This window comes from Lactuca serriola, chromosome 2 (genome assembly GCF_051521515.1).
Source record: "Lactuca serriola cultivar US96UC23 chromosome 2, Lser_US96UC23_V15, whole genome shotgun sequence".
Lineage (NCBI taxonomy): Eukaryota > Viridiplantae > Streptophyta > Magnoliopsida > Asterales > Asteraceae > Lactuca > Lactuca serriola.
The window spans coordinates 230,623,105-230,694,682 of record NC_136409.1 but is presented as its reverse complement, the minus strand read 5'-3'; the positions used below and the strand labels follow the sequence as shown (position 1 = coordinate 230,694,682).

Genomic DNA, 71,578 nt, shown 5'->3' with positions numbered 1-71,578 from the left:
CTACCATAAACAAGTTTATCAAAAAACCTATCTCAAATGGGTTTACTAAAAACCTAACTTAGAAGCTATTTTATTAGCTGCTTTAGAAGTCAACCAAACACTAATGTGCAACAAACACATAACATGACGATGAGCTGCACAAGAATAATGTTGGGCGTCAAAGTGATCCTTTATTGAAATGCTCACTAACGAAAATCATCGTTAAACTATTAATGAACATGTGTAAATGTTTTAGAATAATAATCTACTCAAAATAAAACTTAAGTAATAAATGACTAATGGTCATCAGCATAGAGGCTTTTAAAGATTGTTGATCATTTCGAAGACATGATATGGGAGTACTAAAAACATGAAAGCAGCATCCGAATCCAAATGTATCATGAAAGCAAAATGGCATTCATATCTAGACAAAAAGGTAGTAACAATATTCCAATAATATCACAAAGAAAAAACCATAAAACAGAAAACCTCAAATTTAAATAAGAGTCTGGAACTAATAAAAGGTTTAGGAGAAACTTGAGCTTGGTGGTGCACCAGCACCACCACCATAACCACCACCTCCACGACCAAAGCTGGGTCTCCCACCATCACCCTGCAAATTCAGTTCATAACAAATCAATCACAGCCTTCCAATATAAATGACTGTTTACTTTTTTGTTACGAATGTAGATCCACAATCCAAACTTTCCATGGCTCAAACAATCAATGAATACTTAAAGAATGTTTGAAACAAACAACATTAAATATGAACTTAGATCATGTACTTCTTATACGAAACACCATAGACCATGGCAAAAAGAACAACTTGAAAGGGTTAATCTAAATTCAATTTCAGCTTTAAAACTAAATGCATTTCTGTTTTCAATCATAACACACCCGTCGTCAAGAAATGCAAGCATAAAAGCAGTGAAAACATTACCCTGTTAAAAGCAGGCTGGTAATCCGCCGGAGCTCCACCCTTCTCGCCGCCAAATTCCCCAGGAGGTCCTCTAGGACCACCACGGTATCCATCCCTATCACCGAATCTCGGTCTGTCCCCTTCAAATCTCGGTGGCCCACTACAAAATTACAACACAAAAATCAAAAATCCATCGAAACAAAACCCCAAATGAAGATGTAAATGTTAATTTACCGTGGGCGATCGCCGGGAGGTCCGCCCATGGGACGGCCGAGGGGCTTGGCTGACTTCTTGAGAGTAGCAGGTACAATATCAGATGGAAGGTTCAGGTAAGTCCTCAAGAACTCGATCCCGTCATTAGTGAGATACCAATAGTAATGCATCCAGGCAAATGTCTCACGCACGTATTCCTTCGATTTGAAGCTTTGCATTAGCTTAATCACCTGCAAATTTGGCACATCGATATCTGGATGCTTAGCCAAATTGTAATCCTTCTTTGCATAGCATACTCCCTCTGCATAGACAATAAATCCCCATAACAATTAGTATCATCAATGCCGTTAGACATATACGAAGCTTTATTATGCATACAAACGGAGTAAGTGAGACCTTGGAAGAGGTATTTGGATATCGCTCTACGATTCTTCTCAGGGATAATCTGAAAAAGTCAAAACCCAACGGATATCAGAATCTCTGAATCCACATAATATTTTTGAGAACATTACAGCTTTACAAGATTAAAAACACAGTGCGGAGATTTACCATGGCTGCTGCTTCACTTCGAGATTGGTAGACGGGAGGGAGGGTTCTTGTGTTTGTCGATAAAACCCTAGAATAGATAGTAAGCGTTTTTGTGGATAGACTTGTTGCCAAGTTTAAAGCCCGTTTGCATGGCCCGTAGAGTATGCGGGCCGGACTTTAATGGAATCCGATTTTTTTTTTTTTTTTTTTTTTTTTTTTTTTTTTGCATATTTTAAAGTATCATCTTATCTTATATTAAATAAATCTTAGAACAAATTATGTAAACAAATTACATAATTGAATTTTATGATGACAATTATCATCATCGTTATAATTTTGGTTGTTATGATTTCGATAGTTTATATAACTGTTGTTTTATTTTGTTTCGTGATTTATCTAAATTTGTTGGATTTTTTTTTCTTATTGTAACTAGTTTATAACCTTTAGAAACCACAGTTACAAAATTAATTAAACATTCATAATAAAAACTCAAAATTATTAATCGATTATTTTAAATAAATTATTAATTAATATATATTTTTTAGTTATAAAATATAATAGTTTATTCAAATAAATACGTGAAATTATATCACTTTATAATCTACATTAATTTTATTTTATTTTTTATTCTAATGTTATTAATTTAATGAAATTAGAATATTTAAAATTTGAAAATGATAATCATTAGGTTGACAAGTGGCATGACATTAATTATGATGCCTAATATGGTAACAGATGACAAAACAATTACTTTGTTATTAGTATATAAAGAATTAAATTAACATTTTAAATATTACAAAATAACTCATCCACCTTTTTATTATCCTTTCTTCCTCCCACCACCACTCTCCTCCCACAAATCCTATTCATTTCCCAGCTCACTCTTTCGTTACCGGTTAAGAATTACCACCACCCATCGTTGCTAGTCATGGTCCATGGCCACAACTATAATATAAGGCAAGATACTCATCAAAGCAGGGAGTGACTACTATATAGACAATTAACTTCGAGACTGAGAGATTGAGCTAACCATAATCATATTCCTTTTCTGTGCAAATGTAGCTAATTGTCTTACTCTATTGGTCATAGTTTCTTACTGTTGCAGCCGATGCTTGTTTGCATGCGATTGAACCAACCCAACAAATAAGGAAATGATGTCTCACATGGATTTTGAGAATGGTTCTATATGCATTAATGGAAACGTTCTTACTCCCCCAGAAGGAATTGTTTGAAGGATAACTAATGTAAGCTGCTCGGGAGAAAAGGTACATCTGGTTAGAATGTTAGATCCAATCTATTCTTGAAATAAATAATTCACACATACTCCTTTTTCAAATAAGATCAAGACCCCTGGCACTAAACTTAGATTTATTATATTTGTTTCTTCGATTTGTATGAAGGGAAGATGTAGCATTAAATGTAAGAAAAAACCTAACTGGAAAAGCAACACTTAGTAGTCCAGTTGTAATGTCCCAAAAATTATAATGTAACATCCCAAAATTCAAGACCAAAAATTTATTTTTAATAAAACATTACTTTAACCAAAGACAACATTCCAAAACATAATATGAGTATAAGTTTTCAAACACATGTTTATTATCAGAGTAAACATTCCCAGGCTGACTAATCTATGGTGTGTGCCATGCGATCACCCCGAGCTCCTCCCTCCGCTACCGGAAGTACTTGAAAACAAAACTGAAAACCGTAAGCACAAAGCTTAGTGAGTTCCCCACCCAACCACATACCATGCGCATAACTGCGCACTGCACATACCGGGCCACGCCCTCTAACTAGCTGCAGCTAACACACACTGAAAATACTGGGGCACGCCCGCTATCTTGGGCCCCGCCCTCTACCTCGGGCCTCGCCCACTACAACGGCCTCGCCTGGCTTCAAGCCCCGCTCGGATACAGATCTGTTTCACTTAGGCCTCGCTTGTCACAGGGCCCCGCCCACTAACATATAATAGCACATAAACATATCACATACCATCACATTAGCTAACATATACTAACATCTCTTGCTTTAAGGCCTCGCCTATCTCTGGGCCCCGCCCGTGTCCTGCTACTGATGAGTCATGGAACCTCGTCCATACTCCTGCTGATAGTGAGATACGGGCCCAACCCACCCTCACTCCTTTTCTAACTTGGGCCTCGCCCCTGCTCTGCTGCTACTGAGATGTGGAACACCATCCACACTCTGCTATTGGTGAGATACGGGACCTCGCCCACACTCACCTCCCTACCAGGCACATACAAGTATCACACAGGCAACAAGTATAAACTATCACATAAACCTCACCTTGGGCACCCGCCCTCTATCATTGGACCTCGTCCGAATATCATACTAGCATACTGTGCCTAGGGCTAACCCCCGGGTCTTCTACTCATAACTACATGGGCCGGTATTGTGGCCGTAGACCCATTCATACAAAGGGAAACTCACCTGATACTGCTGAACTGCTGCTGCTAACCCCTTTGACCGCTACCTGACCACTGACTCCGAACTGCTGCTCCGCTAGCTCCCCGAGCTACCAATGTCAACATAACACTTAGTCTAACTGACCTTCAAAGGTCAACCAAGTCAACTCTGGTCAAATTCAACGTCCTGGTCAAAGTCAACCTTCCAGGTCAACCCTACTCGTCGAGTCAGCCCCTGACTCACGACTCTACTCGCCGAGTCTACTGATTCCCGATTCCTGTCCTGACCAACTCACTGAGTCCTGGCTCGACTCGCTGACTCGAGACTTAACTCGAAGGGTTTGGGACCACGCGACCTGACTCGCCGAGCACACGACAATCTTCATCCAACTCGCCGAGTTGTTCATCCAACTCGCCGAGTTCATGCTCATCTTCATCCGACTCGACGAGTTGTTCATCCCACTCGTCGAGTTCCTCCTCATCTTCAAGCTACTCGTCGAGTCCACTCAAAGGACTCGCCGAGTCCAATAAGATCCACTTACATGCAGAGGACTTCCGAGTCATGCATGAACTCCAAACTGTAGATCTACCCTTCCCAAGCCTATTCCCCACGTAAAGTTTGCACTTTACGTGTAGAGAGGGAGGTCTAGGCAAAATGCACCAATAACTAGGGTTTAAGACCAAGAGGCTCCAAAATCCACCCAATGGCTGATACTTAGGGATTCTAAACCAACACAAGCATGGATCTGAGGTAGCAACCTCAGATCTGGACCTCAAGCTTGAAATTGATCTTAGGCATGCCTTAAAAGCCCCAAAACTCATAACCAAAGAAGATCTAAAGGAGGGAAACGAATTGATACCTTCAAATGCTCTGAAATGTTCCCCAAACTTCAGATCCAAAGCCACTCCTTGATGCTTCAAAGATTCCCACTTCTTCTTCTTCTAAATCACTCAAAAATGGCCAAAAGAATAAATCATCACAATGGAGGCTTATGGTGCGGCATTCTGGGTGTGAGAGGCAGTAAAGGAGCCCTAGGAAGAAGATTGAGACGTTTAAATAGGCTCCAAGCCCCGAATTTAGGGTTTTCCTCGCACAGACCAGACTCGCCGAGTTAGTCACTTACTCCTCGACCCAGATCCCGCTCCGACTCGCCGAGTCCCTCCTAAATTTAGGGTTTCCTTTACTTTCTTGGCTTTCAAAATCTTGGGTGTTACATATAAGATAAAATTTTAATTTTTAATTCAGCTAGAAACACCAATTATCCTTTTTCCAGTTATTCAAAAGTATATAGTAACAAAACAGTTAGTAGAATCCTAAAATCATAAAGTTGCAGAAACATGGGTGGATGCGCTGCGATTCCCTTTTGAACCGGACGTACCTGAAACCAAAACCATAAAACCATAAGCACAAAGCTTAGTGAGTTCCCCAAAATATCACAAACCATACATATCTTGGGCCTAGCCCACCATAATAGGTCTAACCCTGCCAAACCAATAGGCCCAACCCGACATACAAATGCAAGAGTCACATAGATAGATAGCATCCTACATAACATACAATGAGCCTAACATACAAATGGGCCTAGCCCGTTATACAGTGTGCCTAGCCCAACATGTCATGCAAGAGTCACAAAGACAACTAGTGTGACATCCCCAAAATCACGGCCAGAAAAGACCGGTTTGTTTATGCTTTGTTTAAAAATTAGAGTAACATTTTAAATGAAAGTGTTGCGGAATTTGTCCCAAAACAAAATATGATAAAGATTTATCAAAAGCATTTCCGTAGAAATGTATTTCATTAAAAGACTTGGGATGTCATGTTCGTACAGATCAAAAGCATAAACAGTACAATATAAGCCTTACTACATTATTTCGTATCTACAGGCCTATATCCGTAATCCCCCGTCCAACATCATATCTATGCTCAAGCGCCACTACCTGTAATACATAAAACTGAGTGGGTCAGGCTTGGGAGCCTGGTGAGCACATAGGGTTTTCAACCCACAATAAATAAGTTTATTAACTTCATTAAATTAAACAAACCCGATTACCCGTTCCCGTTATCCTTACATTACATCCCTAAGCATCTATCATAAGGGACCTATCCTAAGGATTATCATCGAGACGGACACTACTGCTAAGGGGATTCCTCAACAATAAATGTCCTTAAGGCAACCATGTGGGGGATGGAGTACATCTGGTGAGCACACAGTCCAAATAAACACACAGTTCGAATAAACACCTACAGGCTGCGAGTCTGCTAGTGTTCCACTGGACTGTCTAGAATAGTCCGTGGTCGTCATCTATACTCCGCTAGATGACTAGATCATCAATAACATCTATAACGAGGCCTCTCATTATTTCATTTTATCACACAGCAACTAATACATCTACCCATGTTTTACCCCAACATTTTCGTAGATATAAAATAAATATACAATTTAAATCTTTGAAAACATGTATAAAAATGTTCATCTAGCATAGATAGCAAGTATTCAGGTAATATGCACACATAGCATGTAATTTATATAAAATACTTCATATCTATGTGTAAGTTGAAAGTAACTATGCACTCACAACACGTAATATATATAAATACTTCATATCTATGTGTAAGCTGAAAGTAACTATGCACTCACCTGGTAAGGTGGTGACTCGGCACTCGGACAGCTCTTCATTACTTCTTAAAACAATTTTTCCTTGACCAAAACCTTGTATTAATACCACTAGAGTTTAGTTTTAACGTTAATCGCGACTAATTAATAGTCTAGTTGTTATTACTATTATATAAGCGTTAAATAACACTCAATATAACTCATAATAATAGCCCAAATAATTATTTTAAGGTCCTAATAATGTTACTATAATTAAATAAAAGCTATATTAAATATAGTATAGGCGTAACTCACTTACAATGAGTTTTTATTAAAAACCGGGCTTCGCTGGAGCAGCGTTCCCGAGCCGAAAGCTTTTCTTCTCGGAGCCGTCGGGCGCTCCGGGGCTTTCTTCTCGTGATAGGGAGGTTCCCTAGACTTGGGAGGGGTTTAGGGAGGCTAGAGAGAAGTTAGAGAGAGAAAGAGAGGCTTATGGTGTGAAGAAAATATGAGGAGTTCACCCTTGTATTTATAGGAGTTTTATAGTAAAGTAGTCGCTAAGCTTCGTCCGTAACTTCTGCATACGAGCTCCATTTTTGTCTGTCTTTTTACCGTTGAGTTCCTATTAATGAGATCTTCAACTTTCATTTAGACCTCGTTAGCTAATTCTCATTCTATCTCGGGTTTACAAAACTGTATCGAATTCGCCGCGCTCGAAAAGTAGAGACTAAGCTTCGTCCATAACTTTCGCATACGAGTTCCGTTTTTGTCTGTCTTTTTACCGTTGAGTTCCTATTAATGAGATCTTCAACTCTCATTTAGACCTCGTTGGCTAATTCTCATTCTATCTCGGATTTACAAAACTGTATCGAATTCGTCGCGCTCGAAAAGTAGGGACTAAGCTTCGTCCATATCTTTCGCATACGAGCTCTATTATCGACGTTCTTTATATCCACGCGTTGGTATTTACGAGTACTACAACTTTCATTTAGATCCCGTCGGCTAAAAATCGACCGATCTAAAATTCAGATTTCGGGCTGTGCACTGCTATGCTAAATCTTAGAAAAATCATAACTTCCTCATACGAAGTCAGATTTGGGCGTTCTTTTTATTGGTGTTCTTAGTTTAACATATTCTACGACTTTCGTTTAGAGCGCTAAGGCTAAATCTCGCTCTATCGTAAATTCACTATTTACGCTTCCCGGTATCGTGCCGGTTCTGTCGCGAAACTTCGACGGGTCATAACTTCTTCGTTATAACTCGGATTTCGGCGTTCCTTATATGCACGGAAACCTTGAGACATATTCTACAACTTTATGTAGAGATATCGGGATTATCTCACACTTTAATTTTGACGTTCATTTTTATTTTTTTATTAATTTATACATTTATAATTAAATAATAAACACATAAACACACATAATTCACATAATACTCAAATATTTCATCTTTATTACTTCAAAAAGAGTTACAAGAGTTGACCTAGACTATTACATTAACAAAAATGCTTAGCCCTGAAACCCGGGCGTTACAACTAGCATAACAGATCTTATTGGGCCGACATTGGTTCCTTCGACCCACTGGTACAGTCAGGAGACTCACCTCAGTCCAAAATAACTGAAACACGCACGTTGTTGCACCTGATATCCTCACACTAAACATAATCAAATCACCCCTAGTCAATAATTAAGACAATTTCCTAAAATCCGATGCCCAAAACATATCATATCCTTCTAATGGGTAAAATACTATTTTACCCTTCCCATATCTGACCCAACATCTCACGACCCACCCCCCAAAATACCCAAGGCCCATAATGAGCTATCCAAGAGTACGCCTCGTGTACTAGGTTGGTACACCCTACATACTGATAAGATTCATAGTTAAATCTTATTAGTTCAACACTACTTGTGAGGTGAGTTTTCCTCACTGTACTTTCGGGTCAAAGGCACCAAGGCCTGCCCATTGGTTTGATAACCCAACATTGTTGATATACTGAGTATGATATAGATATGCATGCTAGTTTTGATATGCTAGTCTGGTATATCTGTAGGACTACCTGTGATATTGTCTGTTTATTTGTATATGATATTATATGTTATATGTCGACACATTGTATGGGTTGGGTTGAGTTTGGACCTTTATGAGTTTAGAGCACTCTAGAAATTATTAGTTGTCCTTTAATTCATTTTAGGACTTGTAGATTTATAAAAATGGTTGCTTAATCATTTCCTATAGCCCATGCATGAGTAAAGTGACTTTGAGCATGATGGAAGTTAGAGTTTGTTGCATTGGGTCCACTATAGCCATGCAAATGCTTAAAGTCGACGACTTTATGGATTAAGACATCATAGGATGGTCAGATCTGAAGTTGGGTTAGATGTCTTAATGGATCAAGACATAAAAGTTAGTGAAAACTGAATCGGTGGAGTACGTCGGGCATACTCCTGGCTACGCCCCGCATAGCCGGTTCCATCCTCGATTGGTTATTGTTCGAGTAGTATGCCCCGTGTAAGAAAGAGTACGCCCAACGTACGCGTTGGGCAATTGACTTTTGACTTTTGGTCAAGATTTAGGGTTTTGGACCATGAGAAGGGAAAAATCGTATTTTTTTCCCTTAAAGGACTTAGTTGTGGGATTTGGACTCGCGGGTTGAGTTTTAGACCTTAATTATTAATTATGGTTAATTATTTCGTTGATTAGGCGGAGTCTAGTTTGGGTGTGAGATTTACTTGTTGTTAGTATCAGGTGAGTCTCCTCACTTATTCTTACATATGTGGTAGAATAGTTGTATTTGTGAGGAACAACTGGGTCTAACTGTTACTCCCTCCGTCCCAAAATGATAGTCCATTTTTGACTTTTAAAGTCTTTTTTCTTCAACTTTAACATTAAATATTTTTATTTGTGTTATATATTACTTGATAAAACTTATAAAAATGAAAAAACATTTAAAATACAGTCCATTCATATATTTTGCATGAATTATTATCTATCAAAAACAAAAATATATAAGGTCAAAGTTGAAGAAAAAAGACCTCAAAAATCAAAAGTGGACTATCAATTTGGGACGGAGGTAGTATTTTGTATTATGTTGTCTATGTGTGACTGAGACTGTGGATAGTCTTCAGGGCTGCTGATAACCCATATGGCGTGTTATTGCCCACCGGGACTGTTGATAGTCCCCGTGGTTGCTGATAACCCATAGTTGTGTATTTATGTGTGTTGTATATGGTATCTTGGGGAAATCAGTAAGATTCGTGCTTACAGTTGTTGATTTATGTGTTTTAGGTACTTATGAGGATCATGATTCGTGGGAAGATGAAGGTTTGATTGTACACACTCGCTAAGAGATTTGTTACTGGGACAATTTGACATACTATGATATTTTGTGATGATGTTTGTCTTAGACACTTATGTTTTTGGATGAATTAGTTTGTGAAACTTTATTTTGGGAAATTAAAAATGAAAAAAATTGGTTTAAAATTTGAGGTGTTACATAGCTCCCCAAAATATCACATACAACACAGTACAAAATAAACAACTGAGTTATCAGCAACCTTGGAGACTAACCGAAGTCTCAGTGGGCAACCAGCACACCATATGGGTTATTAGCAACCCTAGAACTACCCGAAGTCTCGACAGATATAAAGCAACACAAAAACAGTAATAACACTCAAACCCAACTGATCACACACACACACACACACACACACATATATATATATATATATATATATATATATATTATACCACACATGTAAGAATAAGTGAGGATACTCATCTGGTACTAATGACTGGTATAACTTGTGACATCCTCATTTTCACGGCCAGGAAAGAACGATTTTGTTTATGCTTTGTTTAAAAATCAGAGTAATATTTTAAATAAAAGTGTTACGGAATTTGTCCCAAAACAAAATATGATAAAGATTTCTAAAAAGCATTTCCGTAGAAATGTATTTCATTAAAAAAGACTCGGGATTTCATGTTCGATACAGATCATAAGCATAAACAATACAATATAAGCCTTACTACATTATTTCATATCTACAGGCCTATATCCGTAATCCCTCATCCAAACATCACATCTATGCTCATGCGCCACTACCTGTAATACAAGAAACTGTGTGGGTCAGGCTGGGGAGCCTGGTGAGCACATAGGGTTTTCAACCCACAATAAATAAGTTTATTAATTTCATCAATCAACAATAACCCGATTACCCGTTCCCGTTATCCTCACTTTACGTCCCTAAACACCTATCATAAAGGACCTAGCCTAAGGATCATCATCGGGATGGACACTACTGCTAAGGGGATTTCTTAGCAATAAATGTCCTAAAGGCAACCATGTGGGGGATGGAGTACACCGGTGAACACATCGTTCACAAACACCTACAGGTTGCGAGCTTGCTAGTGTTCCACTGGATTGTCTAGAAGAGTTTGTGGTCGTCATCCATACTCCGCTAGATGACGGAATCAACAACATCAACATCGAGGCCTCTCATCATTTTATCACACATCACCTATTACATCTACCCATGTTTTACCCCAACATTTTTGTAGATATAAAATACATATACAATTTAAATCATTGAAAACGTTCATCCAACATAGATAGCAAGTATTCAGATAATATGCACACATAACACGTAATTTATATAAAATACTTCATATCTATGTGTAAGCTGAAAGTAACTATGCACTCACGTGAAAGGTGGTGACTTAGCACTCGGACAACGCTTCGATACTCTTAAAACAATTTTCCTTCGATAAAACCTAGTATCAATACCACTAGGGTTTAGTCTAACGTTAACCGCGACTAATTAATAGTCTAGCTATTATTATTATTATATAAGCATTAAATAACACTCAATATAACTTATAATAATAGCCCAAATAATTATTTTAAAGACCTAATAACATTACTATAATTATTTGAAAGCTATATTAAAAATTGCGTATGCGTAGCTCACTTACAACGGATTTTAAAGAAAACCATAACTTTATTTGGAGCAGTGTTTCGAAACCGAAAGACACTTTTTCTCGGGACTCCGGGAGCCTCGGGGCTTCCCTCGGGAGCTAGGGGGTTTATTTAGGGTTTAGGGGAGGTTAAGAGCCCTAGAGAGAGAAAGAAATCAGAGAGAGAGAGAATTTTGGAGTGAAAAATGAGGCTGCCCTCGGCCCCCTTTTATAGCTGCGAGGCCTCGGACATACGCTGGGCGTAGTCCTCGGCTACACGGGGCGTAGTTCGGATAAGGTTACAGGTGGATCCAGCTGGCTCGCACTCGGTCTCGAACGGATAAGGGCGAGGGTACGCGGGGCGTACTGACTTCGGACGCGGGGCGTAAGCGAGGGTGACGTGTCATCATCCAAAGCTACTCCGTGTTCAGCAAGCGACGACCCTAATTGAGCCACGTCACCATCTCGCAACAGATTTCACAAATTCATACTCCGACTTCTAAAAATCATAACATTCACATACGAGCTCCGTTTTCGACGTTCTTTATATCCACGGGAAGGTGGGAATGTACTCTACAACTTTCGTTTAGACTCCGTCGGCTAATTTTGACTCTATTTTAAAAGTTATATTATTAACAGGCCGGGACAGGATTGGTCCGTTAAATTCTCATAACTTCTTCATCCGACGTCCGTTTTCGCCCATCTTTTTCTCGTTACGCTACTCTTAACGAGATCTTCGATTCTCGTTCAGGTCGGGTTGGCTAAAAACCGCTCGATCTAATATTCGAATTTCGGGCTGTACACTGTTAATCCGAAACTTCGAAAAATCATAACTTCTTCATACGAAGTCAGATTTGGGCGTTCTTTTTATCGACGCTCTTAGTTTAACATATTCTACGACTTTCGTTTAGAGCGCTAAAGCTAAATCTCGCTCTATCGTAAATTCACTATTTGCGCTTCCCAGTATCGTGTCGATTCTGTCGCGAAACTTCGACGGGTCATAACTTCTTCGTTATAACTCGGATTTCAGCGTTCTTTATATCCCCGAAATCCTTGTTTCGACCACTGCAACTTTATATAAAGATATCGGGCTTATCTCACACTTTAATTTTGACGCTTATTTTTATTCTTTATTAATTATACATTTATAATTAAATAATAAGCACATAAATACACATAATTCACATAATACTCAAATATTTGGTCTTTATTACTTCAAAAAGAGTTACAAGAGTTGACCTAGACTATTACATTGTCAAAAATGCTTAGCCCTGAAACCCGGACGTTACATAACTCACACCCGAACTGTCAAAACTAGACTCCACCCAATTAAATACACTAGTTAACCTTAATTAATAATTAAAGTATTTCCCCCACACATTACTAAGCCTAAGACAAGTCTAGCCTATACTTAGAGTAAAAGACCATTTTGCCCCTACAAACTCCTCACAATCCATCTACGACACAAGTGGTCAAAGTCAACGGAAGTCAGCGGTCAACCCATGACAAGTACGCTTGACGTACCCACTCTACACGGGGTGTAAAACGCAAGGCAGGATGGACAAGCTCGAATCTGGTTACGCTGGGGCGTAGCCAGGTGTACGTTCAGCGGACGTAAGCAGATATCAAAATCTCCTTATACGTCTTAATCAATAATTATTAATACATTCATTCTAAACTCAGATCTGGCCCTAAAAACGTCTTAATCCATAAAGTCTCTGACTTTAAGCCTTTGAATGGCTACAAGGAGCTAAAACCTAAAATCCTAACTTTTTACTTCATTAAAGACCCATATCTCTTGCATGGAATAAAGGAAATGGCCAAGCTAACACTTTTATGACTTTAGACGTCTTAGAATGCCAAAAGAACGACTTAATAGCTCTATAGTACTCCATACTCACAAAGGTCAAAGCTTTGGGACAAAAAGAAACATAATACTATACAAAACAAGATCTAACAACATAAGTCCCAAGGTTTGAACTTTATACCTTGAAAAGGTGCACAAGAAGATGAAGTTTCCGGATCTACAAGCTAGAATGCACCACCAACTCTTGAATGATCTTCCTTCTAGCACCAAACACTCCATAATCACTTTCCAAGCCTCAAATATCTCATACACAAGCTAGGGTTTGGTTTTAGGGTTTAGTGGGAATGGAGGCTGGATGAGAGGATATCCAAGGGGGCATAAATGTGATTAAATATGGGCAACAACCCTAAAATTTAGGGTTTAGGAACTGTACGAGTACGCCTGGCGTACTCACATGTACACTCAACGTACTCCTTCCTCCTCTTTGTCTCATTCGATGACTTACGCCCGATGTACAAGGCTAGTACGCCTAAAGTGAATGGCCAAACCGCAATTAAAACAACATGAAGGGATGGAAAAAAGTATCTGGCAATGGGTGTTTCACTCCTTTTCCTCACCTTATTTTTATAGTGGGAGGTAATATGAATAAACTCTCGGGTTAGATGGGATTATTTTGAAAGCGATGGCTAAACTTTCCAAATACAAAGTTAAAACCCTTTATGTGACTGGTAGATTGACTTTGATTAAGTCAATGTTGGGTTCTCTTCCTACTTTTTCTATGTTTTTGTATAATGCTCTTATTGGTATCTTGAACACTTTTGAAGCTATGCGTAACAAATTCTTCCTTGGTGTTGAGTCGGAAGAATAAAAGATGGCTTGGACTAGTTGGAAAAAAATTGTTAGCTTAGAAAAAACATGGATGTTTGGGTGTTAGTAATATTTTTGTTTTAAATAGAGCTCTTATGTTCATGTGGGTTTGACGGTTTTTATTAATCGTTTTTCTTTTTGGGCATAAGTTGTTAAGCCTATTCATGGTGATAAGGCTTATATTGGTAGTCTTTTGCCCTCGAGGAGGAGTTCTATTTGGATTGATATTTTGAGATCTGTGTTTCAGTTGAGAGATAAAGGCTTTAATTTGTTATAGTTTTGTAATAAGAAGATTGGAAATGGCTCCTTAACTTCTTTATGGGACGACATCTTGGATAGGAGGGTCTTATTTAAAAAGTCAATTCCCAAGACTTTTTAATCTAGAGTTAGACAAGCAAGTGGCAATTCAAGCTAAAATGGAGCAAGGTTCTTTGCTTGATTCTTTTCGTGAGTCTCTTTGGGGGGGAGCGGAGAGCCTCCAATGGGAGTGTTTTTTAGAGTTTCTTGGTTCAATTTTCTTGTTGGTTGCTTGTGATAGGTGGGTCTGGTCTGGAGTGAGGGAGTTTTTTGTGGCGTCGACAAGGTATTGGATGAGAATTCTCTCCCGATTTCTACGTCCTCGACTAGTTGGTGTAACTTGGTGCCTATCAAGGTTAATGTGTTTTTGTGGTATTTTTTCTCTGGATAAGCTTCCCACTCGGTATAACCTTGATTTTAGGGGTTTGGATGTTCCTTCCCTGCAATGCGCTTTATGTGATACGTATATTGAAAACAACAACCATCTATTTTTTTCTTGTTAGTTTTCTATGGAGCTTCGGGTGCAGCTATTTAGATGGTGGAGCCTTGATGATCACATTTCTTATTATGAAGATTGGTTACTTTGGTTCTCTTCTCTATATTACTTTGGAGTGGTGAAAACTTAGTTGGAAGGTGTTTTATTTTCTCTTTGGTGGCACATTTAGAACTTTAGAATTGCTCAAAAAAAAATTTCTTCTAATGAGAGGGTTGCAAACTTATTCGATAAATTTGTTACTCAAACTATCTTTTGGTGTAATGCTAGGCCTAAAAAAATATATTAACCGGATTGGGTGACTTTAAAACCTTTTAGCTATTATTTGATGCCTATTTGTTTTGGCTAGTTTCTTGATATTCATGTTCTTTCTTTTTTAATAGGGATAATACACTCAAATGATAACATAGTTTAGATTGTGTACATATTTAGTCATTTATGTTTTTTATACACGTTTAGCCACTTGTATTTTTGTCTTTTACACATATGGTCATCAAACGTAATGTATATATACAAAATAAAAAACATAAATGCCTAAATGTATATATAATTTAAACTATGTTACCTTTGAGTGCATTATCCATTTTTAATAAAAATCTCATTCTAAAAAAAAGACAATAACTAATGATCAATAGAAATAATTCAAATACTTTGAAATCATCTATAAAATATAGACAAAATTGCAAAAATGGTCCCTGTGGTATGCAAAATTTTGGGGTTTTAGTCCAAACAGTGACTTTTTTGGTTTCGTAGTCCTTTTGGAATGGTTTGTTTGTGAAAATTGTCCCTCCGAAAATTGAAATGACTATATTACCCTTGGGGTATTTATTTTTCATTTTTCTTTTATTATTCTTAAAATTTAATATTTATTTATTTATTTTAACAATTAAAAAAATAAAAAAAAGGGCCCACCTCTCTCTCTCTCTCTCTCTCTCTCAAAACCCACCCACCCACCTTTGTCTTTCTCCCTCACCTCCAAAAACATTGAAACTCCATTACCACCGTAGAGCACGACCACCAAAGCAACTCTGACATGGAACTACACAGTTAGCTACCCCCCTGAAATAAAAACCCACCAGTGAATCTCGTCGGAACTACACACTTTAGCCATAACCTCCACTGACCACCGTCATCCACCACTGCATCACATCTACTCTGCCTCACATCCCCAAATATGTATATCGATTTATCTTTGTGTCTACAACCCTAAGCCCCAAACTTCGCCATATTAATGTAGGTTTGACTTCACTACTTCAACACGATGGACTGAAAGGAAAAAAGGAACGAATGAAGGGGAAATAAAGAAGGAGACAGTGAGGTGGGCAACAAGAACCTTAGTCGTCGATTGATGTTACAAGCATGTCAGCTTAATCTACGTTTGATAAATCTCCACCCCTGCATCGCTAAACACTTCTACACCACATCACTGTCTCCATCATCTGCAACCCAAATTGAAACAGAGAAACCATGGGTTTGTGTTGTAGAAGACGATGAATAGTACTCGATTTTGATTTATAGATTTTTGGATTTGGAGTGTAAAAAGAAGTGACAACACCACCGAAGCAAGGAAAGAATGAGTGAGACCACAAATTCACGCAAGGATTTAGATACATTGGAGCATTACCACAAAAAATTGGAAGAAATTAGACCTATTTGGGGCTGCAACCAAGGGATTTGGTTGGAGAAGATTAATTGGGGAGGGGGGTTGCTTCACCGTCTCTAGAAAGTTGCATCTAGATCTAAAGCCGCTACCAGATTTTTGCAGTCACTTCCTTTTCCTTTACCCGTGATTTCTTTCCCTCTGTATCGATCGATCAATTTATCACTCGGTCTCATTTTCTTCTGCCACCAAATCTTCAGTCAACACCGGGTGAAGATGATTTTGAATTTTACTTTCTTTGATGTGTGTATGAGAGATAAGAGAGAGAGTGTGGGAGAGTGATAGTGAGAGTGAGAGAGATAGAGATAGAATAATTGATGGTGGTGGTGGCGGATAGTGGTGGCTAACGGTGGTTGGTGGGTATGTGTTTGTGTGGTGGGTACGAGATTGTTGGCAACAAGATATCTTCAGTGGCTGAGAGAGAGAGAGAGAGAGAGAGAGAGAGAGAGAGAGAGAGAGAGAGAGAGAGAGAGAGAGAGAGAGAGAGAGAGAGAGAGAGAGGTGGGTCCTTTTTATTTTTTTAATTGCTAAAATAAATAAATAAATATTAAATTTTAAGAATAATGAAAGAAAAATGAAAAATAAATACCCCAAGGGTATTATAGTCATTTCAATTTTCGGAGGGACCATTTTCACATACAAACCACTCCAAAAGGACCACGAATAAAAAAAAGTCACTGTTTGGACTTGTTTCCTGAAAAAATGCAAACCACAGGGACTATTTTTGCAGTTTTGTCTAAAATATATATTCAATAATTCAAGTTGAATTCAAGCTCCATCAACAGAAGCATGTATAGTGTTTGAAAAAAGGAATAAGAATCGAAGGCAGCTTTTTTTTTTTTTTTTTTTTTTTTTTTTAAGTTAGAACTCGATTCGATTCGTTACAGGTTTCTCATATTTGTACACAAACTCAAACTTAATAATTAAGATAAAAAATTAATTGCTCGATTACAGTTGGGACTCCAACTAGAGCTCAAAAAGGAATTATATTATCTAAATTTAATTAAGAAATGTCGATAGGCCATTTATTTTTCAAAACCATAATATAAGTTTTTAAAGGTAGATTTGTTTTCGTTATGATAAATATTCATTTTACTTAGCCCTAAAAAGGCTAAAATTAATGTCTCTTTATCATTTATTATTTTTGTTTCTCCTATGCATGGAAATGGACGGCGACTATTGACTACAAAATAATCCACAAGTCAAGCTACGGTATGGGTACTTTCTCTACAAATACGAATGCTGTGTTAGTTAGTTGTTGGCTCTATCGTCAATGGCGACCATGATCGGCAATATCAGTCCCTCCGCCGGCAGATCGCCGATCTTCATCGACGCACCCACAATCCGGTCAGTTCTCCCCTACCGATCCCTAATTAACCACCTCCAAACATCTCTCGCTGCTGCCTCCTCCGTAATCCAATCCCCGATTCGCCATTCGCACCAAACGTCCTCGTCATCCACCCTCCTCCTCATGCCCTCATGGTCTCTCTCCTCAACGACCCTCCCCTACATCGGCGTCAAACTAGTCACAACCCATCCCAACAACTCCGCCCTAAACCTACCTGGAGTCCATGCCAGTTACGTCCTCTTCAACTCCGTCACCGGCGAAACCCTAGCATCAATGGACGGAACCGAACTCACTCTCCGCCGTACAGCATGTGTCTCCGCCGTCGCCTCACACTATCTCTCCAACAAAAACTCTCGAGTTTTGCTATCTGTCGGCGCCGGATCGTTAGCTCCGCACTTGATCAAAGCTCACCTAACAACACGCCCGGGCATCAATCATGTCATGATCTGGAACCGAACTTCACAAAAATCGAAAAAACTGGTGGAAGAAATCGGTAAGGAAAGCGGAATGGAAGGCGTACGGTTTGAAGTTTGTGAAGATATAGCTCCGGCGGCGGCAATGGCGGATATAGTGAGCTGTGCGACGAATTCCGAGACGCCGCTGGTTTTGGGGAAGTGGTTGAAGGCAGGAGCGCATTTGGATCTGGTTGGATCGTATAAGCCGTCGATGATGGAATGTGATGATGAAGCTGTGAAGAGAGGTAGGGTTTTTGTGGACAATGAAGCGGCGTTGGTGGAGGCCGGAGAGTTGGTGGGAGCGTTTGAGAGAGGCGTGATGAAGGAAGATGAAGTTGCAGGTGATCTGGTAGGGTTGATTAAAGGGGAGAAGATTGGGAGAAAAGAGGAAATCGAGAATACTGTGTTTGTATCAGTTGGGTCAGCCGTTGTAGATCTGTTGAGTGCTCAATTAGTATACGAGACCATAACAACCAAACGGAGTAATTAATGACATGATACAACAACAATACAATAAAATTAGATGATTGTTAAAGTGTTGGCTTACAATCTTTGTAGATTATAAAGAATGATGAAAACAAGCAGCAAAAAATGGCTTGCTATGTACACAATAAGCACAAAGGTTTGCCTACGATTTTTATTAGAGTTCTGTTTGATGTGCTTCTTTCTGCTTCTGTTGCTTGCCTGGGATTCTTGGAAATAGTAGATTATTCAACTGTCTCTCTGCACTGTACTCCGAAGAGGCCTGCATAACCCAAAAAGTGATGTTGTTACATGTCTTTTTTAGTATAACTTAAATTTAGGAGAAGTTGGTAATTTACCTTCTTTTTAAATGCAAAGCGCAGTGTTTGAACTTGTCTTCCAGAACAAACTCTTACATCGAATCCCAAACTGTCAACGCCAATAACAGCTACCTCCTGTCATTAGTTGCACACATTATCATCTTCCTCACACGCAACAATTATTATAAAGAATCTTCTAGAATGTTTAAAGATGAAGCAAATATGTGTTACCTCCACTTGAATACCCTTACATCGCCAACACAACGATTTAAGGGCTATTGTTGTCTTTTCTCCACCAGATTTGAGACGAGATATGATTTTTGCAGCTGAATGCGCAATAGCATCGGGTCGTGCCCTTCTAAAATCTTCCACTTCAACAAAAGTCTGTAAAACATATTTTATATTTTTGGCCCTAAGTATAGCTGTTTTTTGCAATTTTGGTCCTTATTGAGGTTCTCTTATACTATGTTTTTGGTCCCTGTTTCAAGTTATTTGGAGATTTTCGGTCCCCGAATTTTCACAAACTGTCATCTTACTTGGAATAGGGACTAAAAATGTCATAAAAACCTCAAATAAGGACCAACATTGCAAGACAACTTTAAGAGATCTATACTCAAGGACCAAATATGTAATATCAATATCCCAAAATACCTGATTCCCATGTGCTGAGATCAAATGGATTTTGACCATCTCTAGCTTATAGTATGAAGTCCCATTTCCTGAGACTTGATCTTTCTGTAGTTCCTCTTCTGCATTCAAATCATCTTGAGATGAATGCCTATGGCCATTCACAACACCTAAATCTTCTTCTTCTTCTTCTGAGATTTGATTTTCTTCTTCATTGTTAGATTGGCCATCAAAAATCTGTTTGTTGATTACAGAATTATCTTCAACAAATGCAGATCTTAGAAGCCCTTGAATCGCAAGACCAGCTGGAGGCTGGTCCATGTAATCAACCGGATCATCGGATACAAACTGAGAAAGGAATTTACCCAAAAACATCAAATTTTATTAAATATAATCGTCCAGATTAAGTGCTTAACCCATATAAAGCCTTTTAAAGTACAAACAAAACAACCCCTTCTTACCTCTGCCATCTGTTTGGCAAAATGCATTGGATGGGAAGACCGCATGGTTTCCAATTTTGCCCAGTCACCAAGGGATCCATCAGAATCCTCATCATCTTCCTCATCTTCTAGAAGCGAAACCCATTCCTATGAAATGTAGGCATGATAAATAACGATTATAGTAACCGTTTTTGATGTGAGAGAAAAACAAATAAAGAAATGAAACCATCACATTTTCATATCCACCACTGTCATCGTCTTCATCCTCATCGTTGTCATCATCATCATCATCATCAGATCCACTATCTTCATCATCAATTTCCTCCATATCGAAATCTGACTCTAATTGACCTATCAACTCCATCTCACTCACCATTTCAGTTGTATCTAAGCCTATTATGACTTGCTGCATTGAGTTTGATTCATTAATTAACTTGAAATTGGATTCAATTCAACGGTCTTAACTGAAATCTAAACCCTTAAATTCAAGTTCCTTACTACAAGGGTATCCTCGGAAGTAAGAGTTTGAAGAATGTCTTCATCGTTTTTCACTCGGAAATATATATCTGAGAGGCATTTATAACAAGTAATTTAGTACAAAGATTGGTTAACATTATCAAATATGATAGTGATATTGACAGTGTGACTTACTTCCATGTTCATCAGTTACATAAGGCAAATCTGGCCAGAAGATATTCTCATGGCCTCCATCACCTATCAGACCTGAGAACATAAGCATTGCTTTGCTGTTTACCTGACAAAATGACATGTTTGCAATCAATATCATACATTCATATGTGATGGGATATCTTCAGTGCAGGGATGATCAAAAAAATGTTCTATTTTACCAGTTACCACACATGTTTCTAGATGGAGGCGGATGGGATTTTTGATCCTAACATTTGAATTTCTCTAATAAAGATCTAACTACAATGAAATTTCCAAATTAAGCTGCTTTTCAAATTTCAACAAAATATTGGTAGAATTACCTCAATAACAGTCCTGCTAGTTTCAGCAGGTCCAAGTATAGCGTCTCCATTCTCATCCGATTCTTCAGAATCCGAAATGTCCTCAGACGGATGATACCGTTGTGGCTTCGCTTGTTTCACTGGACCTGAAAGCTCCTCCGCCGAAGCTCTAATTATGTTCTTCGTAAAATTGTTCCTTCTCGTAATCTTGTTGCTGACAAAAAAACCAATGCAAAACACACTTTTCAATACTGTTATCCCCAAAATCCTCTAGCTTTCGTTAATTTAGTAAGCTCGTTCATTTATGAGCTCAAGCTAAGCTCATGTTCAACATTTACCAGCTGATAATCAAATTCAGATAGATTTAAAAGCTTATAAGAGACAATAAAATAATTTACTTCCAGCAAAAGATAAAGCAAAAAAGCTTAATTTGTACGAAATCAATACCAAGGAATGACGAAGCTGCGGGAGTGAGAGAGGAGGCGGCAATCACGAGCAAAACGGCCGGCGGGGATACGGAAGGAGATTGCCGGTTCAATTGCCAGCATTTCCGTGTTCGATTGGAGATCGGTGAAAGAAAGATTCCGTAATCGTCGTTGTCGACCGGAGAGTTCTTTTATTGTGGTTCAGTTTTATCCGATTATATATAAAAGAGTTCTTTTTCCGTAAGGAGGATGGGTGTCTTTTGTTTACGAATATTCTATTTGGGGATGCAAAAAGACCATAAAACCTACCGCGACACAGGAAAATTGAAATTTAAAAAGGAAGCACAAAAATCAAATCATTTCTAAAAGCTAATGGTTTGAAAATTTATACAACTTAATTATACCTTTTGAATTTTGTGAGATTATATATATTTCTAACAATTATGATTATATCTACCGACTTCTCATTTGATTTTATAATGGCTATAAGACACAATCCTAATCATATTCTTAAATCTATACATTTGTCCACAATCTTTCTCATATTCTTAAATCTAAACATTTGTCCATCATAGGAATTTAACCTCCAACTTCTTGGTTTAACAACACTTTTCTAATAGATCTGATACTACTATGCCAAAAACTTCATCTCCATTGAACCCTTAATCATCACAAACAAAAGCTAAATCTCATAGATTTACGATCCATCATGTGGTTTCTTTGCTAGAACTAAATAAAAAAATTTGAGCTTCAACTTGAGGTTTTTTTGCTAGAATTAAATAAAAATTTGTGTACACTTCACCTTGTGGTTTTTTTGTCAGTACGAACTTAAAGTTTTTATTATACTAGTTTTGAGACTTATATATTACATGTGTTAATTAAAAAAAATTAAATATAAATGTCAAAATATCTGAAAACTTTGAATTTATAAAAAAATAATGATTTATTATAATGTAATTGTTTATCTTTTAAATTTAAACAAATAATTTAAATAAAGAAAAGAAACTAATTAGCTTTAATTTGGAGAATTTTGAAATTAAAAGTAAGTTTATTAGTGAAAATAATATCTATTTATTACTATATTTTTTGCAATTATTACATTAAAATACTATGTGAAATTTAATAAAATAGAAAAAAAAACTCAGAAAATGACATATGAAAAAAAAATTAAAATAACCACGAAATAAAATTTAACAAATTTAATGAGAATATGATAAGTGGCAAAAAAAACATTCATTTATTAGAAAGGATATGAAAAACTCATAATCCAAAAACTATTTTAAATGAATTTTAAAAACTTTTGGAAATTTTTATTATGTATATATTTCAAAATATACAATTACTTAATAATTTCATTACAAAAACTACAAATTCTAACTTTTACTGTCAGCTAGTTTTGATAAATATGGTTACCATTTATACATAAATAAATTTCTATCCTTGGCGATTTGCCTATAATCAAACACCCTACCCAAAAAGAAAATAACTTCCCAATTCCAAGGAACCCTATACTATACAATCTCCAGCGAAACCAGGGGAAATCTTAGCTTTCTTTCTCGCGCGCGCGTTCGCCGTTTATCCTCTAAAATATACGACTACAGAACTCATCAACCACATCGCAATAAATCTGTTCTGGTCACTACTTCAATGCTTGTCTTGTGAAACTCTGCCTCCCACCGTTCGGAGGTATATCTACGTACAATTCAAGTACTTCCAGTATTCTAGGATTTTAGGACTCAATTTGAGTCTTCGCCTGATAACAGAGTATTAGAGCGTCTGATGTGCTTTATATATGTATGCACATAAGGTGTTTGGTATTTTGCCTACGAGTTTACTCTCAATGTTTCTGTATAATTTATTTTTGAATTGAACTCGGGAATCTAAATTATGCATATCCTTGCTTTCAACTTTGCCCGGATATGGAGTTGTAATTACTTTTTCTTTCAGTTTTCTTGATAGGATGCTTATGTTGAGGTATTATTCTCCACCGGATTTCATCGGAAGATTGCCATTCCTTAAATTCCCAAAGACAGTTAGCAACTGTGTGGTAAGCCTCATTCCTATCCATTACTTTGGCATGGAATTATAGGGCTATTTGGACGTGCGTTCTAGAATTGATCATTGTAACGCTTAAAATCAAAATCAGTGATCAGATAGAACAAATATAAAGTTAGGTTGGTAATTTATATTTACCCTAAAAATTAGGTTTTTTTAGCTACAATTATTTAACTTCATCTCAAAAATATGCAGTCTTTCTTTATGAATTGCCATTAATTCCCTGTGTTTGGCCACCTAAGTAAGGTTAGGGGTTACCAATAGAAGATCGATGTTAAATCAATTTGAATTGAGTATGAATTTTTACAGTTGGTACTTTTAACTACTTCATGCTCTTGTCTTCTTTTTCACAAAATTTGTCACAAATTTCAGGTATGTGCAGCTAAAGGCCCTCGACCAAGATATCCACGAGTCTGGAAAGTCAAACCAAAAATAGGAACTGTTTCCAAATCATTGAAACTTGTTGAATGTGTAAGTTATTTTTCTCAATCTGATTGTTAGTTTTACAATAAATACTTGTATAATATCAACACCATTGTGTACCAGATAAAGGAATTATCAAATGTCAAAGAGGAAGTCTATGGGGCTCTTGATTCTTTCATTGCATGGGATTTGGAATTTCCTTTAATCACAGTGAAAAAGGCTTTAAAAACACTCGAACGCGAGAAGGAATGGAAAAGAATAATTCAGGTACAAAGTTATAACTTCAAAAAAAAAAAAAATTGTTTTTATAATGTTGTTTCCTTTTAAGTAATTTGTTAAATCCTTTCCTTGGGTTAAAGGTGACCAAGTGGATGCTGAGTAAAGGTCAAGGAAGAACAATGGGGAGCTATTATTTGTTACTATATGCTTTAGCAGAAGATGGAAGAATTGATGAAGCTGAAGAGCTATGGACACGGTTATTTTCTGATAATTTAGAAAGTATGCCTCGAATATTCTTTGATAGAATGATTTCTATTTATTTTCGGCGGGATTTGCATGACAAGATGTTTGAGGTAATTTTGTTCTCTCTCTCTCTACTACCGATCTAGTTGTAATCATTAATTTGGAACATACTAAGGTAGTGTTTAAACTATGAATAAAGCATATGACTATTTTTTTTTTCTTTTACATTAATTTGGCATTAGGTTTTTGCCGACATGGAAGAGCTTGGAATCCGACCAACTGTATCGATAGTTAATATGGTGGGAGAGGTGTTCCAAAAACTAGGGATGATGGACAAGTACCAAAAGCTGAAGAAGAAATACCCGCCACCAAAATGGGAGTACAGATATATTAAAGGAAAACGTGTTAAAATTCGGTCACAAAATCTTAGAGAACCCCCCGAGAATTATAAGAAGGAGGTGGATGAAACTACAGAGTCGAATTCAGATGAATCTCAATTGGATGCAAGTGAGGTCTCAGAAGTTGATGATGATGAACTTGATGAATCAGAAATATCTCCTTCAGAATCGTGATTAAAGATGATATTTTGGTACTCTTTAACTCTGGTGTAGTTTGTTTGGTGAGAGTAGGGGCATACAGTTGTTGTATCATGTGTTGTTTGGTAATAGAACTTCAAAATATGTTAGTAAATAGTTGCGTGGTTGTCTTCTCATGCTCATAACTGATCATATATATTACACTTGACGCTAACACGACACGAATAATAACACGTCTGTAGCTATATTATATAAAAAAACAAATTTACATGAGTTTATATTAAAGTATAGTACATGAAAAACTAACTTCTTAAAAGATATTAATTCGTGTCTTTTACCGTTTATATGGGTTGTGTGTTTGACAAATTTTATCTATGTCTTGTATGTGTTTAAAGAGACAAATTTGTGTTTGACCGTGTAAGATATGAAACATGAATTTGAAATACGTGTCGACACGAATAAACACAGAACATAAGTTTTCAAAACTCATATATGAAAAACGTGTGTTGTGTATTGAATTGTCAGTGTCTAACAAATACTCATTTCAATTTGGACATGAACTAAAGCTACAGCAAAATATTGCCAAAATGATTCTTCTGCAAAAATAAAACTAGTTGATCCAATATAGAGAAAACATTAAACAGGGACTTATAATTTGGAGTCGGGGTTTTAATGGGTTTAATGTAAGAGTATAAGTATATTTTGTTGTATGTATATATATATTAGGTTTAAACCCGTGGAAACCACCGGTTGAGAAAAAAAAACATTTTTCATAATTTTAAATTGTAATGATTAAAAAAAAATACAAAAAAAATTATTAATCATGAGAGATGAAGGGTTAGATAACTAATCTTATAAACCTAAAAATAAACATAAAAAATATATACATATACATGTAAATACAAAACTACACTAAATTTTCAAAAACCCACTAAAATTACATAACCATGAAAGGATAGAAATAAACCAACCCTTACACAAAAAATTATAGTAACATAAACAAAATGTAATGAAAAAAAACCCAAATAAAGTCATTTGGTCAATGTGTTTACGTGAATGACAAAAAATAAATATTGATATTAGGGAGTAAGTGAAAACCAGAATTGTTGAAGATACAAAAGCAAAAAGATTTTTTTTTTTTTTTTTTTTTTTTTTTTTTTTTTAAATCTTGAAGATACTGAAAGTTGCAAAGATTTAGGGGGTGTTTGGATAGAAAAAAAAAGAGTGCTTATTGCTTATTCCCACAATAAGCTAATTTTAGTGTTTGGATAAAATCCAACTTATTAGGCTAAATAAGCTAATTTTAATAAGCATCTCTCCTCATGCTTATTGCTTATTGCTTATTCCCACCACAAATAAGCTATAAGCAATAAGCTAAAAATCTAATCCAAACACCCCCTTAATTTGAAAAATAATACGTAGCAATAATTTTCTTTATTTTTACTTTTTTTACAATGGAGAGAACTTGAAAATCTTAATCGACAACTTAAAAAAAATCAAGATTTAAGTGGCATACGCCTCGATGTCTGGTTGCTATCACTTCACCACTGATAATGGGTCTCATTTTTTTGTTTCTTGTATTCAGCAGAAAGCCAAAAGTCCCAAAAAGCTCTTAATGGGTTAAGTCAAGTTGTCCAAAACATAGATTTGATCCGTAGGCAAGGTCTTAACCAATAAAGTTGCCAACTTTACTCTCTTACATGCGTTAATAGGACTCAACACTTAAAAAGAATGTTAAATAGGGTCTTAATACTTACATGAACCAAAATCTTCCATAAAGTTTGTATTTTTATGAACAGTGGACCTTATTGGAGCTTAGATCTAGCATCTATTACTTCTAGAGTAGATCAAAAGCTCATCTTTACATCAAAAGACTCAAAAATGCCCAAGAACACCATAAAATAGATCTAACATAGATAATCATCAAGGTATGAGCTTTTTACCTTAAAAAGCTTGCAAATGAGAAGATACTCCTAGATCTTCAAGCTCAAGCCCTCCTCCAAGTGTTCCTCTTCTTCTTCTTCTTTACCACAAAACACCTACAATTCACTTTTCAAGCTCAAAAATCACCACAAGCTCTTAGGGTTTTGATCACGGGTTTAAAGGGATGGAGCATGAGGATAATAGGGTTTGATGTTGAGCTAAGGAGCTTAAATAGGGTCCAAGACCCTAAATTAGGGTTTGCATGAATCTGCAGTACGCCTTATGTACTCTTAGTACGTCCAACGTACTCTCACTGATGCTTGCAATCCTTCTCCCTAGTACGCCCAGCGTACTCCATATGTATGCCCCATGTACTAGGGTTAGCCTTAAACACTACCAACTTCCGAAGGCCATAACTTATTCGTTATAAATCCGTTTCTGACGATCCTTAAAAGCACGAACTGCCACTTTACCAATGTACTCCTTGGATCCAAAACCCAAACCAAACAACCAGATCATCTAAATTACATTACCCACATCCAAATGGTTCTAAATATATCTTTCCGTAAAGGCCCTATGCCTAATGATAACCGATCTTTGAGCCACAACCCCGAATTAGGAAACGATTCAGAACAGGGTGTTACAACTCTCCCCCACTTAAATTAGATTTCGTCCTTGAAATCACTCCACACCGCCCTCCTGGAAACCAACGCTCTGAACAAAACCTTATAGTGATAAACAAATCACTGATCCCATAATTGTCGATCCAATACGTTACTTCTATAATTTCGAAGCCCCATAACTTGCCTGACCTCCACACAGGTAGAACCATTCCAAAACACAATCATAAGGGTCTCCTTTCTACCATCAGAACTGAAAACAACCTTTTAACCCTAAACCTTCCAACTGATAACCCAACATACAGATTCCTTAATCCCCAATTTGAGGATGGATCCTGTGATTTCAGTAGTACGGGCCCAATACTACCTTCCACACATATCCATACTTTCCTCAAGAATCATCACGAATCCTCTAAGTCACATTCTCAAACTGATTCTCCAAGTACTCGCTAAACAACGTAACTAAACCCACTGAAACACTTCCTAGGCTTTCCTAGGTTTCTGACCTCACCCTGTCATCAGTTGCTGAAGAACTCCCCATAATGTTAGTGTAACATCCAAAAATATGGTCCCAAAATTTTGAATTTAAATAATAGATAAAATAGTAACTTCCATATCATCCAAACATTTGAAATAAACCAGTGTATCAATTTGTCATAAATCAGAGTAAAACATCATAACAAAATCCCAATGGTGTATGCAATGAAGTCATCCAGAGCTCTTCCCCTTGGAACCAAAAGTACTTAAAACATAAACTGAAAACCGTAAGCACAAAGCTTAGTGGGTTCACCCAAAATACCACATACCAAACATACAATAAACATATAGTAGGCCCCGCCTGGTCATGGGACTCCGTCCGGTCATCGGGCCCTGCTCGGTTATCGAGCTGAGCTAGGAAAGCATATAAACACATACACATGTAATATACACATCATACAAATAGTCATCGGGCTTCCCCTGACCTCGGACCTTAGTCCAAAAGCATATAAACTCAAGTACATACAAGAGTCACAAAGATAGCTAGCATTCTATCAACATAACATAAACATGGGCTGGCATTGGTGCCTTCGACCCACTAAACCCGGTAAGAAAACTCACCTCGAATATTGAATGATAACTGGATAAGTCCCGACCCCAGAAATCAACTCTACTCAACCCCTAAACAGAAACAATCCCTTAGATATCGATCAATAATTCAAAACCCCTTAAAGGTCAAACGTGGTCAAAGTCGAAGTCAACGTTTCGAGTTGACTCAACTCGTCGAGTTTCCCCATTAATCCACAGAATCGCAAAAAGTCGATCCAACTCGTTGAGTTTACCCATGAACTCGTCGAGTTTCCCCTTTAATCAGCAGAATCGGGAAAAATCGATCCAACTTGCCAATTTCTCCCATGAACTCACCGAGTTTCTTCAGGAATCACACCTCTTAATCTATTAAGTTACCAACCTTAAAACTAAAAGGTCCACCACTCAGATCTGAACCAAAATGTCGACTAGAAGGGTAAAGTTTCCAACTTTACCTTAAGAACCATCCTAATGGGTACATAACCCAAACCCTAAGCTTAAAAGGTTAAGGCTTAAACAATAAGCACTTATTCACTAAAACAAGGCCCCAAAATACATATATGGTCCTTAAAGGCTGCAAACACACGTAAAGTTTCCAACTTTACTCTCAAGTATGCTTAGAAGGCTCAACTTTACTCTCAAGTATGTTTTGTGGGATCTTCTTTGCCCCACTACTTACTCTATTGATAATATGTAGCTTTGATCGATAATTCTAACTTGAATGCTAGGCCAAGTGCTTTAATGCGGTGATCATTATCGGTTTTTAGTTATTATGGAAGTGTCACAACAACTCTTTTCTTAGAACGCTCGATCCAAAGAAAACATATAGTTTTGACGATAATGTTTCTAGATTGTCAATATGATCAAAAAAATGTAACCGGATAGGTTGGTTGCAAAATATGTATATTTGTATTACATTTTTGTAATGTTCATATGCTAACTCATTGTTAGTTTTTTCTTACTAAAATTATGGTGATTAAAAAAAAAATCAATAAAGAGTTAATCTTAGCAACACATCCAGCACTTGATGAAGATTTAGGGTGTGTTTGGCACAAATTTTTTGGAAGCGTTTGGGAGCTTCTAGCTTTTAACTGTTGATAAAACGCTCTATTTTAAACAAAAAGCTTCGTTTGGTAGTACGAGCGTTTAGCTTTTAGTTTTAACAAAATGCTCCGATTCTAAAAGCTACTTCATATAACGTTTAACAAAACGCTCCTGAATTTTTGAAATCAATTTCCATAATTACCTTTAAAAATATATTTATATATTTATTTATTTTTAATCAATTGTCTTTTTATGTAATTTTATATATTTCAAAAGCTTCCAGCTACTTTTTCCAAACATTTATATAACAAATAAAAGTTACAGCTTTCCGCTACCAGCTATCTGCTACACGCTACCAACTACCCGCTAGCAGCTAACCGCTACCCACTTCCAGCTAACAGTTACTTTTGTCAAACACGCTCTTACTACTATGATAAAAGAAAATCTAGACATGTTTATCTTTTTTTATATAATATACATAGAATAAAATCTTATTGTACTTATGTAACTCATTAATTTAAAGGGATAAATTTGATGATATTTATTGATTTACATTCTAGTTTTGTTATAACATATTAAAAATTGTTTGATTGTACCTTTTTATAGTTGGGTAGAAGAATATGGTGTCGATGGTTATCCCAAACCTATATTTTATTTGAATGGGGAAAGATTTGGTTTTTTTTCTCTTTCTTTAAGTGGAGTATAGAATTTCAAGAAAAGGAATGTGAAGATTGCTAAGTAGTTTATGGGTTAAAAGTACATATTACTGGTAACATATTTTCGATTAATTACTATTTTTTGTAACATAATAAGATATATAGTTGTGCCAAATTATAGTAGATCCATTACAACTATTATATTTTTTGTAAAAGAATTACATGTACTTTTGGGGGTGATCCTTAGCATGCTACAACCATATTGGGCAGAATTAGAAAAAAAATCAAAATTAAAAAATTTAGTGTGCAAGTATGTTTTATATATAGAAGTTTATTTTTTATATCTTATAAAATAAATTAACTAAAATATATCTTTGTATTTTTCATTAATATTTACAACTTATTTATTTCAAGGCAAGTGCCCATGATGTGGTCTCAAACCCAACCCAACCCCATTACCACTAAACGTGGCCCAACCCAACCCCATCTTATCCCACCAATGTTTCACAACACTAACAACCTTTGAGACTAAAGAGTCAACCAAGTTGTGTAACCTCTTTTGCGACATTCATGTATTCTATTTATTATTATATTTGAAAGTTACTACACTTTTCTATTCTTATTTTAGATTTTTTCGACGTTTTTCTTTTCCTGTTACAATTTTCTATTATTATTTTGGAGGGCCATTCTATTCATTTTAATTTAGGTTGTTTCTTTTTGGTATTTTCGTGAAACGGAAAGAAAAGGTTTAAAAACATATTTAATTCATAGATTTATGCATGTGTTATTAATGAGTGAGAGAGAAAGGAAATGATTCCCGAAAATGGGGTGGGATTCACTTCCGGAAAAATCTACAAAAGTTGGGAGCACCTATAAAGTGGGACCATTACACAGAAAATCCTACTGGGCCATTCACAAAAGTAATGAAAAGCTTGTTTAATGTTTATACAAAAAGAGAGAGTTTATATATGCACAATTTTAAGATTAAACTTTGAAAATGTTTTTGTGTATCTTGTTATATTTAGTTTGAGTTTTTTTTTCAGAAAATATTAATTATTTCTTTTTGAACGGCTGAATATTATAATAGTTAGCAGAAGTCAGTAGAAAGACAATATATTACTAAGTAATAGCCAAGATAAAGCATTGCAAATGCTTAATTCATTTAACTTTAAGTATACTAAATTTTTAAACAAACCAATTTAAAGAAAAAAAAGGACACTACTATCAAATATCATGGTCGCACCTGTACCCATAACAAATCCTCCATCTCATCTTTAGTGTTGTGCCAAGCATTTGAAACTAAAATCAATCGGTTTATTCTTTTGTGAATTATCTTGTAAAATGATGTAATTTTTTTTTGTGTGAATGATGAAAAATATTAAATAAAGAAAGTTTTACATAGACTTAGCGGGTAAACGAGCAACAAACTATGCCGCAATCCCTTTTTGGATGACAAAATTAATTCTTTTAAAAATATCTATAGACCTGAGAGTCATAACATTACTATACATGATCCGTTAAACCCTATTGAGTAGCTCCACAACTTCTGGCGCAAGGAAACTAAAAGTATCAAATGCAAATGGTATAAACGTGTGTTGATTTTTCATGTATGGGTTCTCATGTTTTGCCACTTTGCTTGATGCAACTTTTAAAGCAGCTTGTCCCACAGTGAAAACCCCACTCCCCAAGCCTATAAGAGGGAAAACCCATGTTAGATCCACACATACATGTTTTCCTCCAGCCCATCCAAATATTGAAACATCAGCTGACATAAGTGTCAATATTCATTCCAACGAGTCAGTTAGAAAATTCATAGGTGTCTCTTTTTTGGCAGAAACCCCAACGCCTAAATATGTCGAAAAGAACATCCCTAACCAGATCGTGTCGGTATTTGAAACCTGGGAGCTCTTTGCAATGAACTGCATGCTCCCATAAGGAGTCCAAGCATGCCTTGCGACAAACATGGCGAGTCTCGTCAACCAGAAATAAATGGATTATAAGACGATACTTGAGGATGACACGATACTCCGCTAGCGACATATGCTGACCCAGGTCGTAAATAGGAATAATTATAAGAAAATCCAGAGCATGTGGGGCCTTTAGACACTTGCTTTCTGCCTAATCGTCATGTCGAAGTGAATTTCCATGTCTTGGACAATTTTACTAAAAAAGGCACTCGCCAATGAATGTTGGGCTTTTGGAGGGGCGGTGTCTTTATTAGTGAAACCACTGAAATCAAAGCCTGGAATCGTATCACGAAGACAAGCCAAAGCTCAAACATAATCTGAATCCATACCACATATGTCGCTATTTTGTAAGATGTGGTCTTGTAACACCCACGATTGAGCTCGTGAGGCCACAAAAGCATAGGAAGCCTCTACTGCTGAGTACAACCCCAAACCACCGAGCCTAATTGGTAACAAAGCCAGTTGCCATTGAAGGTCTCCAAACGACGAACCCCGTAAACCACAATGTCCTCAATCAACTCATGTAACCTTTATCAAAACACAAAGAAGCCTCATCCATGTGAACGAATTGACACGTTCTCAGGCCAAAGAAAATTTTGGCGATGCCCATGCAAGATCGAAGCAAAATGAGTTCACTCTGGAGGTCATGTAACTGTGGTAGAAGGTGCATCAAATCAACAACATTGACAACCCTCTTCATGACTAACTCACTAATAAAACCCGCATCTCTACTAGCAGGTCCCTCAAAAAGCTTCACCCCTACTCACGGTCGCCCAATGATGTAATTTGTTCGTACATGCTTTCCATACTTCCTTCGTAACCTTGATTAGCATTTCTGAAAACAATAAGAAAATTCATGAATTATGATTGAATTTAAATCTAGGCTCATATCATTTGAATATGGTGGTGGTGCATGGCAGTTTTAGATGGTGGTGTTGAACGAAACTTTTGGGTGGTTGTAGTGGTGGTGTGAGAAAAGATTATATAAACTATTAAATTAAATAAAAAACAAAATATAAATATATAAATAACAAAAAAGATAAAAATATCAATTTATCAATTACTTAAAGATAATCATCTAGCAAAGTTACTATTACTGTCCGAAGTGAATGGATTTTAAAATCATAGTATATATATATATATATATATATATATATATATATATATATATATATATATATATATATATATAAAAGTTAGTTTTCTTTATAAATTTTTGTGATTAGGACCATTAGGTCCATAAATAAGTTTTTAGAAAATCTCGTAATATGTTTGTTACATATTTAGGTTTGTAGATTAAGTATGAGGTGGCAACAACAAGGTTGTTGAAAAAGCTCATTTCTTATTGATGCTAATAATTAAATCACTAATAACTTTATAACATTATTATTCACATGATGACATGAATCAAATAAATACATGTAGTCACAAATCAGGCTCTCCTTATTTATTAGGTTAATGGTGTAATTGGTGGGATATGGTCCAGACCCACCAACACATACATACAAATACAATCAATTCGCATTGTTGGCTTGGTGAAAGCAAAGCAGAAAGCGGCCCCTCTTTTGACTTTTTTTTCTATTATATAAAAAAGTCAACCCTAAATCAGCATAAACTGTTTGTTACACTGTGATTCCATTAGTCCCGACACACCACCATACGTCTCTCTATATATATAACCCACATACAAATTAACTCATACACCGTCACCCACCCTTTCTCTCTCTACAACTTAAGTCAGCGCCACCATCGGCCGGTGGACTCTCTCCTCCTTTGCCGGAGAAACTGTTGTATTATATATATACGTGAGTTGAATAACTAGTTCTAGTTGTTAATTCTCATTTCTATTAATTCTTTTGTTTATATGGATGGCGAGTGGGATTTGCATGCGGTGGTGAGGAGCTGCGCCACCACAACCACGGCAGACGTGAAGAATACCACCGTCGAGGATTACGATGACGGTTCTTATAACTTGGAAAGTTTAGCTTCTGGGAACGAGGAGAGAAACACTTTTGTATATCCGAGTTTTGCTAACGTTTCCGGAGGATTGGAGGATGTTTACAAGGCAGGCTGTGGTCAGCCGGCCGGCGCAAAACCGGCGACCTCCGCAGCCATTGATCTCGATATTGTAGAAGGATTTGTTCACGAACAACTCCCGATGTTGACAGATTCTCATTCCTTTTCCATGCACACCATGAGTTCTCAGTCCACGCGCACCCGAAAAAGGTAGTTATTTACATACTGAAAATGATCACTCTAGTTATTCCATTTTTATTATATTCTACTTGTATTCCTTATTTACATCATTTTTATTTCCATTCTTATTGTAAATTAGGTTTAACTTAATTTTAACCATGATATTAGTTATTTTTAGAGGTGGTAATTATTAGTAAATCACAAAGTTTTACAACTAGCATAAGGAGAGTGATGCTCGATTTAAACATGAGATCGATGTCATATATATGAAGACAAATAGTATTAAAATCTATGGTTTATATATTATTTAGTTAAACAATGGGATATAATTTTTGTAATTAAATGTTGCAACAAAATTTACGTTTGTAGGAAGAACCAGGAGAAGAGGGTGTTTCAGTTGACGCAAGAGGAGTTGAGCAATGATGCGTGGGCATGGAGGAAATATGGTCAAAAACCCATCAAAGGCTCCCCCTTTCCCAGGTTCTCTTCATCTATTACTATTTTCGTTATCGATTTTTTAATGTTCCATTTATATGAACAAATACACAATTTCGACGGATTTTTATTAATTGTTTAATTTGTGTTTTGGAAAATAAAGAAATTATTACAGGTGTAGCACAACGAAAGCATGTGGGGCAAAGAAACAAGTGGAGCGGAGCCCTGTGGACGCAACCATCTTTATAGTTTCATACTCCGGCGAACACATTCACCCTAGACCCACTCACCGGAGTTCTCTCGCCGGCAGTACCAGGAGCAACAAATTCAATACAGACAAACCGCCTGTCTCTGGCAACACTTCCTCAGCTGTTCTTGAACACCCTCCCTGCTCTTCCTCTTCTCCGGCGTATGCTTCAAACTTTTCTCCTACAACGTCTTCTAAGGAAGACGAATGTGAAATCAACGAGGAAAACGAATACGACGAAGACATCCTCATTCCGAATACTGTTATGAATGACGAAATATTAAAAAGGTTCCGAGATCTGAGCGGCTGCGGCGGTAGCAGTGGAGGCGGTGGTAACTTTTAATCTAATCCTCTACCACCAGGTTCGATGGAGGAGGGTGACGACTGAGTATTTGGAAAATTGACTTTCAACTTAAAAAGGTCCTATTAAATAATAGCTTACTTTTATCATATTTAAAAAATAACTTTTGAAGAGATTTTATTTTCTTACAAACAACAAGGATTTTAGAAAGGGTTAAAACGCAAATTTCTTTATTCATACTTCACTTTTTTCAATTTATGTAATGAATGCTTTTTTTCACCGACTTTGCAACATTCTGTAACATTTTGTAGTCTAAATATATATGTAAAATATTAGTAAGGTTAAGTAATCACAATTAGATCTGTCACTCTTGTATGAGAATCTCTGGCACTCTTGATATAGATTCTATGCTTAATCGTATTATTAACGTGATTAATTAATAGCATCATTTCCCAATAGAAGCCGATAAACATAATCGTTGACTCACTGATTAAAGAAGGGTGATGACTGATGAGATAACATCAATATAACACATGATATCACAATATCAACTAACAAGTAGTTTCTAACCAAAAGGTTCTGTATTCAATTTCAGACATATATTAAGTTTCTAACTAAGAGGTTATGTGTTCAATTTCAGACATTTAGTAATATACTAAATGTGCTGTTAAAAAAAAGTTTCTTGCTTTTTCAAAGTGACTATACAATGAGTGTAATGATTAGAATTGAGAGCAATTAGCCAAGGAGTGTTGCGCCCTAAGTTATCCCTCACATATATGATATAATGAGTTTTAGACAAAATGACATTATTTAAGTAGTTGATCAACAAAATTCCTTGCTTTTTGATGAATGTTTTTTTCATAAAAACGAGGACCTAAATTAAATGAACTTACAATAAACGGTTAATGATTTGGAAGGGTAATAAACTTTTCATTGTATACATATTTATACTAATATGACTGGGTATTTTAAGTTAATGCTTATTTGGTTGGCATCTCCGACTACCTTGATATCTCTATCAAGAATCTAGTAATCTTCTTGGTGTGTTCCATAATAAACCCAAATTTATGGCGGGTTTGTTAAGAACTAAAAAAGAATTGAGGTTCAAATGTATGTGTGTTTTATTTAAATCTCAAATCTCGTAAATTTTCTTAAGAACTCAAGAAATCTTTCGTACTTAAGATCTTGAGTGAAACCCTCTTCACACAAACACATGAACACATACACACAAATTAGTTTTATAGGTTCCAATCATATTTGTGTTCTTGGTGAAACCCTCTTCACACACTTATGACAACACACACATCATATTTTCTTGCATCTAATCACATTTTTGTTTTTGAGTGAAACCACACATATAAACACACATCATATTTCTAGGTTCCAATCAAATTTACGTTCTTGAGTGAAACCCTCTTCATACACATATGAACCTAAAAAATCATTCTTGACACATTATTCAAGTTCTTGTATTGGGAGAGAGAGAGAGAGAGGGATATAGAGAAAAAAATCGAGATTTGTGGTATTGAGAATGAAGAAAACATGTAAAGTGATTTTTGAGAGAGAGAGAGAGAGAGAGAGAGAGAGAGAGAGAGAGAGAGAGAGAGAGAGAAAGAGAAGTGAATTTTTCAGGTTGGATGAGTCGTTAGAAAATCTATGTGACAAAAAATGTCATAGTTCTATAATACTTGATCAAAATGATGTTTCATAAATAAAAATGACTGTTTAATGGTAAAAATATGTTTTAAAAAAAACTTACATAACTAAATATAGACAAAAAAAAAATCATTACAATTCATTAACCATATAATTAAATAAGTGAAAGCAAATGGGCTTAAAACTAACTTTAAATTTTTCACATAATGAATCGGGCTGGATTTGGGCTTGCAACTTTTGACGAGTGATCTACTCATCTTATTCATTTAAGACAAAACTGCACAAATGGTCCTCTGGTTTTCTGAAAATTGCCACTTTGGTCCAAAAAGTTTTAGACTAGCACCTCAAGTCCAAAGTTTTCATTTTGTTGCGAGTTTGATCCAATTTACTTTAAACTTTTTTATAATGATGATTTCACCCTTCTTTTTTGTTTTTTCAATTTTATTTATTTATTTAAATATTTTTATGATTAAAAGAAAATACATTTCACACACACACACACACACACACACACACACACACTCTCTCTCTCTCTCTCTCTCTCGATCAAGGGTTCCAGACTTCCAACATTCACCCTTCCCTCTCTTGCTTCTTGGAAACTCAGATGCTGTTCTTCAAACTTCATACATTCCCAAACACCAAAATTTGATTTAAACCCATCGATTTCTATCAAGCAAAGCAAAACACCAACCTAAAGCTATTGATTTAAACCCATTGAATTCTATCAAGCAAAACAAACAAACTCCCATAGATCCCCTGTAAAACATTAACCCCAAAAATCCTTTGCATACATAAAATTTTGTCAAGAATCAATCTCAAACACCTGTTTAAACCTAGCAATTTTTATCAAAAGAAGAAGAAGAAGAAGAAGTAAACGACATGTGAGCATTCGATCAACCCACGAGCCTCCCCACCTACACCGATGTTTCATTGTTCCTTGCCTCCTCCCCCTCGAGATCCACAGCTGGAGCAGAAACAAGCAACCAAGAGTTGCTTTAGCAGCCCTTGCTGAACCCACCAAGTTCGACGACAACCTTACTGCTCCGTTCTTCTTCCTTTCTTCGGGTCACTCAAACAACGAGGTGTTTCCCTTTACTCATCCACGACCCAGCAGCCCCGAAATCACAGCCGGTCGCTGCTTCTTTCCACCTACGTTGCTTCGCTCTCATTAATCCGAAGACTTCTCTCTCCTCACGATCTGCAATCACCGATACCTCCCTTGGTCCCCTTTCTGGCCTGCGACGAGCAAGGAACCAAGGATCGAACCCCCCAAAATCGAAGTTGGTGTTCGATTTCTCCTTTACTTGTAATGACGTTTCCGTTCCTTCTATTGTCTTGTGTTCATACGCGTTTATCCATTGCCCGATCATACATTAAACACGGAAATGCCATTAAAAGCCCTAAGTTCATTTTAGATTGTGAAAGGAAAAATTCAGATGAGAGAGAAGAGAGAGGGAGTGAATTATTTTCTTTTAATTATGAAAATATTTAAACAAATAAAAAAATTAAAAAACTGAAGAAAAACAAACAAAAAAGAAGGGTAGAGTCGTCATTACAAAATTTTTTAAAGTAAATTGGACCAAACTCACAACAAAATAAAAACTTTGGATCTATGATGCTAGTCTAAAACCTTTTGAACCAAAGTGTCGATTTTCAGCAAACCATAGGGACCATTTGTGCAGTTTTGTCTTCATTTAATCATTTATAGTCTATAGATTATTGAACTGACTTAACGGCAACGGGTTTCCTGAAAAGAGACTACTCCCAGACTCCCAGTCCCACATATACCAAACGGAAGTGGTCGGAGAGAGCGCCGGGGAGAGAGAGGGAGAGATGTTTCTTCGGAGGTTTGCACGGCCGTCGTCACTGATGATGATGATGGCCAAAGTGAAGGAAACAACGGGGATCGTCGGTCTCGAGGTGGTCCCAAACGCTAGGGAGGTACTAATTGGTCTTTATGATAAAACCCTAAAGGAGATCCAGCGTGTACCTGAAGACGAAGGTTACCGAAAAGCCGTTGAGAGTTTCACGCGCCACCGTCTCAAGGTCTGCAAAGAGGAAGAGGATTGGGAAGCTATCGAGAAACGACTCGGTTGTGGTCAAGTTGAAGAACTCATCGAAGAGGCTCAGGATGAGCTCAAACTCATCGACAAAATGATCGGTTCGTCCCACCTCTTACTCTCTCTTCCGTTTTTGTTGTCAATCTGGATCTTTCAGTCACATATTAGCTTGGACGAGTTGGAATTGAAATAATTAGGTTGTTGATTTCGGAGTTTTTAAAGGTATAGAGTATAAACACAGCAAGTGTAACACTTCCACTTACAGATTCACCTCCCGAACTCCGAAGAACTATTAGACCGAGATTACAAATCCCCTAACATCAAGTGAGTGAGAGGTAGTGTTTGGATCATAAAATTCAGGGTTTCGAAGTGGAATCGATGCTTTTTTAGTTCAATATATTGACTCAATTTCCTTCAATTCTGTTGTACACAGTACATAAAGTGATTGGTTGTTGGATAATCAGGGATTAGAAGTATGTGTCTGTGTATTAAAAATGGATGCAAGTTCTAGTTTTGTATATTTTGTGAGATGTTTCAAACAAATTTACCAATTTGAGATGTTTGTTTGTTTGTGTTGGATTTTAGAGTGGGACCCTTGGGGTGTACCTGATGAGTATGAATGTGAAGTAGTGGAAAACGATGCCCCGGTTCCAAAACACGTGCCACTACACCGGCCTGGTCCTCTTCCTGAAGAGTTCTACAAGACGCTTGAAGCTGCCATGGCTAAAAAAGATGAACCAGCAATCCCCTCCTCAGGTTCACAATGACACCATGTACTATGAATAATCATTTTTTTTTTTTTTTTTGACATTTTGCATGATTTTATCTGCCAATTACACACTCGTTATAAGAGTTAAAATAAGCCCAACATTCATTCTCGCTTTCCAGCCATTTGGCTTACTGTTATTTGTTCATGGGCTATTTTCTTGTGTTTGTTGTAGCAAATAAAAACTTAGTGTACTTTTACGGGCAGTTAATTTATCTTATATAGTTATATATTCCTTATTGGATTGAGACTGAAAATTTTGTCCCGCCATGGTTTGACCCTGTTGACTGAACAAATGGATTTACTAATTGCTAGAATACAATTTACTTTGAAACATTGTTGATTAGAGGATTATTTTATTTATATCCTGAAAACCCAAAATTCTATTAACGCAAAAAACATATATATAAATAAAGTAACCTAGAGCTTCCCTTTACAATAACGATCAACTAAAATTAAGTAAGGCATATTTACTTTTATAGAATAGTCTTGCATTTGTTTTGTTGATTTGCTCCTAGAAATCACAAACTAGGCTTAGGCTATGTTTGAGAGATTAACTAGCCATAGATAAAAGCTAGTTGCTAGCGAAATGTACAATAAAAGGAAGAATGATTCAAAATTATAAGATTAAATGGGTACTACATTTTATTAAATTAAGTCAATTTCACAATTGGTCTCTTTACAAAAAGTCGTATGATAATGACAACAATCAAAAATGTTATGCATTTGGTCCATGTTGTTTTAATTTCTTGCATGACTCGTCCTTAATGCATGTAAAATGATTTTTGTATCATTATTTATTTATTTTATATTTTTTTGATTTAAAAGAAATAAATTAATTAATACATAAAACCCACCTACACATCCAAATGTTGAATGATCGATTAATTCTCTTTAAATTTTGTCATTTTGTTTATTATTTTTCACCTCTTCTGTTGTGTTTAATTTTTTATAAAGTAATTAATTTTGTAGCAAGGTTACTACATGTTTTTAGTTTGCTTTGTGTAGAGCAAAACAATTTAAAAAAAATGTTTGGTTTCAACTTATACGAGGGCAAAAAAACTATAAGTGATGGAGTATTTGTTTGACAAAGCGTTGTAATTAAACAAAAAAGGGGAGGGAAAGACAAATTAGCATAAAATCCATGTATTTATTTATAGTCATCTATCACCCAAAAGAAACATGAATTTATTATTTATTAGGTATGAGACCCATTTATTATATGAGCTTATTAAAAAAAATTAAATATAAAATTCTAAACATTTGAAAAATATGAGAGATTAACTAGCCATAGATAAAAGCTAGTTGCTAGCGAAATGTACAATAAAAGGAAGAATGATTCAAAATTATAAGATTAAATGGGTACTACATTTTATTAAATTAAGTCAATTTCACAATTGGTCTCTTTACAAAAAGTCGTATGATAATGACAACAATCAAAAATGTTATGCATTTGGTCCATGTTGTTTTAATTTCTTGCATGACTCGTCCTTAATGCATGTAAAATGATTTTTGTATCATTATTTATTTATTTTATATTTTTTTGATTTAAAAGAAATAAATTAATTAATACATAAAACCCACCTACACATCCAAATGTTGAATGATCGATTAATTCTCTTTAAATTTTGTCATTTTGTTTATTATTTTTCACCTCTTCTGTTGTGTTTAATTTTTTATAAAGTAATTAATTTTGTAGCAAGGTTACTACATGTTTTTAGTTTGCTTTGTGTAGAGCAAAACAATTTAAAAAAAATGTTTGGTTTCAACTTATACGAGGGCAAAAAAACTATAAGTGATGGAGTATTTGTTTGACAAAGCGTTGTAATTAAACAAAAAAGGGGAGGGAAAGACAAATTAGCATAAAATCCATGTATTTATTTATAGTCATCTATCACCCAAAAGAAACATGAATTTATTATTTATTAGGTATGAGACCCATTTATTATATGAGCTTATTAAAAAAAATTAAATATAAAATTCTAAACATTTGAAAAATATGAATTTCTAAGAAAAATGAGAAAATATTGAATTATAAAACTTAAAGTGTTTTTTTTTAATAATAATTTAAACAAATAATTTAAATAAATAAGTAAAGAAAAGTAATGAATCTTTAATTTTGTAATTTGGAAATTAGAAGGAAAATTAATTGATTAAATTGATATGCATTAATTATTGAATACAAATACTATCTATAATTTAATAAAATGAAAAAAAAAACATAAAATGATATGTGGAATAAAAATAAATTTAAAATAACCACAAAATTACATGTGACAGAATAAATGAGAATGTAACATGTGGCAAAAAGATCTTTATTTATCAAGAAAAAATTATTTATTATTATTTTTTAATTTCACATATAGTTTTGCATATGAATTTTTAACTTTTTTTAATAAATTAATACCAAGCCAATGTTGCAAAACACGTTAAGTGTTCTCAATGTGGCCGACTAGCGCCTAGCGAGTATTCGGTCTAGGCGGGGAGTATTCGAGAAGTACTCGAATTTGATGAATTATATAAAATTAATTATAGAAAATTATATATATATATATATATATATATATATATATATATATATATATATATATATATATATATATATATATATATATATATATAAAACCAAAACGACAATTAATCAACTTTGAACCGATTACAATTAAGGTGTTTGGTGGAAATTGGTCAAATATTACACCAAAATTTTAAAATTTTATGTTTTCAAATTTTTAAATATTATACTAAATTTTCAAAATTTCAAAATTTTAAACTTTTAAATTTTCAAACACTTACTTTTTAGAATGTATTAATTTTTTAAATAATTTTATTAATAATTAGGGTCCCTAATTAATCATTGATTAATCGCCGTCCAATCCGATTAATTGCTTGACAACAGTCAACCGTCGAACGATTTTCACAATCTTGGATTTTTTTAAAAAAAAGTCGAAATTTCAGAGTTTTTCTAATTTTTTCCGACTTTTACTGATTTTTACCCATTCTGGTTTTTTCCGATTTGATGAGTTGGAGCCGATTTTAACCGAATTTGACTGAGTTTGTCCATTTCCGAGTTTTTTAGCTGACTCCTAATTAGGCGCTTCGGCCCCTACTCGATTCTAATTAATCGGCCGTCTAGGCCTAGTTTTGCAACAATGCACCAAACACATTGAATCTGAAAATTTATGAGTGTCTCTTAAATTTTCAATTAAAAAGCTACTAAACAGTTGGTGGCGCCCCCTCGGGGAGGGAGTGTAGGTGGTGCGATCCCATGTAGCCTCCATTGTAAGAGACATCCAATTGAAAATTTCTTTTAATACCATGTTACAAAAAAGAAAATAGAAGACAAAACAATAATACATTCGTTACAAGAATAGTTGCATTCGACTAATCTAATTCATGTTTGATTAACGATAAAAATTAATTTGTTTATATTATTGATATCAATTAGAATTTAGATACCAATGTAAATAGATTTTCATATCCATGCCACTATCGAAAACATGAGTTTGAAAAGATTTTAAATTATGCAAAAGTTATAGCTTCTGACTAAGAAATTGATGTAATATTTGTTTAGAAATAAAGAAAACTTTCGAGAGAAAAACATTTTTGTCAAGAGCGACATTAAGTTACTGGAATTAGTACATAAACTTTCACTTCAAGAATAATGCAAATTTAATATTTTTGATCAAACTATTGGTTTATTAGAGTGGACGTTTGACCAATACAATTAGTATGAAAACATTTTCGGGTTCTTATTTACAACATATTAGTTGCATTCATTGGAGATTGAATACAAACGAATTAAAGACAAACTATAAAAATCTTTAAGAGAAGTTACAAAATGGTTATATCTTAGATGTTGGCGATGATAACTTATTCACCAACTTGAATTTGTTATAAAAATTTGCCAATCGAAGATAATACAATTAACAGAATGATAAATTTCGTATAAGGATACAAACTTATTTAGTTTATTGTCTACCGTACAAAATTTTGTTGATTGTTTTCGTTACCATTGCTTCAGCACAATGAAGTATTTCAAAACTGAAACTTTTAAAATCTTATTTGTAGTCTACTATATTTTTAAAGTCCAGTAGACCAATGATGGAATCTATCCGTGTCCACCATATCCTTTATTTTTTTTGTCATTAAGTTTCACTTCTACCTCTTTGTTAATTTCATTAACCCAATTCATGTCACCAATGATCGAATCTATCTGTGTCCATCATATGCTTTATTTTTTTGCTAATAAGTTTCACTTCTACCCTCTTTGTTAATTCATGTCCCATTAACCATGATGTTTTTTTTTATTCTCTTTTAACATAATTCCCATTAAACTCAATTACGAGTCCATCAAGCTTTTTATTTTTATTTTTGGTACTTTTGTGTTTTTGTATTTTGTAAAGAAAGTCGTATACAGAAACTTAATTTCTATTTTTTTTGTCAGCAAGTCGTAAATGCAGATATGTCTTTTCTCTAAACTAATTCTTATTTATCGACTTATCATAGTATTAACAGATTTTTCTTATATATTAAAAAATTATATTTAGAGCTGATTTTTATATTTCATACCGGGCCTTCAAAATGACGGTATAGAATTTATTTAATAAGAGTTTACAAAAAAATAAATTATGGGGTTTCAATTTAATTTTTGTAAAAAATCTCTGACCTTGTCGGAAATATTAGAAATATTAGGGGCGGGCCTTCAAACATCCCCTAAGGTGACTAAAAGGATTTAGAAGAAATGCAAGAAATGCAGACAATATTTCGATGATGATGATGATAAAACGAAACTACATAGGAACAGGGGGGATTACGTCGAACCTTCATTCTTTTTTTTTTTTTTGTTTGGTACCTAGTTACCTACCTTCTATTGAAGACAAGTTGCCAACTTGACTAAAACGGACCAAGTCTTTTTGATGTATCCATCGTTTTCTTTTTGTATTGTTTTAAAAAGGTAAATGTTATTTTCTATTTTTGTATTATGGTATGTTTGATAAAAATAGTTAGTTGTAAATTACATGGAAAATAACCTAAAACCTTTGCAAGCTATTTAAAATAACTTTTTGATTAGAATAGTTTGGTTTTAAGTAAAATATTTAAGCTTGTATTGGTTCGAATCTCTCTCGCTACTCTTACTTAAAGTAGGGTGTTCCGGTTTTATTATTTTTTTGATTGGTTTTGCTGCGAGGGTTTTATTCGCTAGTGGGGCCGAAATCTATATGATGAGTCTGTCGGGTTTGACTCCCAAATTTGGAGTATCTTACTTTCACACAGTTTACAGTGTTCAACAAGCAATCGATATTTCACGATCAAGGGTGTCCAAAACATTTCTTTTGTTCAGTTGTTTTTTTTTTTTTTTAAAGAACTTGAAGGTAAAAACTCTTCAATTTTTTTTTTAAAAAAAAATATATATATATAAAAACTCGTTGACAAATACTTATTTACTTCACAACCAATATGAAAAAAACGATGTTTCAAAACAAGAAAATTGATTTTGGTTTTAAAATTAATGAGTTTTCCTATTTTTATCGCTAAACGAACGCACGAGAATTGATTTTGTATTTATTCATAAGCAAATGTTTAATACTATGATGATGTCTATAAAAGAAAATATTTAAGTTATAAAATCATTTAAAATTGTAATATATTGTGTGTGTAAACATTAATTAAAAAGAAAGATATGGTGTCGTGCTAATTATGAAATCTAAACCATTTAAAATAGTAATAAATTTAGGTGTTTACATTCGCTATTTTTAAGTATAAAATCAACTATTTTTTTTAAACAAGTTTAGATTAAATTAGAAGTTTAGAATAGATAGTTCTAGAAGTTTGAATTAGGATAATGTAAGTGAAATCAAGATATCACGTTTCCAAAATGCATAATTGAAAGAAAACCTATTTCAAATCTAATATATAAGAGAAATCTCAAATCTCTATAATAAATATCGATTTAGATTATGTTTTGTTTATTGTGAATATTCTTTTGATAATGGCCATAACTCATAAGTGATAACCCTTAAAATTTACTATAATTTAAGCGTTGACGTAGACTTGGTTATTCTTGTGTGAACGAAGCCATAGATATTTAGATCAAGGCCTCGGGTTCCCTTTTCTCAATAATATAACCCCCCCAATCATTCTTTGGTTAACGATTCAAGTCAAGCATCGTTCATTCATTCGCTTTTTGCCCCTACAAACCAGTAACCATCATCTTCCAGAGGCTTCTGCTACTACTCCGATGGCGTCCGATCTTGCGGCTAAGGCGAAGGAGGCATTCATCGACGACCATTTCGAACTAGCCGTTGAACTCTATTCTCAAGCCATCCTCATCGATCCTAAGAACTCCGAGCTTTTCTCCGATCGTTCTCAGGCTAATATCAAACTCAAAAACTTCACCGGTATATCTCTACTCTTTTATGATCCTATTGAGAAGAGCACACTGATATCACATGTTACGGTTAATTCTAACCTAATCTGAGATTTTCGTAATCGTCTATAGTTTGATTTCTAATTCAGATAATGCCTTTGAATTCCGTTTTTGCTTATCACTTGAGTGCGCTTGCTTTTAATTTTCTTCGTGTTCGTGTTTGCTTTATAAGCATGTGAGATAGCAGATTAGGTTCACTTGATGCATTTTGTATGTAGTTCATTACGATATTGGGCGCTCTTAAATATTATTGTGAACCATCATCTTATGATATGTTGATTTGCTCGGATATGCAATTGATTGGTAGTTCATTACGATATTGGGCGCCCTTTATAGGCACATACTAATATTATTGTGAAACTTCATCTTATGGTATGCTGACTTGCTCGGATATGCAATTGATTGGAATATTATATGAACCATGGGTTGGTTTGCAATAGGTTTAACTTGTATGAATTTGGTGTTTACCTAATAACAAATTACTTTTTTCTTCTTTTTCTTCGAGGGAGCAGAAGCTGTTGCTGATGCAAACAAAGCAATTGAACTGGATTCCTCAAATTCTAAGGCATATTTACGCAAAGGGTGAGTTTGCTTGAACAGCTGATGTTAATTCCTATCTAGTTTCTCAAACACGACATTTATGTTTATTGTATTTGTATTTCACTTGTATTGAAGGATTTAACTGCATTCTCCACAATGCTGCCCCTGCTGCTAACCCATGCCTGTTTTTGTATCTTTGAACGTGTGGTAACTTTTTCTTTCCTGTTTTACAGGACATCATGTTTCAGTCTTGAAGAATATCAGACTGCAAAATCAGCCTTTGAAGCTGGCTCTACATTTGCCCCAGAAGATACAAGATTCACAGATTGGATTAAAAAGTGTGACAAGTGCATTGCAGGTAATTTAATATTCATAATTTCATAGGCATGCTAACATTGATAGAATCTGATTTTTGATATCATCAATAAAAGGGACATTGTTTTGTTGGTACAAGATTACATCATAACTTATTAAGCTTTAAGTGTACATCTACATGCTGTTGCCTTTCTGATTTGTGTTTCACTTTTTCAACAGAGGAAAATGGTGAGCTAACAACACAGTCATCAGATGTAACCTCTGTGACTTCTAATTCTCATCAACCAGAAAAAACCGATGCAACTACAAAAGATGCTGAGGAAGAAAAGAATATATCTAGCCAGGTCATCACAACAACACCACCAAAACCCAAATACAGGTCTGAATCTATTTCTCAAAATCTTCCTCACTTGTTTCAAAACATCCTTCAGTGTTTGTTTTCTTGCAGATTTATATCTGTGCTTCAATTTTCTGCAGGCATGAATTTTATCAGAAGCCAGAGGAGGTTGTTGTGACCATATTTGCCAAGGGAATTGCAGCTAACCGTGTGTCTATCAATTATGGAGAGCAAATAGTATGTTGCCATTTTACTTCTCTTTTTTATTCCTATATATTTGTCATGATTTTTTTTTCTACAACTTTCATAAAGAAAAAAGTGGGTCTGATATTTGACTAAATTGACTCCTTGCTGCTTTCTCCAGATAAGTGTAACTATTGATGTCCCTGGCGAAGATGCTTACATTTTCCAGCCTCGCTTGTTTGGGAAGGTGATGCACATAAAGTTGTTGTTGTTGTTGTTTTTTTTTTTTTTTTTTTTTTTTTTTTCTGAAAAAACACTGTTTGTTTCTTTTTTCTTAACTATAATAACTAATATGCATGTTTTGTTGTGATAATTCACAGATAGTCCCTGCAAGGTGTAGATATGAAGTTCTGTCAACCAAAGTTGAAATCCGGCTTGCAAAAGCTGAACCTATTCAGTGGACATCTCTTGAATATGGTAATAACAATGTGGTTGCACAAAGGAGCAATGTCTCTTCAGGTAAAATTGCTGTCTGGATAAATGATTTTTCTGCATTAAGTAAAAAAGAAACACCCATATATAGCCTTAGGAGATAAATATGTTGTCTCTTCTTTTTTTGAAAAAAAAAAAAACCACATAAAGTTGTTTGTAGGTAGTGTTGCTGAATGTGTAAAATGTAAGTTGGGGTTTATCTTTTTTTGGCTGAATGGATTAAGGCATTTAATTTATAGGTGTCGATAATTCAATAAAGGAAAAAAAAAGAGGTTAATTTTTGTGTTGTGTTGTGTAGGTAATCAAAGACCTACATATCCTTCCTCCAAACCAACCAAAGACTGGGATAAGCTTGAAGCCCAAGTGAAAAAGGAGGTATACACTTTGATCACAAACAAACACACACACACACACTCAATACCTCTCTCAACTTTTGTGTTTTTTGGTTTTGTGTTTTCAGGAAAAAGATGAAAAACTGGATGGGGATGCAGCTCTTAATAAGTTTTTCCGTGATATTTACAAAGATGCAGATGATGATACAAGAAGGGCCATGAGAAAATCTTTTGTAAGATCATTTAATTCTTTATAGTGGTATATATTATATTATATTCTATAGAGATAGATATATAATGAAAAGAGGATATAAATGAAAGTGAAAATGAAACAACAGGTTGAGTCGAATGGGACAGTGTTGTCAACAAACTGGAAAGAGGTGGGATCAAAGATGGTGGAAGGAACCCCTCCAGACGGCATGGAATTGAAAAAATGGGAGCATTGATTTGATTTGATTTGGTTTGGTTTCAAGTTGTCTGTCTATATATAGATTATAGAGCAAGTCTTTTTGGCCTTGTCTTTGATTTTTGAGCTATTTTTTTTTTTTACTCTCTCGTCATGTACCATGATATGCTATCTATATTTGCTCTCTCACCTTCCAACTCTGCTTTCACTCCATACTCCATATACTTTACTTGCTTGATTGTTTTGCTTGTTTGGTTTTCTTATTTTTCATGAATTCTAGTGGTCCCTATCATATCTTTTTGTTTTTACATTTGCTTTTTGATAATCTATATACATATATTTCTACTTATAATTCTACCCAAATAAACAACATATGAATGAAAAAAAAGCATTAAAGCACAATAAAATAAAAAGAATAGCAATCGATTACCACACGATGCAATCCATATACAAAACATGTTTCCCAACTAAAATAAGGCGATTTTACAAAGTATAACGACCTAATGAGAAAAAATGGAATTAGAATGTTAAACTAATTCTCTTTAAATTTGGTGAACTTTCATCAACTTTACTTGAAAGCTATCCAATTATCTTACAAGCAAATTAAGTTTAATGAAAAAATACAATAATATGGCTCACAAGGGTAATATCGTCCAATAATATGACTACATCTTTTTTGGGCAAATTGCAAAGAATAACAACTTACTTTACCCAATCTTCTAATATAGGAGATGAAATTCTTTATTACCTGTAAGAAAATCGTAAATAGATTGTCATTATAAGTAAACAAATGTTATTATTTTTCTAGTATAGGTAAGAGAATGACAATATATATATATATATATATATATATATATATATATATATATATATACTAGGTGTAGGTGCGAAACCCGTGTATTACACGGGTTGATTTAAAAAAAATTAAACATTAAAGTGTAAACGAAAAATATTTTTTAATGTATAACTTTAAATTAAGGAAGATACATATTTATTGCAATTTAATATATCATATATATTATATTTAATACTTTACATATATAAGTATATGACAAAAAACCTTCATTTATTAAAGAGGATATATATATATATATATATATATATATATATATATATATATATATAACTTTGACAGGTGGGAGGAATTTGCAAAACTCTACAACGATAGATCGATTTTATTTTCCTGTATAACACTGTATAACACTGTACTTCATTTGTTCCAATTATAGCATTGTACTATTAAATTCATTATTTATATTCATTTGTTCCAATTATACAAATACATACAAACTTATTTTTTGTTCATTATACCATAAACTTTAAACAGGTGTTATAACTTATAACATAAACACTAAAACCGTCAATTGCTTCTATATCTCGAGGCCACCTTTCAAAAGCCAAATAAGAAATATATGATAATAATTATTAATTATTTTAGCATAAAAGTAAAAGTAAATGAAACTATTTGTTGGTTGATCCAAATCACGACCTGTTAAAAAATGAGAACCGATTACTATTCATTAAAGAAACATATTTCCATTTATATCAAGAGAAATACAAGCCTACGGATAAATTAGCCTCTAAATCTCTTCTTTCTTCTCTTCTCTTCTCTCTAAAAAAAATAAGTTTATTCTTCTTTTGACACGTGTCACCATATTATGTCTCATAATTAATGTCATGCAATTTAACAAACCTATTGATTGTTCATTTTAAATTTCAAAATTTAAATTTTCCCCACTCTAATTAGATTAAATTAGTTACATTAGAATAAAAATTAAAATAAAGTTAATACAAATTATAAGGTGATATAATTTCACGTATTTATTTAAATCAACGATTATACATTTATATAAGTAAAAAGAATATCTTAATTAAGACAAAACTGCACAAATGGTCATTGTGGTTTGTCAAAAATTGTCACTTTGGTCCAAAAAGGTTTAAGCTAGCATCAGAGGTCCAAATTTTCATTTTTTTTTCGAGTTTGGTCAAATTTACTATTAACTTCTTCATAATGGCGATTTTGCCCTTGCTTTTTTCGTTTTCATTTTTTTATTATTTAAAGATTTTTTAGATTAAAAGAAAATTTTACTTTTTTATTTAAGACAAAATTGCAAAATTGGTCCTGTGTATGCATTTTTTTGAGGTTTTAGTCCAAATCCCGACTTTTTTGGTTTCGTGGTCCTTTTGGCCACGTTTGTACGTAAGTTTAGTCCCTCGTAAAATTGAAATGATTGTAATGCCCTTTTGATATATTTTTTTATGTTTTTTCTATTTAATTTAAATGAAAAGAAAATAAATAATTAATTTGGGCCCCTCTCTCTCTTCTCTCTCTCTCTCTCTCTCTCTCTCTCTCTCTCTCTCTTACGGGACATGTGAGAAGAAAATCACCCCCCAAACACCCCCATTCTCTTCTTCCTTGTCACTTTTCATTTCATCTGCAACTTAAACAATACACATAATCCACCCAATTAACACTTCAATTAGAAAAGCATAGACTGATCTAGATCAAGACTAGATCAAGACCTAGAAAGATCCCCAAATTAGGAATGATGTTTCTGTAAAAACCAGAAGAAGAAAACGAGAGGGAGAAGGAGAGAAAGGGAGATTAAAAAGCTTAAATCAACTTCAATTAGAAAATCACCCCCAAACAACACACAAACTTTGATACGCCAATGTCAAAACTGCCCTCCATGACTGTTTCTGTAAAAATCAGAAGAAGAAAACAACACAAAAACTCAAATGGGTGTATTCGAAAAACCCTAAATCAACAAATTGTAGCATATAAACATATTGATCTTACCCTAAATCGGAGTTAATGGCGGTGATAAGGCAATGGGTGTTTGTTAATTGTAGCGGTGGCTCTAGCTGCCCCGTTTCTCTTCTTCCAATAGCGAACGATAGGGAAAGGAAGGAGGAGTAAGGGGTTGTTAGTGATCGGAAACAACAGCAAGGTAGTAGTGGTGGCCGTTGGAACTTCCCAGCAGCAGTGGGAGGCGGAGATGGCAGCCGATGGTGATTGAACTCACGACGACACCATAGATGGGTGGCAACTTTGCCTTTTTCTTCCTCTTCTTCGGTTGTGAACAACGAGTGGAGAGAGTGAGAGGTGACACCGGTGATGGAGGGGTTATGGTATTCGAAGGAGGAGGTGGGTTAAGATGGTGGTGGCAGTCAACGTTCCCACCGGTGTGTCGTTCTGATGTTCGTCGACGAGAAAGGAGGTGAACGGAGATGGGGACGGCGGAGGGAGGAAGCAACAACTTTGATCAATGGCGGGGTGTTTGGACTGTTGAGTATTAAGTGATATATATATATATATATATATATATATATATATATATATATATATATATATATATATATATATGGTAAAGTGAATATACCTAACAACCTTATATAAGCTTAGGTACCTAACCACATTATACTACATTGTTTTGCATTATATTTCCATTGCAATTGTCTAAGGTTCTTAAACTTCAAACCTTAACTTGATTTACTTCCAAGATTTTCAGACATTCACCATAATATTCCTCCTACACCATTTGATTTGTAACGGTAGTATATAAAGCCCACCAGGGGGTCTCCGACAGAAAGACGTCATTTGAAGGAAGATAATGGTGAAAGTCCAAAGATTTTGGAAGCAATTGAGTTATGAGGTTGAATTTTAAGAACTTTGGGTGATTACAATGCAAATATGATACAAAATTACGTAGTATGATGTGGTTAGGTACCTAAACTTATATAAGGTTGTTAGGTATATTCACTTTACCCATATATATATTAGAAAAGTTTTAGGTCCGTGCTAAGCACGACCCACATAGGGTAATTTGGCTATTTTCTTTTGTCGTTATTTAAAATATATTGTACACATTAACCAAAAAAGTGAAAATACAATGTTATAATTGGGTGTATTTTTAAAAGTTAGAAGTCAATTAAATGTAGACATGTATTATGAAGGAATGTTGATTATATAAGTTACTAATATTGTGCTTGTCTAAACATTCGTAGTAAAATAGTGCCACAACCAAGACACCAACAATAAATCAAGGTGAAATAAAGGCAACTCCCTTTGTATGTTAGGGTATAAAGATTCATGACATTCGTGGAAGGCAACATAGATCAAGATCTGGGATCCACATCTTACAACTAAACAATGGAATTTTTGACATTGATTGACCTCATAAAATAGAGTTTTTGACAAATATCCAATCATTTTGCACATACTAACTTATATCCTCAATTTTGTTTTTATGAAAACTTAATCCAAACACCCCTAATTATAGTGGGTTAATGATCAGAGATGGAGGAAACCACAAGACCACCCAACTATGTTTTTTATATTGATCAGACCAGAAAATTCAACTTAACAGTTAAAAAAATCATGTATTATCCTACTTGTATAACTTGACAACTTTTATAGGCATCGTTCAACCGATCGAAATTACTCAACAGCTGCTATACTTTCCGAAAACTGAGATCCCTGCTACGCTGCTACACACCATCGCTTTTTGACCTTCTTGCAGTTAGCCCTTTTAACGAGCTTCATTTGATTTGTTGTGTGTATTAAGCCTAAAACTCAACTAATAAAGGAGACAAGTTATCTCATAAGAAATTTCATACACACATATTTCAATCTTATTTTTAAATGATAATTTTATTAAAATTGCAAGATGTCAAATAAGAATCCTAAATCTTATTTTACCATTAGTTTATTCACTTTATTTTGGTAATCTAAACCACCAACAGAGCATAAGATTTTGGTTTTACTTTGGATCTGTAGGCTAGCTTACTAATGGTTCATTTAAATCTATAAAAAAACATAATCATTTTATATCATGTGGAAAGGCTTATTTTCTTGCACTATATTTCCAAAATATGTACTTTTAGTCAATTTATATTTTAGGGACCATACTTACAAAATCAACGTATATATCATATGGAAAGACTTATTTTCATGCACTATGTTGTCAAAATAGGTACTTTTAGTCAATTTATATTTTAAGGACTATACTTACAAAATCAACATTTACCCGATTACCAAAAAAGGAAGCAAATTTTTATTTTTTAGGCAACCGGGACAAGACTTAATCGAGTAAGCTATACATGAGTATTTCTTTTTAAAATTAATACAGAAAGAGCGATTGGAAAAAGCCATGGTTTACCTTGCATTGAAACGATGCATGCATGTGATCTACTTGATTGACTTCGTTAAAGTCAATAGCTGCTAATCACTGATAAAAAAAAGTTACAACCTGTTATGAACTTGATCTATTGATCTGGGAATGTAAAAAAAAACTTAAGTGGTAAGTATTCTCTTACATGCGTAAAAATGGAAGAAGAATTATTGCAGGACTTAGGTTAGAGGGATGACAAAGTGATCAAGTTTCTTACCACTTGGTTGTATTTTTGTCCCTTTAAGTGGAAGATTTTTTGAAGCTGGTTTGGATTGTGCTAAGGAAAAAATGGTCATTTAGTCTCATTCCAAGAGTGTATTCAGTCGGAAGAGAAAAAAGACCGTATATATGTACTTTATCCAGACAAGTATTAATAACAATATACAACTTAACAGAAAAAAACACAATCCCTTCTTCTGTTAATATATACACGAGTGCTTGCCTTTGACTTATTGTAGAAATGACTAAATTAAAAAGTCAAGAAGTGAAGCTTTCCCATTAAAAAACTAAAAGAATTACAATATAGAAATGTACCTTGTCACCATAAAATCTTTTGCACGTTCTGTATGATTCATTTCCAATAGAAAGGTTAATGAATCTAATTTACCATTACAAAGAAAAACAAAATAACTTTTGAAGATTATAGTTTTCAGAAAAAACGTACAACTAACAATAAAAGTATAAAATGCAGCACCTATGTCGCTCCAATTGAGTACACCATGAAAATAAATGGCTTCCCCTCATCTCTCAAGCCAACAATCACATGGTGACAGAAATAAGGACCAAACCTACACAAAATATAAGAAAAGACACTCTATTAATATAACATTTAATAATATATGGAAATAAATAACTTTGATTTATGCTATTTCATAACAAAAACTTAAAATCGACTGAAAATAATGGCAAAAATGAATAGAAATTGGCTTACAAGCAATTGAACATCAACAAATTTGAAAAAGGATTTGAGGTCAAAGGACAGAAAATGGAAGAAAATGTCTCACTGGCGAAAACAGAAGATTGAAGTGAAAAGTAAATAAATTCTAACCTCTGTTAAAAAAATCCATAAGTATCAATAAATCCCCATGAAAAGAAGATAGAAAGAACTGATCCAATTTGGTGTGCGTGTGCCTTTTTATAGATCAAAAGACTTCTTTGTTGCATCGTCCTTTGATTTTCTCTTCCAATAATTCCAATTTTAAGACCCTTTATGCAATGAACAAAAGACACACATATTTTTTAAAAATTCATCGTCCTTAAGTTAAACCGATGGCAAACCCTAACCCATTTTTGAGGAATTGAAAATCACATATGGCATGTGCTGAAACGATATATAAATCGATTACCAAACTCAACTTCTTATATCAGCATTGATGAGAATCAAGATTGTCAAGAACATGGATAATACATCTGCGTGTGATTGAGGAATTTAAGCGGATGCGGCAAACTGAAATGTGAGACGATGGTGTGAATCGAGTTTAATGCAATTAAGTCGCCAGGAAAATAAATAGATACGACACATCCGCACACAAGCAATTTGAATCGACGTTGGTGTCATGGTGTCGTTCAGAACACAAGATACGTGGCATCCAAGAAGTCCTGTGAATCCGATGCATACGACACCAAATAAAAAGGGCTTTCATACACGAAACGAAAGCATGCTCTCTTGAATCGACTTTAATGTTAATGGCGCCGTTTAGGAGGTAGATTACGTGGCGGAAAAAAAACCTTGTAAAATTGATTTTAGCGAAAGGAGAAAAATAAGGCTTTTATATATATATATATATATATATATATATATATATATATATATATATATATATATATATATATATATATATATATATAGTTTTTTAATTTTCTTTTAATCAGAAAAAACATTTAAATAAATAAAAAAAATAGAAAAAGAAAGTACCAAGGGTAAAATAGTAATTATGAAAAAGTTTATAGAAAACTGAACCAAACTCGCAACAAAAGGAAAAGTTTTGACCTCTGGTGCTAGTTCAAACCTTTTTGTACCAAAGTGACAATTTTCAGCTAACCACAAGGACCATTTGTGCACTTTTGTCCTTAATTAATAATTTATTTAAAGTAATTGATTAATAATTTTGGGTTTTTCCTATAAAAATTTAATTAATTTTATAATCGTGGTTCCCATAAATTATAAACTAGTTAACTATAAATGACTCATATTTGTATGCTACGTAGAGTGCACCTTCCTATAATCTAAAATTAATAATTAAACTTTTTATACGCGAAATTGTAATAAAATTAGTCAAAATGAGGAAAGATTTAAAGAAAATAACAAAATTAGTCAAAATGAGGAATGCTTTTAGCAAAACAATTATTTTTTAACTTTTACACACAATCATATTTTTGCAATAGGCAAACTGCAAAAATAAATTTATACTTTTAAATTTATTTTTCTTTTATAAGCACTAAAACATTTTTTTTTTCTAAATTAAAAAAATATTTAATATGAAATCGTTCTTCATATAATGTAAAACTGTTAGTGGTATTGTGATATTCATAAATTTTTTTGAGGTAGTGTTGTAGGTATCTCCAAATAAAAAATTTTAGCAAGCCTAAAAAAAGTGATAAGTTTCTCTTCTTCCAATAGCGAACGAGAGGGAAAGGAAGGAGGAGTAAGGGGTTTTAGTGATCGGAAACAACAACAAGGTAGTAGTGGTGGCCGTTGGAACTTCCCCAGCAGCAGTGGGAGGTGGCGATGGCAGCCGATGGTGATTGATCTCACGACGACAACATAGATCGGTGGCAGCTTTGGCTTTTTCTTTGTAACGTCCCAAAATTCAAGGCTAAAAAATTTCATTTTTAAATACGTCATTATAAAACCAACAGTGTAATAAAACATCTGTAATATCATGTCATGTCAAAACCAAAGTAGAAATAATCAAAGATGTTATCATAAAACAATATCAGAGTGTAATCCCAAAGATCTCATTTGCGGAAAACCATAGTGTGATGCGCTGCGATCAAGCCGGCTCATTTCCTTTAAACACGAAGTACCTGAAACCAAAACTGAAAAACCGTAAGCACGAAGCTTAGTGAGTTCCCCCATCATACCACATACCATACAATCACAAAGCATACATACTGCTGGGCAATTTTGGGGTGCCGACCTACCCGGTACGGCCATTCTGGGGTGCCGACCTACCCGTGTCAAGCTATTCTGGGATGCTGACTTACCCATGTCAAGCCATTTTGGGGTGCTGACCTACCCATGTCAAGCCATTATGGGGTGCTGACCTACCCGTCGGTCTTAACAACCGACCCTCGAGGACTATTCCACCCCCTACTGCTACTATCACATATATCATAACATAAACATACTATCAGACATATCTGGGGTGTCCGAACTACCCTTCGGTCCTAACAACCGAACTTGGGGACTATTCCCCTCCTACTACAACTATCACATATAACATATCATGCCAGCATATAAACATATCAACACATACGGTCAGACATATCTGGGGTGTCTGACCTACCATTCGGTCCTAACAACCGAACTCTACTACTATCACATATAACATATCATGCCAACATATAACATATCAGGTAGTAGCAAACCTAGATGATATCACAAAGACAATCATCTAATCATACAACTCCTACTGGTGGGCCGCCATTGTGGCCGTAAACCCACCGCTATTGGAAGGTAACTCAACTCACACTGCTGAAGTCCCGAAGACACAATCCCACACTTGCTGAAGTCCCGCAGACCCGACCCCAACTGCTGGCTGACAGATTCCCGAACTGTCAACACCAAAATAACACCCAATTAATAATTGGGTCCCACTACATAACCATACGTACATTCTTTGGATAATTACTACATTACCCCTACCTTGGCTTATTCAAGCCCAAGGCCCAATCCGTAGGCCCAAAGTCAATTAGGAATCAAAACCCAACACATGGCCCAATTTTCCAAATTGGGCCTAGGCTATACATGGTCTTATTCTAAGGCCCAAACTATGGCCCATCTATGGAAATTGGGCCCAAGCCCCTTACATAGGCCTTACCCTAGGCCCATTAAATTACTCTAGACCATTTGCTTGATCTTGGATAGCCCATTTAATAACCCAGTCATCAAGGCCCAACAGAAAGGCTCAACAATAAACCCACATGAAATTAGGGTTTCACATAAAATGATGATTAGGGTTAAGTTTCCTACTTAACCTATTAAGGGCTTAATCCATTAAGGACTTAATCCATTAAGTCCAATATTGCTTAGATTAATTTCTGCCAATGATTATTATTTAATATTCCAAGTTATTAAATAATTCCCGTGTGTCCCGATTAATTTCCCAAAATTAGGGTTTTGATTGCATTAGGGTTTCCACCCCCAAATACTAGCCCATTTATTAATTTGTTGGACTTTTAGGTTATTTAGGGCTTTATTGGGCCTATCAAGCCCACTAGAATGTCATCAAGCCCATTAGGGTTTTATTGGGCCAATTAGAGTCCATTAGACTCATTAGGGATTTCACTAAGCCCATTTGGCTTCATTGGGCCCATTAGGCTAACAAGGCCCATTAGGGTTTCAAGCATCCCCAACCGAGTCAACTCACAAGACAAGCACACCGCCACCTGACTCGGCGGCCGATGGCGGCAGGAGGCGGCAGCCACCACCTCACGGTGGTGGTTATCGGTTTTCTTTTTATTATTCCATTTCCAATTACATCTTAGAAGGCTAAAACTCAAGTAAAAACACACCAACTCACTAAGATAAACACACACATGGCGGCACATGGTGGCAACCACCACCTCACGGTGGTGGCAGTGGCTATTCCCGACTTTCCGGCTAGAAAAACACACACAACACCCACATAAAAGCAAAATCACACACCTACACAACTGACAGCCACCTCCCATGGTAGCTGACGGTGACGAGCCAAGGCAGCGACGGAAAGAAGTAGAAAAACTAGCGGCAGGTGGTGGGATTTGCGATGACAGCCACCATGGCCGGCTGCCATGGTGGTTCTCCACGGCTTCTACTCGACAGAGGACCAAACCTACGAACACAACAGCCCCTCGGGGTGGCAAACGATGACCGGAGCGACATACTTGAGCCATACGGAGGTCGCGACTAAGAAATAGCACCATGAGAATGATGAGGAGGATGAATGGCCGCCGTTGACTGAAGCACCATTGACCACCGGCTAGCGACGCCTCCGTCTTCAACTGTGGGAGTGCGAGGGGCCAACAATGAAACAATAACGAGATGTGCCTTCGCCGGTAGCCAAGCCATGACGACATCTCGATGGTGAGGCAGCAGGCGTCGTCGTTCGGGACTCCATCTGGTCGTCGGCGGCGGCTGGGGAGAAGTAGAAGGAGGTGCGTCGGAGATGGAAGGTATAAGGTGGAGGTGGCGAATGATCTGTTATTAGGGTTAGGGTTAGGAACACTTGATGTATATATATGGAGGCTGCGAAGTAGGGTGACGGGTTCTAACCCGTATCCCATACAACTTACATATAGCTTTGACACTTCTAGCCCCTCCCATCCATAATTTTTCCAAAAGAAGTCTACAATTTACCACTTAAACCCTACCCCTTGAAATCCTTTACAAATGAAGTCCGAATTTTATCTTTTTAACCCCAGCCAACCAAAAACCCTTCAACTTAAGTCCTCATAATTACCATGCAGCCCCTCCTCTACAATTATTTTCAAATAAGGTCCATAATTACCTCTTTAGCCCCTGTTTTGCGTAATAATTATAAATCGAGTCCGGAACTTATACTTTTAACCCCCAACTTCTAAATTGTGCCAATTAACTCCTTGAAACCAACACCCTACATATATAATTATTTGTTTTAGGGCTACGAGCCATTTATTTATTTATTTATTTATTTAATAAATAAACGGGGTTTTACATTCTTCCTCTTCTTCGGTTGTGAACAACGAGTGGAGAGAGTGAGAAGTGACACCAGTGATGGAGGGGTTATGGTATTCGAAGGAGGAAGTGGGTTAAGATGGTGGTGGCAGTCAACGTTCCCACCAGTGTGTCGTTCTGATGTTCGTCGACGAGAAAGGAGGTGAACGGAGATGGGGACGGCGGAGGGAGGAAGCAACAACTTTGATCGATGGCGGGGTGTTTGGACTGTTGAGTATTAAGTGATATATATATATATATATATATATATATATATATATATATATATATATTCTTTTTTATTTTTCTTTTAATCAGAAAAAACATTTAAGTAAATAAAAAAATAGAAAAAGAAAGTACCAAGGGTAAAATAGTCATTATGAAAAAGTTTATAGAAAACTGGACCAAACTCGCAACAAAATGAAAAGTTTGGACCTCTGGTGCTTGTCCAAACCTTTTTGGACCAAAGTGACAATTTTCAGCTAACCACATAGGCCATTTGCGCAGTTTTGTCCTTAATTAATAATTTATTTAAAGTAATTGATTAATAATTTTGAGTTTTTCCTATGAAAATTTAATTAATTTTGTAATCGTGGTTCCCATAAATTATAAACTAGTTAACTATAAATGACTCATATTTCTCGTATGCTCATGTAGAATGCACCTTCCTATAATCTAAAATTAATAATTAAACCTTTTTTTATGCGAAATTGTAACAAAATTAGTCAAAATGATGAAAGATTTAAAGAAAATAACAAAATCAGTCAAAATGAGGAAAGCTTTTAGCAAAACAATTATTTTTTAACTTTTACACACAATCATATTTTTGCAATAGGCTAACTTCAAAAATAAGTTTATACTTTGAAATTTATTTTTCTTTTATAAGAACTAAAACATTTTTTTTCTAAATTAAAAAATATTTAATATGAAATCGTTCTTCATATAATGTGAAACTGTTAGTGGTATTGTGATATTCATAAATTTTTTTTAGCAAACCTAAAAAAAGGATAAGTTAAGAGAGAGAGAGAGAGAGAGAGAGAGTTAAACCGATCAAATGTCTCAAAAAAATTACTATTTTTGAAAATTTTCAGAGTTTTTGAGTGAACTTCACTCTAGATTTGTCGGTCAGTTTGTAACAGTCACATGTATTGGCTACAATAACATAACTTATATTAGAAAACTTTAACCTATAATAACAATGTAGTTACGCTTTTTACCGAAACTGGATGTTTGCACTTTGTATATATAACTTTATTAAAAATGTCTGATTATTATTGGTAAAATGTTTCAAGATACAATGAAAAAATAAGATATTATACTATACAAATGTATGAAATTTTAAAGGGTATTATGTTCCTATTGGGCTTAAAAAAAGGTAAACTACAATTTTTTTTAATAAAGCATGAGTTTATATTTAATAAAATATGGAATTTGGTCCTTTGTATTCCTTGTGCACTTTAATATAAATTGGAGTAGAAAGTTGGGGATTTGATACTTTGGTTATATTTCATACAAAAGATTAGTTAAACTGGTTTATCAAATGTAGAAGATTTAATAAAAGGAACGACTATTTTGGACAATCCTGAGGAAAAAGTAAAAAAGAAAGAAGATGTTTTAGGTCGGGAAATTTCATAAGCAATTGACATTTTTGGTTTCCTAAAACTTTAAAAGCATCAGGTTGTTATGGGGGTATTTGCATGAAGGGTGCGTTTGTCATTTTTAGGAACAAAATATAATAGTTATTAATTAATTAATTATTTTTTTATTTTTTATTTTTTATTTTTTTGGTTTTCTTCCTTTGTACTCTCACCATCCGCATGAAATTACGTACATCAGAATAAAATAAAAAGGTAACTTATTAAAAAGACATGAGATAACTTCCTACGTCTCATCACAAGTTAAACTCATAACACATGATTCTAAATAATATTTTTATTAATTAAATCAAATACAATGACCTAAAATAATTAAGACATGTTGTTTCCTTTTCCTTGGACAAAAATGTGAAAACCCCGTCACTATCTTCATCAGATTCAATAACAACACTCCATTCTCTCTCTTACACCATATATACAACTATGTTACACCAACAATTCAAGAAAGTTGCCACCAACTGAAACATTTTGGAAGAAAGAGAAACAAATAATTATTATGAAACCTTTATTTTAAAATTAAATTCAATATTTTAGCATTATTTGTCCTATAATTGACAGGACATGACATGATATTGTGTTTGGCGTACAGTGAACTAAGACTTAGACCGATGTTAATGGGACAACAATCGCAACTTTTTGTATGAGAAAAAGACGTGAATGCCCTCCTCCTACTCCTCCTCCTAATTAACATATGTAGCCTAAATGAAAAAAGAAACATAAAATACTTGAGATACTCTGCTAAGAATCCGAGCTCCCAATTGGACCTTTAAAGGCATTGTTGTCTGAAAACTCTATAGTCAAAGTCTTCTAAGAACCAAGGATCAAGCAACTCCAGTGTTGAAGAGTGAGATTCCAATCTATAGCTGTGATTAATAAACCAAGCTGATCAACTTCAAAAGTGTACCAATAACTCTTCAACTGAACGTCCCATAATCAACTCATACTTCGGCTTCAAAAGTATGAAACATCTCTAGTTCTCGAATCATAATATACCCAAAATTCTTCAAAAGAATAACCTGCTAAAAACATGAAAACATCATATGGTAGAGCTAGAATAACAAACATATCTGGATCCAGGAATAGAAGCCGCAGTGATCCGCAGGCAAGGATCGAACTTCAAACTTCAATCAGAACTATCATCATGGCATCGATTTGACTAAACAAGTTAGATGATAAGTCAAGATCAATTAGCACGCCAAATACTAAATGATCTCCTTTTCCCAGATATCTTCAAAATCCACACTCTGAAAAACATAACCAATAATCTGGATGCTCATAATATTGTCTCCCTATTTTTAATAACCAATGCTTGGATATCAAAATAAATAAATCAATCAGGATGGTGAGTGTCGGATACCAAGAGCTTCGCACACTCTCCCTATATGTATGAAGTGTCTCGATAAAACACAAGACAAAAAGTATATTAATACTTCCAAGGTCATAAGTAGCATGTCGATTCTATCGTCGAAAACTGTCTGAACAAGTACTGAAGTAACAATAAGAACTTTGTGTGAAAAATCTCTGCTCTGCTGAAAAATGCTGATGTACCCAAACTGCGGTGCCGAAACTCCTGAATTCGTCTTCAATAAACAAAGTCCACTTGCTCAAGACCCATGGCTCGTCAACCGAAGATCAAGAGCTACAAGTCATAAAAAGTCTCGTAGAGCGAAGATTGCGAAACAATTTTGTTGATCAGACGCAACTGCGGTGCAATCATTGCGAAGTGGAATATGATGTCCGACTGCGATATGGATGATCATTGGTTCTAAGACATTGATCTAAGGAATGTTGGTCGACGGACCTTGATTAAAGGGCAATCTTCATAGAAAGAATAATAAAATTCTTCCAATATAATCAACAAGAAGTAATCCATCGTGACGATCGAAGCACGAATAAATCTCATAATAATCTCTTTTGCGAAGACAATAAATCGAGTCTTGTAAAAATTGTTTTTTCACAAAAGTGTTTCCGATCATGGGTTGCAGTGGTAAAAATTGGTGTTAATAAAAATAATTGGTTTTGAAAAATAAAAACAAATTGGTGTTTAAAATAAAAATTAGTGAAAAAAAATAATTAGAGTTTGGTTTTTAGCAAGAGAAAAAAAAGCTAGCATAAAAATATTAAAAAATAATTGGTGAAAAAATAAAATAAATGAGTGTTAAAAAACTAGGATGAAGTAGAAAGAAAAAAAAATTGGCTGAAAAAAATAGGTGTAAAAAAATGAGTATTAAAAAAACAATGAGATTTTAAAAAAAAATGAGTGTTGATTAAAAAAGGCTAAAAAAATTGGCTAAAAAAGATTGCGGTATTAAAAAAAAGGGGGGGGGGGGGAGGGGGGTTAGTAGCGACAACCTATAAATAGAAGGCGTTTTTTCACTCTTTTTCTCGCATCTCTTCAACCAACTCTTTCCCAAACACCCCCAAAGCATCTATTCTTTTCCCTAACACCTCGTAGGTGTTAGTAGCGAGTCCCGGAGCGCCAGAAGGTCCCGATAAGAAGAGCTTTCAGCTCAGAAGTTCTACCCGTGCAGAGCCCGATTCCTCGCTAAACCCCCTCGTAATTGAGTTATGATTACCATACTTTAAGTATAACTTATGTTTAAGTTCATTATCGTTATTATGAACCCATAAACGAGATTTATTAGTGATTCCAAGTCGTTATACTGATTGATCTACTTATGGGGATGATGTCTAGGCTGTGATTTAGTGAGGTGTTTAAAGTGGGATTTCCAAACAGTATACTTCGTATACCAAACAAACTCTACCTTCGATATGATCATGCCTAGTTGTTCCTTAATTGATAGACCATGAAAGTAGACTTTAAGTTAATTATAAATCTAGACTAATAATTAGTTGTAATAAATATTAGACTAAAACTTAGTGATAATAATATTAGGTTTCGTCAAAGGAAAAGACGGTTGCTAGAAGCGAAGCACTGCCCAAATTTCAAATTGTCAATTTAACAAATGAGTGCATAGTTACTTTCATCTCAGTGGGACCCTCCGGTCCCAAAAATCGGGTGGACCCTCCGGTCCTAACTCAGTAAGCTCAGAATAATACACAACATAAATCACAAAGACATAATGTAGGATATCACAATACTCAATATAAGAACATAAGACCCTCCGGTCACACAAGGGTTACCAGTCTAGGTAAAGTATAGGTAGAAGACTCATCTCAGATGATGAACAGCTCCTATAGATGCTGTTGCTGCACCAGCCTCTAACACTGGACCAAAATCCAAAATTACCCAATTAAGATCTAAGTCTAAATCCTCACTCTTTAGGTCTAAAGGCAGTCCAATAACTAGCCCATCAATAACCTAAAACTCATCGGGCCCACCAAGGCCCAATAATGAATGGGCTCTCCCGAGGCCCAACTCTCAAGTCCAAGTGACAAGCCCAACACAAGGGCCCAAGGCATATATATAATATTTCTCTGCTCAAAATCTCTAGTACACAAGCCCAAAGATCCAGGCCCAACCCTTAAGGCTCATTATAAGATTTAGCCCAAAAAGCCCACAACAAGGTTACACGGGGCATACCTCCTTTGGTACGCTCAACGTACACAAGCATGCACGAAATCTGATCGGGCACACCAACCCAGTACGCGGGGCGTACTAGGATTACGCTCGGCGTACGTCCAATATGGTTTTTCTCACTTTCTTGGTATTAACTCTTTTAGACCTTAGCTCATATCACATATCTGGACTCCCTAGAGGCTCTTACTCCATAAAGTCTGTGACTTTAAGCCTTTGCATGGCTGATAAAGTCACAGACACCCAAAACTCATTCTCTTATCCCAAAATGCTCATATCTCATGCATGAGTTTATTCAAATGTCCAAGTCTCGATTTGTATGAAACTATACCCTTAAAGACACTTAAAGGAGCTGCTCATTATCTATGAAGCTCATTTTCTCATAAAGCATGCAACTTTAGGACCAAAACCCTAAAATGGTCTAACATGATGCACAAAAAAAAGAGTGAGAAAGCTTTGAGCTTTATACCTCTAAATGAAGCTCCCAACACAGATATGCTCATATGTATAGCCTGGACTCCCACTCCTTCTTCAAAGCTCCTTATTCACTCCAAGAACACAAAAAATCACTTAAATTCTCTTAAATGGACACACACAAAAGCTCAAGAATGAGGATTAGGGTTTGAGAGGGTTTATTGTCTGAGGATGGTGGCCAGGAATGAGGCTATCTTATTCTTTATATAGGGACACCCCCTCATTCAGGTTTTTCACTCTGTGCCTAGTACGCCCAGTAGGGGTGTGTAAAAAAACCGCAAAACCGAAAAACCGAGCCGAACCGGCCAATCCGAAACCGAAAAAAACCGAAACCGAAAAAACCGGATATCAACTGGTTGGTTTTTGGTTTTCATATTTAGGTATCCGCGGATACCCGAACCGAACCGTTTGATAATATATATATATATATATATATATATATATATATATATATATATATATATATATAAAGTAAAAAAAAATATTATTTCATTAGTATTGTTTTGATTGATCTACGAGTCCAATAACCTAAACAAAATCCATATCGACAACTCCAATTTTGTAATTCTAAATTCATTTGATTTTTTTGTTATTTTTATTATTGTATTTATTATACAACTTATAATATATGATATTTAAATTTCATTACGTTTTTTAAACTTTTGACTTACTAATTTTCAGAAAGAGATAATTAAAATGGAGTTTGTAGTTTCAATTGAATTTAATTTTTTATATTTTACCGGGTACCCGTGAACCGAACCGTGGTTACCCGCTTTTATACGGTTCGGTTCGGTTCTGTTTTTTTGTTAATACGGTTCGGTTTCGGTTAGTGCGCATGAGGTACCCGCCCCGTGGTCAGGGTTCACAATTTTATTACTATCTGAACCGAACCACCCCATGAACACCCCTAACGCCCAGCGTACTAGGTGGATCCACTTAACGTCACGCACATGAGTACGTTAAGCGTACACACACATACACCCAATGTACTCAGTTGCCACCTTTCTCAAATAAGGGACCTATCTTGTCAAAACTTCAAACTTCCATAGATTCCTCGATATAACTCCTTTTCCAATGAACCTCATATGCACGGAAAGGTGACGAGAAGTCTTACTCTTTTAGCAACTCGTCGCAGCCCCAAGGCTTCCTCATGCCCGAGTTGCAGCCCACAAAACCTAATCACGGACGATCCGAAACATGATGTTACACATGGAGCAGTTGAAAATGAAATACTGCTCAGAGATAGATCTGATAGACCTAAACAACGAGTTTCAAAACCTGATGAAAGGGGGGATGAGTGTCGATGAGTATGGCACCACATTCACCGAGAAGATGAAGCTATTACCCTACTTGGTGCCTAATGAAATCTCCAAGATAGATAGGTTTGCTAATGGATTGCTAGAGGACTTTGGTGCAATGGTAAAAATGGTAACTAATTTGAAGACAACCGTTAGATCAGCCAAGAATGTAAAGACCCAACTTAGGGAAAAAGGTCTGGAAAGAGTTGAGGTAGGGGAGAAGAGGAAGTTTGAGGGGTCTTCAAGATATGACAAAAAAATAGGTTCCCAAAGTATGACCCCAATAACAAGATGTATGGGGATAGCAATGAAGAAAAGTGGTGTGAGAAGTGCAAAAAGAAGCACCATGGGAGATGCTACGGAGAAGTGACTTGTTATAAGTGTGGGAGGATCGGTCACTATTCCAAGGATTGTACGTTTAATGATAAGGTATGATATGGATGTGGAGACAAGGGGCATATGTCAAAAGATTGCCCGAAGAAAAATGAAGCAACAAGACCGAATGCACCAAAGCCAAAGGCAAGAGCATTCCAGATGATCCTTGATGAAGCAGGTGACAATGCAAAGGACTAGGAGTAAGGATCTATATATCTGAAGATCAAGATATAAAATAGCCATGTAGGTAGTATCATGTGGTGTATCTTATTATAAAAGGCCTAGTGTAGGGTGAACTTGAACATATATGTAATCATTTCAAGAAATAATATAAACCTTGGTTATGATATATGATGTGTTAAGTTGCTATATGATTTTTCTTTTGTGGTGACTTGGAGAACTGCGAGACAATACTTGGGACAAGTATGAGGTAGGTGTGAAAGGTAGTAGAGTCTTATACTACTAGAAGCACAAGACTCACACTTGGATCAGGGAAAGTCACAAGGTTACCAAGGCACTAGTACTTGATTCTGTTTTGTTCATGTCTTTCGTTACCATCGTTTCGGTAATGACTAAGAAAATGATTGTTATTCCGACCCTAGCATTCATATCAAATCAAGTCCGACTAAGATGAGTATGTTACGTGGTTCAGAGAACCAAGTTCGATGTAGCATCTGACTTAAGCCGGAAGATTGAAGTGAAAGATAATCTAAGTGATCAATAGAAGTATTACGGTCGTTGTTAAAGTAAGATGATTGTTGCTAGAACTGCTACATGCTAGAATATGATTATATCACATTAGAACATGAAGGAATGTATGTTCCATTTTGGAATTTGACTCTAAAAGACCTGAGTCTAAGCATTGCATCATACGATGAGAGATCATTAGAACATGACCCATCAGTCTGTTACGATAATCGAAGTAAAGAACTTATCTTAAGATAAGTCTGTTCATGAAGGAGAAGGATTCTCCAATAAGGATCGAGTTAGTAACTCGAAGGTTACAATTGAAAGTCCAACATAGTATAGAGAGCGGGTTCAAGATTGAGCACCATCAGCAGTCAAGAAATGCAAGAGTTAGATACTCATTTGAAAGGACATACGAGTTACGGTTATTACCTACGATGAAAAGATAACATATGGAGTCATTATACAAGCCCTGTTTTGTGGATGATTCCGGGACGTAATCATCCTAAGGGGGAGATAACTATAATGCCAACATATTCAGGCTAGTCAATTTAGAGATAATAAGCGTTAAAAATGACTTTTTGATAGAAGATTATTTAGCATAAATAATCTTAACCAAAGTTATATTATATGTCACAAGGATTCCGTACATAAAGAACACTGAAATCTGATTTATAACGAAGAAGTTAGGACCCACTAAAGTTTTGCGATTAAACCAGCATGGCTCTGCGTATCTAAAAAGTAAATTTTTGAAGAAATACTTTTTAGCCTTAGCGACCTAAACAAAAGTCGTAGTAGACATTAAACCGAGATCGTGCATAGAGAACGTCAAAATCTGACTTCATGTGAGGAATTTATGAATTTTTTTAGCGTTGCAGTTGACAACTCGGAAATCGAATTTTAGATCGGTCGATTTTTAGCTGACACAACCTAAACAGGAATTGAAGATCTCGTTAATAGGAGCTCAATGATATAAAGACAGTCGAAAACTGACGTCGGATGACAAAGTTATGAATATTTAATGGATTTTAATTATCTAAGTCTGTTAAAATATAACTTTAAAAAAATCAAAATTAGCCGACAGAGTCTAAACGAAAGTTGTAGATCACGTCGCTTCCTACGCGTGGATGTAAAGAACGTCAAAAACGGAGCCTGTATGCGAAAGTTACTAATTTTTGAAGATAATTAATTTTTGGACTAAACCAGCAAGTGACACGTGGCACGATCGGAGCCACTACTTATTCCCCACAGATTTACACGAGATGGTGACACCTGACATGAGTACATCCAACGTAACATGCAGTACGCCCATCGTACTGAATACGCCTAGCATACCCTTCACGTACGCCCTACGTACTCGGTGCTGGCAACCTATAAATAGAAGGCGTTTTTCACTCTTTTTCTCATATCTCTTCAAACAACTCTTTCCCAAACACCCCCAAAGCCTCTATTCTTTTACCTAGCACCTCCTAGGTGTTAGTAGCAAGTCTAGGAGTGCTAGAAGGCCCCGATAAGAAGAGCTTTCAGCTCAGAAGTTCTGCTCGTGCAGAGCCTGATTCCTCGCTAAACCCCCTTGTTATTGAGTTATGCTTACCATACTTCAAGTATAACTTATATTTAAGTTCATTATCGTTATTATGAACCTATAAACAAGATTTATCAGTGATTCCAAGTCGTTATACTGATTGATCTACTTACAGGATGATGTTTAGGCTGTAATTTAGTGAGGTGTTTAAAGTGAAATTTCCAAACAGTATACTTCGTATACCAAACGGACCCTACCTCCGATATGATCATACTTGGTTGTTCCTTACTTGATAGATCATGAAATTAGACTTTGAGTTAATGATAAATATAGAGTAATAATCAGTCACAATAAATATTAGACTAAAACTTAGTGATAATAATACTAGGTTTCGTCAAAGGAAAAGATTGTTGCTAGAAGCGAAGCGCTGCCCAAATCTCAAGTCGTCACTTTAACAAGCCAGTCCATAGTTACTTTCATCTTACACGTATATATATGAAATATTTAATATTAATACATGCTATATATGCTTATTATCTGTGTTATACATGTTTTACGTGATTTAAACTGTATATGTATTTTTATACCTATAAATATTGGGTAAAGATGGGTAGATGAATGATGATGAAAGATGATATAGATGATGACAGGTGAAAGATGATATGAACCTTGACTTTAAAGCTGATCCAGTCATCTAATAGAGTATAGATGACGACCATAGACTATTCTAGACAATCTAGTGGAACGCTAGCAGGCTCGCAACCTGTAGGTGTTTTTGAACTACGTATTCACCAGATGTAATCTAAAACCCTGGCAGTTATGGACCTAGTGCCTTATAAATGAACATTGACAGCTATGAACTTAGTGCCTAATAGATAACATTGGCAGTTGTGCCTAATAGATAACTTATGGGTAAAATTATACTCCCTCCATCCCAAAATTATAGTCCATCTTTCCATTTTGTTTTGTCCCAAAATAATAGTCCACTTCTAAAAATAAATAATATTTTTACCAAAATACCCCCTCATTATTACTTAACCAACTAAGCATTTAATGGAACATTAAATGCAAAGTAAGGACAAAATTGTCATTTTATTGTATAAAGTTAGTGGTAATTAATGCTTTCCTTAATCTGTGTGTTTTTTTTTTGTCTATGGAGAATAATTTTGGGACGAAATGAATATACACTAGTTAATCCTACTAATGTAACTAATTATTTCTTAAGGCATTGTACCTTGTAGAAGATAGTAGCACAATAGACAAGTATCGAACACATGGAACAAGATTATTAGCTAATTCTTATCTATTACTAACTAAATTACTAATAAATTTAGAAAAATGGTTTTCTTTGGTTTTGCATAACTAGAAACTTAATTTACCAAACTAACTAACTATCAATTAATGAAGTAAATATTAAAAGTAAAACCAAAGTACACACAAAGGACGATTTAACCAAGGTAATTGAGAGACTTTTGTTTAGCTTCAATTTACTTGCTATTATGGTTGATTTATGGAAGTGAAATGTATTAATATTTTATTGGTTACCGATTCCTAAAATGACCAAGTTAATGTTCACTAACTTAATCCTTTAGCAAACAAGCTCATTCATTCGGTGATCAGGCTGACAAACTAACAAACTTACTAGTATTCAGTTCGAGTTAAATTAGGTGTATAATAAATTGATCAAGTTGGTTTATTGATTCAATTCAATATATGATTGGTCGTCATATATTA

The 71,578-nt window shown here is 35.2% G+C and overlaps 7 protein-coding genes and 2 long non-coding RNA genes across 9 annotated transcripts; 5 read left to right on the top strand and 4 right to left on the bottom strand.

Annotated features, from left to right (window-relative positions):
* Positions 1-375: 375 nt before the first annotated feature.
* On the bottom strand, positions 376-1,770 carry LOC145088836 (small ribosomal subunit protein eS10z-like). The gene is made up of 5 exons (XM_079027248.1): positions 1,661-1,770; positions 1,508-1,556; positions 1,133-1,412; positions 920-1,058; positions 376-592 (listed from the first exon to the last, which is right to left on the bottom strand). Exons 1-5 carry the CDS (start codon positions 1,661-1,663, stop codon positions 506-508), a joined length of 558 nt encoding a protein of 185 aa, XP_078883374.1. The 5' UTR covers positions 1,664-1,770; the 3' UTR covers positions 376-505.
* Positions 1,771-17,927: 16,157 nt separating this feature from the next.
* On the top strand, positions 17,928-19,198 carry LOC145088835 (NAD(P)-binding Rossmann-fold superfamily protein). The gene has a single exon (XM_079027246.1). The coding sequence runs from the start codon at positions 18,007-18,009 to the stop codon at positions 19,024-19,026; it is 1,020 nt and encodes a 339-aa protein (XP_078883372.1). The 5' UTR covers positions 17,928-18,006; the 3' UTR covers positions 19,027-19,198.
* Positions 19,032-22,018, bottom strand: LOC145088834 (uncharacterized protein At3g49140-like). Its single transcript, XM_079027245.1, has 10 exons — positions 21,801-22,018; positions 21,375-21,567; positions 21,037-21,139; positions 20,884-20,951; positions 20,618-20,791; positions 20,407-20,532; positions 19,970-20,293; positions 19,550-19,702; positions 19,358-19,453; positions 19,032-19,281 (listed from the first exon to the last, which is right to left on the bottom strand). The coding sequence occupies exons 1-10, from the start codon at positions 21,899-21,901 to the stop codon at positions 19,177-19,179; spliced, it is 1,443 nt and encodes a 480-aa protein (XP_078883371.1). The 5' UTR covers positions 21,902-22,018; the 3' UTR covers positions 19,032-19,176.
* A 1,213-nt stretch (positions 22,019-23,231) lies between these two features.
* EMB1417 (Pentatricopeptide repeat (PPR) superfamily protein) lies at positions 23,232-25,408 on the top strand. The gene is made up of 6 exons (XM_079027244.1): positions 23,232-23,464; positions 23,726-23,825; positions 24,206-24,304; positions 24,380-24,523; positions 24,616-24,828; positions 24,961-25,408. Exons 2-6 carry the CDS (start codon positions 23,739-23,741, stop codon positions 25,288-25,290), a joined length of 873 nt encoding a protein of 290 aa, XP_078883370.1. The 5' UTR covers positions 23,232-23,464; positions 23,726-23,738; the 3' UTR covers positions 25,291-25,408.
* Positions 25,409-34,220: 8,812 nt separating this feature from the next.
* Positions 34,221-35,945, top strand: LOC145090865 (WRKY transcription factor 22-like). Its single transcript, XM_079028911.1, has 3 exons — positions 34,221-34,755; positions 35,095-35,205; positions 35,324-35,945. Exons 1-3 carry the CDS (start codon positions 34,394-34,396, stop codon positions 35,748-35,750), a joined length of 900 nt encoding a protein of 299 aa, XP_078885037.1. The 5' UTR covers positions 34,221-34,393; the 3' UTR covers positions 35,751-35,945.
* A 3,136-nt stretch (positions 35,946-39,081) lies between these two features.
* LOC145088831 (putative NADH dehydrogenase [ubiquinone] 1 alpha subcomplex subunit 5, mitochondrial) lies at positions 39,082-40,429 on the top strand. Its single transcript, XM_079027243.1, has 2 exons — positions 39,082-39,525; positions 40,010-40,429. The coding sequence occupies exons 1-2, from the start codon at positions 39,198-39,200 to the stop codon at positions 40,189-40,191; spliced, it is 510 nt and encodes a 169-aa protein (XP_078883369.1). The 5' UTR covers positions 39,082-39,197; the 3' UTR covers positions 40,192-40,429.
* A 5,872-nt stretch (positions 40,430-46,301) lies between these two features.
* LOC145088830 (protein SGT1 homolog B-like) lies at positions 46,302-49,419 on the top strand. Its single transcript, XM_079027241.1, has 10 exons — positions 46,302-46,588; positions 47,130-47,199; positions 47,391-47,515; positions 47,692-47,851; positions 47,950-48,046; positions 48,174-48,239; positions 48,373-48,511; positions 48,783-48,859; positions 48,945-49,049; positions 49,155-49,419. Exons 1-10 carry the CDS (start codon positions 46,429-46,431, stop codon positions 49,260-49,262), a joined length of 1,107 nt encoding a protein of 368 aa, XP_078883367.1. The 5' UTR covers positions 46,302-46,428; the 3' UTR covers positions 49,263-49,419.
* A 2,262-nt stretch (positions 49,420-51,681) lies between these two features.
* LOC145090864 (uncharacterized) lies at positions 51,682-52,503 on the bottom strand. Its single transcript, XR_013701794.1, has 2 exons — positions 52,023-52,503; positions 51,682-51,922 (listed from the first exon to the last, which is right to left on the bottom strand). It is a non-coding gene; the product is annotated as an uncharacterized LOC145090864 (long non-coding RNA).
* Positions 52,504-53,245: 742 nt separating this feature from the next.
* Positions 53,246-56,172, bottom strand: LOC145088829 (uncharacterized). Its single transcript, XR_013701229.1, has 3 exons — positions 55,445-56,172; positions 54,385-55,184; positions 53,246-53,802 (listed from the first exon to the last, which is right to left on the bottom strand). It is a non-coding gene; the product is annotated as an uncharacterized LOC145088829 (long non-coding RNA).
* Positions 56,173-71,578: the final 15,406 nt, after the last annotated feature.

Bases quoted from the DNA above. Each gene is read 5' to 3' on its own strand.
- LOC145088831 (XM_079027243.1), top strand. From the start codon at position 39,198: ATGTTTCTTCGGAGGTTTGCACGGCCGTCGTCACTGATGATGATGATG. The intron at 39,526-40,009 runs GTTCGTCCCACC...GTTGGATTTTAG, and splicing joins ACTCATCGACAAAATGATCG to AGTGGGACCCTTGGGGTGTA.
- LOC145088835 (XM_079027246.1), top strand. From the start codon at position 18,007: ATGGCGACCATGATCGGCAATATCAGTCCCTCCGCCGGCAGATCGCCG.
- EMB1417 (XM_079027244.1), top strand. From the start codon at position 23,739: ATGCTTATGTTGAGGTATTATTCTCCACCGGATTTCATCGGAAGATTG. The intron at 24,524-24,615 runs GTACAAAGTTAT...CTTGGGTTAAAG, and splicing joins AATGGAAAAGAATAATTCAG to GTGACCAAGTGGATGCTGAG. The intron at 24,829-24,960 runs GTAATTTTGTTC...ATTTGGCATTAG, and splicing joins TGCATGACAAGATGTTTGAG to GTTTTTGCCGACATGGAAGA.
- LOC145088830 (XM_079027241.1), top strand. From the start codon at position 46,429: ATGGCGTCCGATCTTGCGGCTAAGGCGAAGGAGGCATTCATCGACGAC. The intron at 48,240-48,372 runs GTGATGCACATA...GATAATTCACAG, and splicing joins AGCCTCGCTTGTTTGGGAAG to ATAGTCCCTGCAAGGTGTAG. The intron at 48,512-48,782 runs GTAAAATTGCTG...TGTGTTGTGTAG, and splicing joins AAGGAGCAATGTCTCTTCAG to GTAATCAAAGACCTACATAT.
- LOC145090865 (XM_079028911.1), top strand. From the start codon at position 34,394: ATGGATGGCGAGTGGGATTTGCATGCGGTGGTGAGGAGCTGCGCCACC. The intron at 34,756-35,094 runs GTAGTTATTTAC...TTACGTTTGTAG, and splicing joins TCCACGCGCACCCGAAAAAG to GAAGAACCAGGAGAAGAGGG. The intron at 35,206-35,323 runs GTTCTCTTCATC...TGGAAAATAAAG, and splicing joins AAAGGCTCCCCCTTTCCCAG to AAATTATTACAGGTGTAGCA.
- LOC145088834 (XM_079027245.1), bottom strand. From the start codon at position 21,901: ATGCTGGCAATTGAACCGGCAATCTCCTTCCGTATCCCCGCCGGCCGT. The intron at 21,568-21,800 runs GTATTGATTTCG...TTTTTTTGTCAG, and splicing joins CGCAGCTTCGTCATTCCTTG to CAACAAGATTACGAGAAGGA. The intron at 19,282-19,357 runs GTAAATTACCAA...TGGGTTATGCAG, and splicing joins GCTTTGCATTTAAAAAGAAG to GCCTCTTCGGAGTACAGTGC.
- LOC145088836 (XM_079027248.1), bottom strand. The intron at 1,059-1,132 runs GTAAATTAACAT...GTAATTTTGTAG, and splicing joins CCTCCCGGCGATCGCCCACG to TGGGCCACCGAGATTTGAAG. The intron at 593-919 runs GTAATGTTTTCA...CTGAATTTGCAG, and splicing joins ACCAGCCTGCTTTTAACAGG to GGTGATGGTGGGAGACCCAG.